At 39.0% G+C, this 72,089-nt stretch overlaps 1 pseudogene; it reads right to left on the bottom strand.

Annotated features, from left to right (window-relative positions):
* Positions 1–34,696: 34,696 nt before the first annotated feature.
* Positions 34,697–37,424, bottom strand: LOC149183627 (benzaldehyde dehydrogenase, mitochondrial-like; annotated as a pseudogene).
* Positions 37,425–72,089: the final 34,665 nt, after the last annotated feature.

The raw sequence follows: 72,089 nt of genomic DNA, 5'->3' as shown, positions 1-72,089 counted from the left end.
GGCGCCGTTGCCGGGGAGAGTGTAGCCATTTCTAAAGAGTAGTGTGAATCTGATGAGTGCCTGCTAGGGAAGAGTTGGATCTTAAAAACGGAAGGTAAGAACCTGCGTACGGAGCATGTAAAAGCCCTGCTCCCCCGTCCGCTTTCCAGCAGGACTGTTAAAGAACCTAGAGTAGAAATAGATGTTTGAATTTTTGTGTGAATTATTAGGAAAAATAGAAATTTAAAAAAAAAAATGAATCACATGATTTCACTTAAGTGGTGATGTAAGCACCACCCATTTCACTAACTAATTGACAGGAACAATTGAAGAAGGAGCCTCGAAGAAACACATGAAGAATATCTTCTATTATGGTAAGAAATGGCTCATGTTTCTACTTTTGAATTTCCTATCAAAGATCTAGGAGTGACACAAATGCACATAATTCCCCCATCTTTACCAAATTTTCATGGTTTAGCAAATGAAGATCCACATACATTTATGTTTGAGTTTGAAATACTTTGTAGAGGATATGATTATTGTACTAATGATCAAAGATTGAAAGTGTTTTCTCTTACTCTAAAAGGAGCAGCTCTCCGATGGTTCATGAGCCTAGGTGGGAATTGCATCCAATCATGGGAGGACATGAAGAACATATTCTTGAAGAAGTACCAAGACTATTGCAAAGCCAATGAAGATATTTTCTATATGATACAAGGGGAAGATGAAAGTTTGGAGGACTATGTAGATCGATTTCATTATAACCTTCAAAAATCAAAGCATAAGCATTTGGAAAAAGAGATCTTAAAAACACTCCTTCTTAAAGGAATCAAAGATGAATTTTTAGAACTTTTAAATCTGATAGGAAAAGGTGATGTTTTTCAGTTATCATATGATGATGTTTGTGAGTTGTGCATAAGGTATTCAAGAGGAATCTCCAAGGCTGGTAAGAATCTTAGAGATGTTTTTTCTTTGTTTTCCAAATCTGCTACAAGAACAGGAGACATAAGAGCTGAAATCAATGTGTTATTTGAACATTTTAAAGTTGATTTTATTAGCTCTCTAAATGAAAAATTGGATGTTTTGCAGGTTCATAAAAATGAAGAATTTGATGAAATGTTTTGTTCTCATGACCGAAAGGAGCATCTCATAGATATTCACTCTTCCTTATCTAGGATGGAAGTAGCATATCAAAGAGGTAAGAAAGCTGCAACAAGGCCTACAGGTATGGTTCAAAACACTTTTTCTCCATTGTCATACTTGCATAATCCATTATGGAATGCTAATGTGTTAGGGCAGCCATGTCAATTTCAATATAACCACCTATCTTGTTTACAAGTTGCGCATGGTTCATCTTATGATGGCATGACTACTGTCCCTCATCTTGTAGCACAAGCACATTCTCCATATTCTCCACCAGCTCTTTCACAACACCTTGCTTGCCCATCAAAACCATTCACCCAACCCAATCAGCCACATCATCAAAATGCTCCATTCCATACACATTTTCCTGCTCAACTAATTCCACACCCTCACCATAATAAACCAGTACAACATGCTTACAATGTTGAGCTGGCAAATTTACCCACCCTTCCCACCCATTCTATCTCACATGTGTTATTAGAGAAAACCTACAATGAGATTCAGAATGTTTCAAATGCAAAAATTGTAGAAGTTATGGAAGAAAATGAGGTTTCTTTTACTAGGCATCAACAAGCTATTTTAAAAGCTCAAGAACTTCATGATATGATGGATATGCGAAATCAAGAAAATAAAGGATACATTGAAGATTGGTTTCACTCCATCATTTGTTTGCAACATTACTCCATGCTTCAACAATTTTTGATACCATTCTTTCAAGGGAAGATGGCTTCTCATACCGTAATTTTCATTAACATGCATTTTTCAAATTTGGGTATGTGTATACATGAAGCCTTATTTCGAAAATGGCTTTACTGGAAGTACTCATATACGTATTCATATTCATTTTTCAAATCAAAATAGGTTAGGGTAGAAAATAAAATAAATAAGAGAATAAATAAATGCATTTTGTTTTTCCATGTAAAACTAGGGTTTTTGTTGCAACATGCCATGCAAATCAACATCGGTGATAATTTTTTTTTTAATAATTTGTGTATGTAGATGAATCATAATGGAAATAATAAGTTCTACAAACACTCATTTTCATTTTTATCACCAATTTGAAAAAATGCTTGAATTTCATTTTTTTGGCTTGCGGGCTTGGTGAACTTTCTGGAAAAACAGTCGGGACAGTCATGTTTTGAGGGACCAAAAGTGAATATTTTTAAAACCTGTTTCTATCCTAAGTAGCCCTTGATGTCTACTTTCCAATCCAATTTGAATCACTCAATTTGGATTTGAAACGAAAACGTTAGAGCCAAAACATTGACCGGATGTCTAGCGGGCAGCTCAGGAACATAGTTGGTACAGTCCGTTTTTGGAGGCCTAAATGAATGAATTTTCAAAACATGTTTCTATGGTAGATTCCCCTATGAATCTAGTTTAAAATTCAATTGGAATCACTCATTTTTGATATCGTATGGGGAAGTTATGATCAAAATACTGACTGTCTATCGTAAATCAGCACTCTTAAAACTTTGTCTTTCCAGCTGTTCTTTAAAGTATTTGACCTATCAATTCTTCTTGTATCCAAAACCCGTTTCTATTGGAGATAAAAAAAATGAATCTACTTTCATTTCCAATTTGAATAATTCGAATCCGACATCAAACGAAAAAGTTATGCTTGAAATATCAACTGTTGGTCTAAGCCGGGTAATCGAAAATGACTCTATTATGCAGGTTGTTCTAAACAAATTTGACATATCATATCATTGAGTTTTTAAAACCTGTTTCTATTGGAGATACAACTTTGAATTATCTCTCATTTGGCTTTGGAATCACTCAATTTGGACGAAAAAGAAAGAAGTTGTGATTAAAACACTGCTGGTTAGTATGGTCGACCACTGCTCTCCCGCAGGTAACAAATAAATTTTACTTTGTTATTTTCTCTATGGATTTGTTATACAGAATAACTACTTGTTGTTTTTTGCATAATTCTTGGATTAACGGAGCCCGTACACCTCTCTTTCTTCATGATTTAATGCTTTATTGCAGGTAGATACTCGTTTTTTGCAGGTCCTGGGAAAATAAAGAAGGTCAATTTATGGACGAGTGATTTTTCAAAGAAGTTTTTATAAAACAAAGGAATTTTATCCAAATCATTACCCAACGGATTCATAATAGAAGAAATGAAGAATTGATTTCCATTTCAAGATTCATGTCTTGTCACTGCTGCCAAAACATTTTTCAAAAAGATCATTTTTTTACATAATATCATAGCTGTTGTAACTCAATTTACATATTGTTTTTTAAATAAAATGTTGTTTCTTTTCTAATTTCTTTTATATTTTGTGTTTCAGGTGTTGCTTCATTCAACAGCATCAATGCAGTGAACAGCTAATTCATTCTTTGCGTGTTTGTATTTTATGGTTGTGTATTTTTGTGTGCATTTTTGTCATTCCTGCTGTTCTTTTTTCAAAGGGACATCATTTTCATTTTGCTATCTATTTTCGAAAGGAATAGCACTGTTTGGTTCAGCCATTCATTTTGTTGTTCCTTTTTCACAGTTCATTTTGCTGTTCCTTTTCAAAATGGAACAGCTGCTGTTCCTTTTCGAAATGGAACAGCTGTTGTTCCTTTTCGAAATGGAACAACACTTTTTCACTTTCACGTTGGGTGTGTTTTTGCTGTTCCTTTTTCAAAAGGAACAACATTTGGTGTGTTTTTGTTGTTCCTTTTTCAAAAGGAACAGCATTTGGTGTGTTTTTGCTGTTCCTTTTTCAAAAGGAACAGCAGTGCGTGTTTTTGTTGTTCCTTTTTCAAAAGGAACAACAGTTTGAGTTTTTGCTGTTCCTTTTTTTCAAAAGGAACAGCAGTGCGTGTTTTTGCTGTTCCTTTTTCAAAAAGAACAGCAGTTTGAGTTTTTGTTGTTCCTTTTTTTTCAAAAGGAACAGCAGTGCGTGTTTTTGTTGTTCCTTTTTCAAAAGGAACAGCAGTTTGAGTTTTTGTTGTTCCTTTTTTCAAAAGGAACAACAGTGCGTGTTTTTGCTGTTCCTTTTTCAAAAGGAACAGCAGTTTGAGTTTTTGTTGTTCCTTTTTTTCAAAAGGAACAACAGTGCGTGTTTTTGCTGTTCCTTTTTCAAAAGGAACAGCAGTTTGAGTTTTTTCTGTTCCTTTTTTTCAAAAGGAACAGCAGTGCGTGTTTTTGTTGTTCCTTTTTCAAAAGGAACAGCAGTTTGAGTTTTTGATGTTCCTTTTTTCAAAAGGAACAACAGTTTGAGCTTTTGTTGTTCCTTTTTCAAAAGGAACAACAGTTTCACGTCTTTGTGTGTATTTTTGCTTTTTTTTGGTATGCATTTTCTTTGTTGTTCCCTACACAGAACACCACTTTCTTTTTGAGTGTTTTTGCTGTTCCTTCAAAAAAAAAAAAAAGCAACACTTTGAGAGTATTTTTGAGAGCAACCCTTCCTTTCTCTTGTGGGATTATTCATAGTTCATCTCAACAACATTTTCCTGATTCTCTTTCATGGCATGAAGTACACTACTTTTATAAGGACAAGAATTATGGATTCTATTGAAGCAAGTTAATATCATTCACGTTATGATCTTTAACAGGACAGCTCCTTGATGATAGATTCTTTTGAGGAGGGACACAATTATTTATATATTACTTTACTGCATTGTTTTCTGTTGAACATGATACTAATTGATCATCTTAATACCATGCTGGTTCCATCATCCCTGGTTATAATCTTCTTTGTCTGTAATAAATGAGATTATGGGTATATTTATATATATATATATATATATATATGACATGTTCAACTTCTTCCGCCATCCCTGCTCTTAAGGAGTACTAAGCCTCCCTCTTTTTATCATAAAAATGTGTAATAACAACAAAATTTTGTTCCCAGATGGAGGATAGGGGGTCTCATTACGAGCCAGCCTACCATGTTCATAAGGCTGTAACAAAGTGACATTCCCATTATGGCCACCACACCAGGGTTATGATCCATTGGATAGCCAAATTATCCTTGGAACAGGAGGTCTCATCACGAGCCGGCCTGATCACTTTTGCTATCTCCTAGTGAATGGCAGTGTGGTTATCTGGTTACCACGCCAGCACACTGATCTCTTCTGTAGAACAACACTAAAACTCTCCATTTATAAATTGAGGATCTTGGCTCATATGGGTTAAAAAGCAACGCTGCCGAGGCTATGGACGCCTGCTGGTAGCAGCGGCTCTGCTTATGGTATTGAAGTTATATCTTTTCGTCAATTATTATTATAATACCCTTTTCTTATTTTCTTTTTACCAGAGAAGTTATTTCCTTAACTTTTTCCTTGTTTGAACCTTTATGCATGAGAAATTGTTTTATGATCAATCACATCATTTTCAGCTAGAATACCGTCAGCAAAGCATCTTTTTAGCATATTGTTGTCCTTTTTTCGTTTTGTATAAACTATCATCAATCCAAAGCGTCCTATCTCTTATTCATAACTATCTTTACACACTTTGCTCGCAGTATAACCATACTTTTCATCGTCCTATCATTGATAAGTATACTCTGCTTCACTGATATATTGTTCATTCCATTGCCTTGCCGTCAGCACCACCCCTTTCATATGCTTTATGGTTATGGAACCCATTTTCCAATTGGAGGGGGGAATGTATGCTTTATGGGATTGCATGCGATATGATTACCGCACTTTGCCATACCTTGTTGATTTGACAACATATTAGTATTGCATGTATACATAAGTTTTTCTAATTGCAATTTTGCATGCATTTTATCTGTTGCTATTCAAAGCCAACACTATGGATTCAAGAACATTGTATGCAAATAGTGCTTTGTTTACAGGAGAACAACAAGTATGGGCAGAATTCTATTCGTAGCATGACCACACTATTGCACTTCACAGTAGAGGCTCACGAACGTGAACAATTCTTCAGACATGATGTGCTTCCCTGGATTCCACCTTTTGCATCACTTTCAGCACCAACTCTGTCTACATCAGCTTCAACAACTGCCAGTCCATATATGTCATTCCACATTTTTTGGAGGTAAAACTTGAGATAAAATTGCATAGTTTTCTAATTTATTATGAATTTAGGAGAATTTAATGAAAATCTATTTTGAGCATTATTTGTCATCTTTCATTCCACATCTTTACCACTTCCCCTTTTTTAGCAGCATGTCATTTTCAAGTGTGGGGGAGTGTTCCTTTCATTCATTTCTTTCTTATGACCACGCCATTCATATTCTTTATCATCCATTGCTATTCTTATTCATTCTCAACACCTCCCTTATGCCATGTTGTTTTACACCAAGCATAGAATTCAACAGATAATAGCTCCCACCTCTATTTGTTTTCTAGCATCGCATGAGGACATGCTAATTTTTCAGAGAGGGGGAGGAATTGCTACGCACGATGGATGTTTTCTATTTTCTCTCCTTTAAGGCATACAATTTTAGTGTAGAAATTGATTTCCCTAATATTTTTTAAAAAAAACTATGAACTCAGTTCTTGTGATCTCTAGGAAACACAGACATACTATTAAAATACACATACCTAGATAAATTCAAGAAATATTGGTTCATAAAATTTCGGAAATCATGCACTCTCACTTATCGCCATTTTGTTTATATCCCATGATCCATGCATCAAAACGATCTGATTTTTGGATCATAAAGGCCTTCATATATTACAAATCTACTTGCAACATTTCAACAAAATCTGGTTTGTAGTTTTGACAAAATGGTTAATGAAGTTTGTTGTTATCTATATCACATTTTGTTGCAACTTCATATATACATATAATTGAATGTCAATGTAAGGATTGTTATGCCTTCATCAAGATTACTAAAAGTGAATATTCATTAATTAAGGAAGCATTCATTTATTCTCAAATTTTTATTGCTTGGTTAACACATGGTTTTTGTCTTTGGGTTGCATGAGGACATGCAACATATTCTGTTTTTGTTGCATGAGGACATGCAACATATTGAGTGTGGGGGTATGTTGGGTCGTTAATATGACATTGTTATTGTCACTTGTGAACATTTATTCCACCCATTTCTACCATTCTTTTTTTTTTAACCGCAACGGATATTTTATTAAAGGGTGGCCAAAGCCATATCAAGTTTTACAATTTCCTGTTTCTAAAAGAACAGATTTCTGCATTTACAAGATCAACTTGTCCTTTCAAGGAATGGCTGCCATGTACGGTTCTCCTGCATCTATGCTGATCATGTTCTTTTCTAGATTACATCCAATATTTGCCAGGCTGTCTGCTTCTGTGTTTAATTCTCTTAGGATGTGGTAGATTTGAACTGAAGAGAAGTCCTTCAAGAGTCTATTCACTCTTAAAATCTGTTTGTTCAATATTGGATCCTTGAGCCCTTTCTTATTTAATAGAGATTTTATCAGCAATTCTGAGTCTCCAAACACTAGAATTTCCTTTGGGTTTCCTTTTCTGACCTGTTGGCAAGCTTTTAAAAGACTGAGGACTTCTGCCTGATTGTTGGTTTTAATTCCGAGACCCCAGCTGTAATCCTCTTTTCTTCCATTCGGGAAGTAGATGACCCCCCCAGCTCCTGACCTGCCTGGATTACCTTTCGAAGCTCCATCAAAGAAAATAGTGCATTTTCCTTGAGATTTCCACCACTTCTGGAAGTTTTCCAAAGTGTCTCGAATCTGCCAGTTTTCCTTGTGTTTTGGGCGAGTGATTAAAGAAGGGCTCGATGAAGGAATGTAATCACCCAGCCATGCTCTTTCTTCATCTCTTAGGGAGCTGTCTCTGACATTGGTTTGTCTCAGAGTTTCTATAAGTAGTTTCTTGGCCTTTTCTGCGACATTTCCTGCAGACATTTCTTTTTGGTTAAAAACAATTTCATTCCGGGAGAGCCACAACTTCCAGCACACATATTTTGGAGCTGCAATCCACACCTTATGCCAAAGAGTCTTGTCTGCGATGCTGTAAGGATACCGAGCTTTCCAAGACAGAAACATGTCTGTTATTGAACAATGCACCGGTGGACTAACATTCAGTCCCGCCAAGAAGCTGGCCCAGGCCATCTGTGCATACTCACATTCAATGAACATGTGAGCTGAGGTCTCCAAGGCTTTTTTGCAGAACACGCATCGATGTGGACCTGCAATGTTCCTTTTACAAAGATTTTCTCCAGTCAGTATTTTGTTATGAAACAAGGTCCAGAAGAAGAAATTGATCTTCGGGATGCTGAAGTTTTCCCAGATCTGCCTCCACACTACTTCCGGATGCAAAGAGTCCTTTTTGCCTTGCATCTGTAAGTACCCTTGCTTGGCTGTGTAAACCCCTGTTTGTCCCCAACCCCATGAATCTTCCTCGTCTTTGTGCACTGGAGTGAAATCTGTGATTGCATCCATGAAGTAGTTCAGCTGATTTTTTAGGTGTGCTGGTATGTTGGGCAGAGTCCAACACTGCCAATTGCCTTTATTATCCCACTCTGCAATGTCCTCGATTTTCCTGATTCCTTTTGATCTTAACCATACTCTTAGATCTGCGATTTCGTTTATGACCGAAAGAGGAGGGTGGCCCATGATTCGGTCTCTCCACAGCAATGATTTTTTGCCGTTCCCTGGAATTTTATACAAATGTGTCCTGAAGAAGTCTAACCCTTTGCAACAAAGCCTCCAAGCCTGTGTTCCTCCAGGAGAAGGCGCTGGGTTATAGGAAATGATCGACCGATTTTTGAGATATTTTAAATTTAGGAGCTGGCTGATTGGATGCGTGGGTTCAGATATAAGCTGCCACAGAAGTTTGCAACCCAAGGCGAGATTTGCATGTTGGGGGTCTCTGATTTGGAGTCCACCTTCAGCAATGGGGCGCTTCACCATTTCCCAATTAACTAAGTGAAAACGATTGCTGTTCCCCTTCCCTCCATTCCACAAAAAATTCCTCATTAAACAAGAGATCTGGTCTGCGATTTGCCTTGGAGCCATTAACAAGGAGGCTTGGAAAGTGGGCAGTGCTGAGAGCACCGAACGGATGAGAGTGAGCTTGCCGCCTGTGGAAAGCCAGACTCCGCCCCACGCTGCTATCTTTTTTTTAAACTTGGATATTACCTCCTCCCATAAATAATTTCGGTTGGATCCCATCGTCAACGGGAGACCAAGGTACTTTATTTTATCCCACTCTGCATAGCCTTTGAATCCCAATTCACTGGCTATCCTTTCAATTGTTTGTTGATCGGTATTCCATCCATAGACTGCACTCTTCCTCTCACTGATAAGTGCTCCAGTGACACTACAGTACTTTTGGAGAATTGTCTTGAAGGATTTAGCAATTCTCATGGAAGCGCCCCCGAGCAAAAGGGAATCATCGGCAAAAAGCGCATGGTTTACTGGGGCTGCGCCTTGTACGATTCTTATCCCAGGAATGATGCCACTTTGTTGCTCCCGTGTCAACTTTCTGCTTAAAGTGTCCGCCATCAGAATATAGAGAAAGGGAGACAAGGGGCAACCTTGCCTCAGTCCCCTGGTGGCTAAAAAGAACTCTGTTGGTCTCCCATTTACCATTGGAGCTATCCAGATGTTTTCAATGCAGGCTTTAATAAGGTTTATGAATTCCTGTCTAAACCCGAAGGCTGCAAGCACCCTAAGCAGGAAAGAACGGTTAACACGATCAAAAGCATTACTCATATCTAGTTTAATAATCATACCTTGCTCTTTCCGAGAGTGGCTGGAATGGAGAGCCTCTTGGATTTGAATGACATTGTCCAAAATTTGCCTGCCTTTCACAAATCCTCCTTGGGCTGGAGAGATGAGTTTTTGGAGAAGAGGCTTAATTCTGTTTGCCAGCAGTTTAGCTACGATCTTGTATGATGTATTACAAAGAGAAATCGGCCTGTATCTGTCAAAGGATCCTGGGTTTGTTTCTTTTGGAATTAAGGCAAGGAATGTCGATTTTATTCCTCCACCCACTTTTGCCTTTCTCAAGGTTCCTCTTATCATTCTGAAGAGGTCGGTTTTGATAATCTCCCAACAAATTCTATAAAAATGTGCTGTGAAACCGTCGGGACCTGGGGCTTTGTCTGGCTCCATAGCCCAGACTGTATTAGTTATCTCTTCTTCCGTTACAGGTCTCATCAGAGAGTCATTATCTTCCTCACTGACTAGATTTGGAATGGTTGAGAGAAACTCTACTTCATCCTCCTCATTCCCATTACTTTCTGCACTCAGAAGATTCTGAAAGTGATTTACAGCTGCTTCTTTGATTTGAGAAAATCCTTTATGGACCTGACCACTGGTGCTGGTAATTTCTGTTATATGATTACGCGAAAGACGGGCCCTGCACTGTCTGTGAAAATATGAGGTATTTCTGTCCCCAGATTTGAGCCACAGGCTTCGAGACTTTAAACGCCAATATTCCTCTTCATTTCTGAAGGAACAGTATACATTCCTTTGTGCAGATTTTTCATTAGCTAAATCTGTAGAAGAGGGATCTTTCTCCTCCATTTCAAGTTGTATTCCTTCCAATTGAAGAACTGCCTCCTTCCTCTGTCTATTGGGAGATTGCATGGATTTCTTTATCCAGCTTTTGAGCTCTTTTTTTGTGTTTTTCATTTTTTGTTCCCACACATAGCTTGGGGAACCGAATACATCTATCCTCCATGCTGCTTGAACTGTATCTATAAACCCTTCTTTCCCTGCCCAAAGGGGGTTGAAGCGAAATGGAAGGGGACCTAAGTCTTCTTCTTCTTTTAGGCATAAGAGAATAGGCTTATGATCCGATGTGAGCTTTGGGAGAATCTTGGTGAATACTATTCTTTTGTCCATCATTAGAGAGCTGCTGATGAGAAACCTGTCCAATCTGGCAGAAATATGATTTTCTCCGGTTCTATTGTTTGTCCAGGTGTATTTTCCTTTCACTGGTTTGAAGTCTACCAAATCCCATTGCAGAATCAGATTGCCCACTGTATTGATGAAAGGATCTCTAGACTGAATCCCTCCTTTCTTTTCTTTGGGATCTAGAGTTATATTCAGATCACCACCTATGACTAAATTTGAGGGGCTGATTTGCGCTATATAATCCAAGAGTGTCCTCCAACACTCTCTCTTTTCTTCATACTGAACAGGGACATACAAGTTGAACAGAGCGAGGGAAAGATTGCTTACTGTGTGTCGCAGCTCTGTGAAGATCCAATGTTGGGTTGCTAAGAATCGTTCAAGGGAGAAGTCTTTTGTCCAAAAAGTACCTATTCCTCCAGCTGTGCCTCTTGCACTAACAGCCTTTCCTGAATCAAATTTCCATTTCATAGCACTGGTGTTTAGAAGAGTTTCCCCTTCTATTTTGGTCTCTTGGAGCATTAGGATGTCCGCGGTCTCCATCTTCAATAAGTCTTTGATAGCCTCTGTCTTGTTGGGATTACCCAGACCCCTACAGTTCCAAGAGATCAACTGCATCATTTACCGCTAATAGGGATAGGCCCTCCTCCTTTGGAGGCTCTAGGCCTGATATTCCTCCCTAGTGTCATTTCGATAGTAGCTTGACTGCCTAGGGTTTTTTGTCTTTCTGACTCCTCTTCTCTAGCTTCCTTGTTTGATCTTCTCCCAGCCCTTTTTGTTGACCTTTCAAATGTTTCATCATCTGATGATCCCATATTCTCTACGGTTTTCTTCTTTTTTTTGATTATATCTGCGTATGTAGGGGAAGAGATATTGCATGAGTTGGGGATTGGGTTATTACCTGGTTCTGTGGATTCAATATTCTCCTGCTGTGGAGGTTCTTCTTCCCCTGCTTCCGGTGGATCTGAAGGAGGCGCGAGGATTTCAAAGGGGTTTTTGTCCCCCTCATTGCCTTTTTTTTCACTGCTACCAGCGTTTTGGTTACTCGTGCTTCCGTTATCTGTTTTGTTCTCTGTCCCTTTAGCCTTGTTTTTGTTATTCTGCCTGCTGAATGTTGTCTTCTTTGCCTGTTTCCATTGTTCTTCTTTTTCCTTCTCTGATGTCTCCTCATTTCTTTTTTTGCAGTATCTTGCAAAGTGCCCGTACTCATGACAGAATCGACACTTGAATGGCAGCTGTTCATAATCAAGCTCTTGTATGTGTGTCCAGTTTGCCACCGATAGCTGAATCGCTTCGGGTAATCCTGTTTCCAAATCGACCTCCACGCAGATCCGTGCACAAGAGTACTGATCCTTCCGTGGGGCCTGGTCTATGTATTTTCCAAGTGCATTTCCAATGGATTGGAGGGAGCTTTGATTCCAGCAATGCAGAGGAAGATGCGGGAGGCGCACCCAAACAGGAACCGCCTTGGGCACGTCTTGCGCTGGATCAAAATCAGTAGACCATTTGTTCAAGTAGAGACCTTGAGGCCCCATGAAATATGGCCCGTTTCTGAAAATCAGGCCTCTGTCCTCTGTACTGTCAAACAAGAAGACAAAAAACCCTTTGCCTACAAAATAGATCTTGATTCCTTCGTTTACCAAGGGTAGCCAATTCCTTTTGACCCATTCTTCGACTGCTCTCGGGGATGGCCACAAACCGGTGAACTGACCGATCAGACCTTTTTCTGCAAGGTTTAGCGCGGATCTGCAGATTTCCTCCTCAGGTAAGGCTACCTTGGGTATGCTGTCCAGTTTTTTGACGAATTTTTGCTGTTGGCCAGAGGCCTGACGTTTTCCTGTTGCTGAAACGAGAGCCTTGAAGGCTTCGATCTCCGGAGGGAAGGGAGGAGGGGCCGCAGGGCCGCCTCCATGCTCCATGAGGGAGGGCGCAAGCGGGATCTCTCAGAAGACGCGCTAGGGTTGCAGACACGTCCGTCTATTGGAGGTGAAGCATTTTCATTTCTACCATTCTTCATCATGTCATTTATTATAATTTATTATATAAATCCATTTTATGATGATTTATGCTCTTACATTATTTATTCTCCTTTATTTCTAATAAATTGATCATTATGCATTATTTTACCAATGATAGTTCTAATAAGTTGGTTGTAACATTATTTACCATTTTTAGCCTCCAAGGTAACTTCCAGATTGAAGATTTGATTTTTAAATCTGCCAACTCAGAAATTCGCTGGTTTAAGGAGTGACAATTTTGCGGTCGAGATTCTGAGCAAATGAAGACGAATTTGGAAAATCCAGAACATGGGTTTTGTCCAGAACGGGCCCAATTAACTTTAACAAAGAACGGTTTGCCCAAATTCGGCTTGTACAGGGCGAAACGCAGGTTTCTTTGAGCACGATTTTCTCATATTTGCAGTTGCGGCCGTCCTCCAAATCTCAGCTGCAAACCCAAATTCGTCTTGCTTTTGTTGAAGAGATGAGAGGGAATATATTTTCTTGTTGATCATCTGGTTAGAATCAACCCAAATTTGTAAAACAAATCATGATTGTAATTATCTATGCTCTAATCCTTCTCTATTTAAATGAAACCAAAGATCAGAGGAGAGAGGATTGTTTTTGTAATTTTACAGTTTCAGAATAAACTTTGATCATTGAGTCTCATGGAGACCTGACTTTGTTATACTTTTGTTGATGCAAATAATATAAAATACTTGGTGTTCATTCCGTCTCTGCGTCTGGAGTAATCTAAGGCGGTGTACCATCGGCAGCTAAGGGCCCGGCTCCGAAGGACACTTGCCTTTGTATCATTATACGGTGATCTGCGTGTGGAGTGTTTATCTTTATTACGTAGTAATCTGATACATCTTTTATGTGATATGCTATGCTTCGTTATAACTGATATCTGAATGAGTTCTTTATCTCATGTCTCTGCATTGCATAAGTGGATCTATTCGAATTGCATCTTTCAGCTATTTCTGTGGCTGAATGTTGGTATGAATGTTATTGTTATCAGATCCATGTGAAATAGTATTTGTAAGACTTGAAAGCAATATTACTTCGTTCAGAAACATAGTCATATCATCCATTACTCTCAGATTGCTGTAGTAGTAGAGAATGTGTACATACGGTTGAGGATTGTTGTTCCATTAGTGCGTTGAATGTATATATGATTGACGTTCCTGTTTTATAATGAACTGCTGTTCCATAATTCATTTGTAAATATCTTCTTGTAAAGTAAAGATCATTGGAATTGCTTTTGTCGATTGTTATTTGATTGCGGAATGAGAGTTCAGTTCTAACTCGCGAGATTTAGTTCTTTTAATTGCTGTTTCATTTACTGCTGTCCATTTCGTTTCATGTTGCTTTTTGCCATTCCTTTTACTTGCATTTATTGCTTTGGTGTGAGAGAAGGTCCAAGGCTGTCGTGAGCCTCAGCAAATGCTACCACGATCCCTGATCCATGGTCCATGCTCTAATTCCTTTTGCATCAATTTCTAGAGGACTGAGTTATTGCTACTATATCCTCGATTGATGGTTGTTTGAATGAATGATTTAGTTTAGAACATTTCAGTTTCTTGCTGTTCCAATTAGATTCTTTTTCAAGCATTCATTTACTTTTGGGTTTTAAGCACTATACTGCAAAACATTACTCTTAAGTAAATAGCCACCTCAGACAGAGCACACTCTTGAAATAAAAAGTCGTCCCTGGGTTGATAATTAATGTGAAGGTAATTAGGAGTTCACAAGACACCTTTTTATCGCTCCACAATGACAATAAGGCAGTTAAAGGACTACAAGAGCTAATCTCTAGATGTGCAGGACCAGGTGAACTGCGCGTAGTTCGAAACATGGGGAAACATGCTTTGTGCACTGGGAGGGAAATGCGGTTGACAGCGCAAATTGGCGAATATGAGATGTACCAAGTAATCCTAGATATGGGATCGGATGTGAATGTGTTACCAAAGAAGACTTGAGAACGCATGGGCAGGCCCGCATTATAATGGTCTCCTATTCAATTATGCTTGGCCAATCAGCAAAATATTTTGCCCATGGGAAGATTGCAAGGGGTAACAGTGGATATCGAAGATGCAAGCACGCAAACAGACTTTGAGGTCATAGACATTTTGGATGATAGTAACCCTTACCCCACATTGTTAGGGATAGACTAGACCACAGAAATGAATGGATTCATCAACCTAATGAAGTAGAAAATGATTTTCGAGAAAAATTCCCTATGCATAGTAGTTCCGCTCGATCCAGCCGAAGGGGCATGCTACACTGAACCCGTGCGCGATGATGGAGGAGATGAGGTGTTGGATTGTATTTACAAAATAATCATGCAAAACCAGGATTGGCTAAATCTGACTGCAGATGGAAGGGTCTTGTGGGAACACGCAGATTCCTTCCTTTCAGATTCATACAAAGACAACGAACGATGGCACAATCGGTTGAGTGAAGTGACGATGCTAAATTGCAATATGATGACCAAATCACTATGTAGCGTAACCGCCCAGGCTCGAGATCTACCAACATATGATGGATTGACAATGGTGGATGAATTCTTGAACACGTTTGAGAGTACAGTACCAAAGCATCAAAGGTTTGATGCATTAAAGTGGGTACTATGCGCAACACCTACGCATTGGTGGGGAACACATGAAGGAAATTTTGAAAATTGGTGTGACTACAGAAGGATGATACAGATAAGGTTTGGGAAGCCAAAACTATGAATAACCAAGAAGTACGATGGACGTGATGACCCACGCATGCACCTCACAAAATGGACCAAAGCCTATGGCGAAGAGCCCCAACCTGAATGGGTACACTTATTTTATCATACCCTGGATGTCATCCCAAGAAACTGGTATACCGAGATAGAATTCCGACATGGTATGGGCAAATGGGATATCTTGCGCAAGGGATTTTTGTTAATGTTCTTATTTGAAGACCAGTGGGCGGATATTGTTGATGATGCACTGCAAGTTGTGAAAGCCGCCATTTCCAAAATACCGTAGGAACCACGAGAAATAGTTCAACCAGTATGGTCTCATCAGTTAAGCCAAGCCCTAGAATTTTACAACGTGCAAGTGGAGGATGAGGATGATGACCCCCGAAATATTTCTATTCCAGAGACTGAAGGGAGTCGCGAAATTCGAGGACCGCCAATCAAGGACCTCGACATCACTACGCGATTGAAAAAGAAGTAGGTAAACATTGGTACATATGAGGAGCCGAAGTAGGAAACGCTTAGGGACTATTGGGATGATGCCACGGTGGATAAGGTCATCGAATTACTTCGTGAATATCAAGATTTATTCCCAACCAAAATCACTGAGTTAAAAGGGATCCTCAGCGACCTAGGAATGATGAAGATAACTCTGAAACTAGACGTGAAGCTAGTTAAGCAACGTCCTTACCATTTGAATCCGAAATATAAGGAAAAGGTCCATGAAGAATTGGACAAAAAGCTGACAGCAGGAATTACTGAACCAGTGGAAAAGTCTGACTGGGGAGTCGTATGATAGTGTAGGAGAAAAAACAGAAGGGTGAAATTCGAATCTACGTGGACCTCCGAAAGTTGAATGATGCCTGTGTTCATGATCCATTCCTGACTCCATTTACAGATGAAGTCCTGAAGAATGTTGGCGGACAGGAAGCGTACTCATTCACGGATGGGTTCTCAGGGTACCATTAGATCATGATCACGCTGGAAGATAGAAGAAAGACAACCTTCACGACCGAATGGAGATGTTTTCAATACACTGTTATGCCCTTTGGGTTGAAGAACACACCAGCGATATTTTCACGCGTAGTGGTGGCCGCATTCAAGGAATTCATCCATAAGTTTTTGGAGTTCCATTTTGACGATTGGGTTGTATTTGGGCTAGTCAAGAAACATATAGCGAGATTACAGTTGATGTTGGATACTTGCCGACGACACCAAATTTCACTGAATCTTAAGAAGTGCACCTTCCTCGTCCCCTTTGGAAATTTGCTCGGCCATGTGGTCTGCAGACAAGGCCTGATGGTGGATCCTGCGAAGATTGTTGTCATACTCAATCTGGAAGCGCCGCGAAGTGTTAAACAACTGCACACCACGTTGGGACACACTGGTTACTATCGAAAGTTCATTAAGAGCTACGCACAAATTATAGCACCAATTGAACTATTGTTGAAAAAGGATGCTACATATTGTTGGAATGAGGAATGTAAGAAAAGTCTGGAGGTTCTCAAGGAAAAAACGGCATCCACTCCCATTCTGGTCTTTCCAAAATGGGACACTCTATTTCATGTACATGTTGATGCATCGTGTATCGCGCTGGTCGCTGTACTTACATAGGAAGGTGCGGAAGGTGTTGATCACCTGATCGCGTTTGCAAGCCGGCGGCTGTCCAAAGCTGAAAATAACTATTCTACTACTGAGCGCGAAGGATTGGTGATGGTATATGCACTTCATAAATAGCGCCACTATCTGCTGGGTGGGCACTTTATGATGTATACTAATCATTCTGTGTTGAAATCCTTAGTGAATAAGCCTGTGTTGGGGGGGCACATATGCCAATGGTTGCTCCTGTTTCAAGAGTATGACTTCAAGGTCATCGTAAAACCGTGATACTTAAATGCAGGACCAGATCACCTGTCACAAATTGAGACCAACGAGGAGCCAAAAAATTTAGAGGAAGGACTACCTGATGCATAGCTCTATGCAGTGCGGGTTACGGATGACCACTTTGAAGATATCATCCATTTCTTAACCACAGGGACCATGCCACAGGGATATTTAGTCCAGTAGAAGAAAGAATCGGTTATACGAGCAGTGGATTTTTCTTTCATCGCAGGGAACCTCCATAAAATGGGAAATGACGAGATATTATGAAGATATGTACCTAAATTTGAACGGAGATAGATCCTTGTAGAAGCACATGGGGGGGTTGCAGGAGGACACTATGTGGGACGAGCGACTGCACAGAAGATTCTTCATGCCAGCCTATGGTGGCCAACCCTACATCAATACTCAAAAGAATATTGTTGCGCCTGCGATGTATGTCAACAGACTGGGAAGCCATCGCAAAGGGATGAGATGCCACTCAATCCACAAATGACGCTACAACCATTTGAAAAATGGGCAATAGACTTTGTGACGCCGATCAAGCCTCAGGGGAAAATGGGTGCGTGCTACATCATCACCGCGACTGAGTACCTGACTCGATGGGTGGAAGCACAACTGGTTAAGGACTGCAAGACTGCCAAGACCGCAAAATTTTTGTTCGAAAACGTGCTGACATGGTTTGGATGTCTGAAAATTTTCATGAGTACCACGGAATGCACTTCCTAAATGAAACTATTAGCGCACTCACCAAAGAATTCTAGGTGTATCATCAGTAGAGCACACCATATCATTCACATGCCAATGGGACAGTAGAAGCCTTTAACAAAATTCTGGAGCATGCGCTAACTAAAGTGTGTAACGTGCAGCAAAACGACTGGGACTTTCGTATACCTACTGTATTATGGGCCTACCAAACCACGTGCAAGAAATTTACAGGTCAGACACTATTCCGATTAGTCTATGGCACGGAAGCAGTTATGCCAATGGAATACATTGTACCCAGTTTGTGGATCGCAGTGATGATAGGCATGGCAGATTGCGAAGCTCTGGAAGATAGGCTCGTGAAACTGGAAGAACTTGAAGAAGAATGGTTTCTGGCAGGATTCCATCAACAGGTACAGAAACAACATGAGAAAGCTTGGCATGATCGCCATATCAAGTTGCACAAGTTCAAAATAAATGATTTAGTATTGCTATATGACAGTAAGTTTGAAAAATTTCCTAGAAAATTTAGAATGCATTGGTTAGGACCCTATGTGGTAAAAGAGGTTACAGACGGAGGCGCAGTCCAACTTGTCAAACTAAATAGGGAGCCCTTTCCAGGTAAAGTAAATGGCAGTTGCCTGAAGCCCTACATGGGGGGGCCGACTACCTGACTAACCGACTGAAGCATAGTCTCACCACTCTAGACAGTTGGAAGAGAGCGTGGGATGGTAAAATAGCCTGTTAGGGAGCTGCGTGACAACAAGGGTGCGTGCAGGATTGGTCGGTCACAAGGGCCACGTTTGCGCAGAGGGGGCTGCACTTCTACGTGGATAAACACAGAAGTGACCATTGCTGTCAGTGTTCATGACAAGATGTTTGAGTTACGGCAAAAAGGAGCAGGCAGCGGGCAATTAAGATATGAAGTACGAGCCAGATTCGAAACGATCTACCGTAGATCCAGCATTAATGAGCCAGAAATGGAAGGAAAAATTGAATTTGAATTTCATTAGGCCTATAAATCACACCAAAGCATCCAATGAACAAACTGTGGTATCTGGAGAATTAAGCTATTGTGCCTTCCAATAGGTATGGAACCGTTGAACTTCAATGATAGGGGAGTAAGCCCGGGGTTTCCAATATTGCCAAAAGAGATACAGGACCTTCTGGATGGTGTAATGTCAACGGTCGTAGATGCCGCACTAAGCTCAACACTGATGGTAGGGGATGTATTGGAAATTATCAAACAAGTAGTAGGACTAGTCCGGATGCCGCTGCTTAAACCACGGCCTAGCAAGCGATCCATGAAAGATAAGTGAAAGATCGTGAATCTTGAGACAAACGACAGAATTCCATTAACAGTTCATCTCTGACGCACCTTGAAGATGGGACCTTGCGGACAACAATATCTCTCTTGCAAAAATGCAACACAAGCTTCAACAGACAGTGCATATACTGGACCAGAGATCGGAAACTTGCTGCTCTGGCACAAAGAATTCCCACCTTTGACATCTCTGCTAGAGCTAAAATCCTATGAGGGGTTACTTTGTGTTAACCGAGCAGAGAAGAATGAGCATCATCAGTTGAGAAAATTAGTAGAGGAAATGAAGCATGAGCTTGAAGAAGTTTTGCAGGAGGCAAGGATGGAGCAACAGAACGTAGTGCGTCACTCGCAGGGATGGTGGACCGCAACACCTTGGCAGCGCATCTCGCTGCACCAACGAGTGACTCAAGATGAATCACGATGATTGTGTTGGGGGCCTGTTGGGTAGTGGATCCCCCACGTAATGGTTTTGGGGCTTAAAGCCCACAATTTTGGGTATTGATATTGTAAAAGTTCTGCGAAGTGCACAGAGCGCGAATTGTAATGAGTCAGGTCAAAGGGTTGTCCACCCGAAAATAATGTAAAGTTAATATAGAATATGTTGGCCTACCCATGGTCCGTGGACCATGGGAATGTATAAATAGAGCGAGGCTCTAAGGGTAGAAGTAGCCGGGATGAAAATCAAAAGTGTATGGGTTTGGAAAGGCAAGATTGCTCTAAGTCTGTAAGTCTGTGTCATGGTCGGTAGTAGTTAGTGTAGGCTTTGCAGCTATGTGCAGAGAGGCCTGGTAGAGTCTGTAGCTGTGTGTGCAGGCCCCTGCAGCTAAGTGCACAAGTCGGAATTGGATTGTACTGAAACAAAAGATTAATAAAGATAAGCATTCCTGAATTATTGTGCATCTGGTCACAAATTTGTATGTTTATTCTTACGTTATGGTTTTATGCATATCTTTAAGATTTATAGTTGCACGCGCTCATTATAACTATTGAATGCTTGATTAAGACTCTAAGAATTAGATTAGATCTATAATAACCACAATAATAATAAGGAATCTAGGAAGTGCCTCGTCACAGAACTACGTGAGGGCCAGCCAGTTTTGCAATGGAGCGCAAGTGCGCAGATCTGTTCGCGACCCCTCCAGACCTCATCAAGAAATCCCTAGGGTGTAGAAACTTGGTTCCAACACCCTCCCATACTACCTCAGGTGAGACTTCAGTCTGCGCTTCGCGGATTGTTTCTGAAAGGGCTTGTAGTGCGGGATTTTTTTGGCTAAAACACTTCCGAACCTAGGTAAAGCCCCAATAAGCCAACAATAGACAATGGAGACCAATCCAATAGTGGCATAGATATGATCTAGGTAAACCATGAGTGGGACAGAGAATGGAACCATGATTTGCAGTGCCAAGGCAGAAATATGCTAGCACGCTTTTCGAGACATAATTTTTGCAGAGAATCTTGAGATGCTGAAAAGATTCCCTTGAAGGTAAAATTTCACATTGTCATAATGTTATGAATTTTAGAGTCATTTTTCTTAGATTTTTGTAGGGAGCACAATGGTGAATTCAAATTTTCTATCTGAGAAACAAAATTGCAGGTGCTCCGCAACAGAGAATCTCTCAAGAATCTTGAGGAATCTTTAGATTCCCTTGGAGGCTGGAATTCGCCAGAGTCAGAATGCAGCCAAATCTATAATAAAAAATCTTAGAATTCCTCAAGGATCACAATGGTGAGATCAAATTTTCCATTTTAAGAGAATATCTCTAGTTTGCACATGGAGTAGAATCTTTGGAGAATAATGGGGCATCTAAAAGATTCCCGAAGGCCCAGATTTTGACGGTGTCATAATTTCACGAATGGATGGTCAATTTTACATTACGCGACGCCAAAAATTCAGTGGTGCGGTCAGCTTCTGTAGTTGAGCCTTTCATTTTTCAGCCAATTTCAGAAGTGAAGGTATATGAAGGAGTCATGTTATGTTTCCTTTCATTATTTATGAGATGCTGTATTAGTTTTGAGATTGCTATTTGATACTATGTGGAGGGATCATTATTTCCACATTATGTGAGATTTCATTTAGCTTGTCATGCTATGTATTGTTGTTGAGATCCCTATGTAACTATGTCGAGGGGATACTCATTGCCACATTATGTGAGACCTTGTTAGCTTTTCTTGTTGAAGGAAGCCCATTTTGAGTGAGGGTTCTCACAGGGGGAACGTCTCGTGGAGTGATAAGCCACTCTTGTTTAGGGTATATGATGTTATGACAAAGAGTCTTCCATTTACATCATCATATTTTCTAGCATTATATGAAGCGGCCTACACTATCTTGACACCATCCCTGGAGACGTAGCCCACACTAGGTGAACTCTATTATCAAATGTATCGTGTCCTTGATTTGCTAATTGTTTTCATTTTTCCTCCTGTTTAAGCATGAACATGTGGTGTTTTTGTGGTCTTTTAAATGCAATTCTAATAACGTCACATAAGTCAAAGATCTTGGATAATTCTGGTAGTTGAAGAAGTCCCTGATGAAGTTTTGTATTGGGGTGGTATTATCAATAATGTGAATTGCGAGTGTGAACAATTGAACATGCAACAATTGAGGATGATAAAGAAATGTATGAGGCCTTGCTCTGGATGTCGCAAATGGTGGACATAATGCATGAAGCTTATAAGGAATGGGAGAAAGAGAGAGTAGAGAATGATGATCCATCCACACCTTCCAATGAACAATCATCGCCTTCATCATATTCTCATCATTCAAATGAGGAGATCAACAAGAGACTTCAAGAAGATAATTCTAAATTGAAGATGCTTCTATGAGAAGAGAAAGAGGAAAAGAAATGATTTTAGCTTCATTTGCGATCCATTGAAGAGGCCTTGGAAGGATTGAAGTGAAACAACTAGAGTCTTCAAGCATATCATACTGAATTAAGGAGACTTCTACAAGAAGAGAAAGAGGAGAAGCAGAGCCTGCAACTTCAGCTACAAGCCACTATAGAGGCCTTGGAGAAGTTGAAGAGAAATGAAGGCTCAGAGAATCACTCATCACCTATATCAAAATCGACAACTGAGGTAAACAATGTTAATTGTTCTTTAGTTTCATCTGCACATGATTTTATTTTTGTTGGAAATGTGGAGGTGCCGATTATAGGAACTAGCATGAGACTCCTTACCAAGATGATGTAAAAAGGAGGAGGAATTAGTATTAATGTCCAAGGCATGACTCAACCATTGGAGGTCGTGAAAAGACCTTGATTTTCTGGTTTGGGATACACCAAAGGAGAAAGCTCAAAGGTGTCAGAAGCTTCCAAGACATTGACGAAACCATCAAGGAAAGAGAATGATGGGAACACATCAATATCATCACATGGCAGTGCACATTGTAGAGAAAGAGCTGAGGCAAGCTGTCATAACCATAATTGCACCAGAGATAACCAGGAAAGGTATAACAAGTCTTAGTATTCTAAAGTTAATTTTCATTACAAGCTTGTTAATGATGAACATAAATCATGGAATAGAAAAAACTTCATCTTTTATGGTTTACATGACCATGTGTTTGTTGACTGCTGGAAGAGAATGGCAATAGGAAAGAGTATTAGGCATGAAAGGCCTTCTCCACAGTAGGGAAGGAAGCAAATCTAGAGGAAGAAGACTTTCTGTAGTCATTGCAACACAGGTTGTTACCAAAGAGCCACATGTTGGAGGCTTCATACAGAGAAACCTCAAAAGGACAAAATGCCCGTGCAGAAACCACACAGTGAAAATGTTCATCAAGAATATCTACCACATTCATTGTGGTTCACTTTGTTGAGTAAGAAATGGTTTTTCTAGATTGGGTATCTTATCATGGCCTCACCTTGTAAATCATGTGTTGCATTTTAAATTGTAAAAATGATGATGTGTTTTCCATCACTTGTTGAAGAAACAATGGTGTTTTGGCCTTGTATTTATATTTGGGCCATTGTTTCCATTTTGATGTAAACTTGACCACAAAGTATGTGTTATAAACACATGACAAGTATGGGATGCTTGGGTAATAATTGTTCATGTAGTTAAGCATGTAATTTGAAAAATATTGTACTACAAGTTTGCAGAGGATGCATGTGTCACCTCGTTTCTTATGGATCCAAAAGTCAAAGGTGAAGGAGAAAGAAGGGCGACTATCATGACACTTGCGATGTAGAAAATGTACACAAAAGTTGTCGATTATTTTCATGATTTTAGAGGACCAAAATATCGTCAGTGGGGAGTAATGATATAAGTGTCTCTAGACACACTCAGAGGTCAAAAAGGGCTTATAATAGCTCAAAATTAAAAGTGGTCAAATTTCTCTCAAACTAGGATCAGGGTGTAGCACTCATTGCCTTAATTCCAACAATGTGAATGAAACTAAAATCTGAGTTCATATGAAGAATATAAATATGGTCAAAGTTGTACAAGTGGCAAGTTTAATGATCCTACGAATTCACGGAGAATCTATGCATGAAATCTGGCCATTGTAATGGTAGAATTTTCTGAACCCTTAATTTGTCTAATAAACCTTATTGTCACCCGAAAACAAACAAAATGATATATTATATAAAAAACAAAAACAAAAACAAAAAACATTGTGGGGTGGCAAGCCACAAACATTACCATCCCAATGGTCCTCATACCATATATATGGTGGTGGGTGGTCAAACCCCGCCACCACCAAAACAAGATACAGTAAAATATAACCAACAACGACATATTGTATTTAACTGACCATTTTCCAAAAAGAACATTAAATGATCATGTATTAATATGAAACAAAAAGATATCAAACCTGAACTATATACTAAGGTTGGTGGTAGGTAGGATTTGAATCCCTGACCTCCCTGCATAAAACAAAATGCCTAACCAATCCACCAAGGGTAGGTGCTTTGTAAAGTTTGCCACCCAACCCCTTTATAAGCTTTGGTTTTTCCATTCGATGGGGGAGAGAGAGAACAGACGGAAGCCAAGACAACGGTGGAGGAATTCTGATCTGCCGGAACCATGAGTGGGACAGAGAATGGAACCATGATTTTTAGGGGTTAGGTGGAACTATGTTGGGATGCTTTTCGAGACATATTTTTTGTAGAGAACCTTGAGATGCTAAATATATTCCTTAGGAGGTAAACTTTCACATTGTTAGAATGTTATCAGGTTTACAGTCATTTTTCTCAAATTTTCACAAGGAGCGTGATGGTGAATTCATAATTTCTATCTAAGCAACACAATTGCAGGTTCCCCTTAGCAGGGAATCCTTGAAGAATCTTGAGGAATATTTAGATTCCCTTGGAGGCTGAAATTCACCAGAGTAACAATGTAGCCAACCTTATACTCAAAAGTCTTAGAATTCCACAAGGATTTCAATGTTGAGATCAGATTTTACATTTCAAGGGAATATCTCCAATGAGTGCATGGAGAAAAATATTTAGAGAATCATGGGGAATTTAAAAGATTCCCGAAGGCCCAGATTTCCCAGTGTCAAAATTTGATGAATGGATAGTCGATTTTACACTACTCGACGTCAGAAATTTAGTGGTGCAGTCAGTGTTTGTAACTGAGTTTTTCATTTGTTGGCCAACTTCAGAAGTGAAGGTACATGAAGGAGTCATGTTATGTTTCCTTTCATTATTGTTGAGATGATGTATTATTCTTGAGATCCTTGTTTGATACTATGTCAAGGGATCATTATTGCCACATTATGTGAGATGTCATTAGCTTGTCATGCTATGTATTGTTATTGATATCCCTCTGTAACTATGTTTAGGGGAAACTCATTTCCACATTATATGACATCTTTTTAGTTTGTCATGTTGAAGGAAGCCCATTTTGAGTGAGAGTTCCTATAGGGAGAACATCTCGTGGAGAGACAAGCCATTATTGTTGAAGGCATATGACATTGTTATGAAAAAGAATCTTCCATGTACATCATCACCTTTTCCAACATTATATGAAGATATCTCCACTATCTTGACACCGTGCCTAGAGACGTAGCCCACGCTAGGTGAACTTTGTTATCAAATGTATCATGTTCTTGATTTGGTTATAGTTGTCATGTTTCATCTTGTTTAAGCATGCACATGTAATTATTTTATTCTCTTTTTAATGCAATTATAACAACATCATAGAAATAAAAGATCTTTGATAATTCCGGTAGATGAAGAAATCTTGGATCACCATCTTTCTCCCCCTCCATCTCCATCTCTCTTTACCTACCTCTCTTCACTCTCTCACATCCTCTCTCTCTTCCTTCCTCTCTCTCCCTTTCTCTCCCTCTCTCTCTCTCTCTCTCCCTCCTTCCCTTTCCACCTTCCAACTCCGTTACTATATGCCTATCTCTCTCTCTTTGACCCCATTCTCTCCATCTGTCCTTCTTTTCCACTTTATCTCACCCCCAAACATGCACATTCTCTCTGCATATCTCCCTTTTCACTCCATCTCTCTCTCCACTTCTCACTCACTATGTATTTGTTCTACCATCCCTCTCTCCCCCTCCAACTCCATCTCTCTATCCCTCTCTCTTTCCTCCTCTCTCTCATCCTTCCTCTCGCTCTTTCTCTTCTACCACCCTCTATCTTCCCCCATCTCTCTCTCTCTCTCTCTCTCTCTCTCTCTCTCTCTCTCTCTCTACAATCCTCCCTCTTGCCCCATTACTCTCTCCCTCTCTCTCAAGTCCTCTATCTCATCTTTCCACTCTCTCCCTTTCTCTCTTGCCTCCATCAATATACCCCCTGCGCTCTCTCTCTCTCTCTCCAAATTTCTCTCTCCTTATTTCCCCCTTGTATCCATCTCTCCTTCTATTTCTCTTTATCTCAACCCTAAACATAAACACTCTCTCTCCATCTCTCCCTTGTCACTCTTTCTCTCTCCACTTATCGCTCTTTATGTCTTTATTCTACCCTCCCTCTCTCCCCCTCCAAATCCATCTCTCTATCCCTCCCTCTCTCCTCCTCTCTCTGAAGTTCTCTCTCTCATCCTTCGTCTCTCTTCCTTTCTCTACTAACTCCCTCTCTCTTCCCCCATATCCTTCCCTCCCTCCCTCCTTCTCGCTCCCTCCCTCCCTCTCTCCTTCTCCCTGCCTCCCTCCCTCCCTCCCTCTCTCCTTCTCCCACCATCCCTCCCTCTCTCCTTCTCCTTCTCCCTCCCTCTCTCCTTCTCCCTCCCTCCTTCTCTCTCTCCCTCCTCCATCTTTAAGTCTCCCTCTCCCTCTCTTACCCTTCTCTACCTCTCTCACTCCTCTCCCCCTCTCTTCATTCCTTTTCTCCCCTCTCCTTCAATTTATCTCCATCTCTCCCTTGTGAGTCCCCCTATTTCTCCGACTCTATCACAATATGTCTTTGTTCTTATCTCCCATATATATATATATATATATATATATATATATATATATATATATATATATATATATATATATATATATATATATATATATATATATATATATATATATATATTATAATATAAAAAATTTAATATTGTATTAATGCAAAGTTATTAAATTTAATAATAGTAATATTAGGGTTAATAATGTTCTTTTGCATGGTATTAATAATAATTTGGTCCATGGATTTGGCCCATTGGCTTGTTATATAGCAAGCAACGAGAGGAATCAAATCTCTTAAGGTGCAAAACTCTTTTTTAAGTGAAAAACTTGAGAAAGGGTTTTCACCTCGAGAGGTTTTATCCCTCTTGGCGCTTGATATATCCAGAGTTAACATGGATCTAGGCTGGATTCAGTTGTGTGAGGCCAAAGAAGATATAACAAACAAATGATTGATTTTATCAATAATATGTAAAATCATCTAATATTAATATAATATTTTAAATATGCTAAATATGTCTCAGATTAATCTGGTCATTTTAATTTTAACTTTTCTTAGTTACTTTAGTTTTTTGAGATGATAAATATTGTGAATAACTTTAATGATGAAATTAAAATTTTGAATGTAAACTAACAATGTAATAGTGTTGAATAATAGAAAATGTGAATAATAAGAATATAGTAAATTACAAATAGGTGATTAATCTCAAACTATTTTCTTCTACTATTTTTATTGTCACCCTTGTCACTTTTGTCGTCTTTTCATATCGATTATAGGAAAAGGACAGGTTAAATCATAAACCATTTAAATCTTTAGCTCAAGATATTATATTAAAAATCATACCTTGTCTCTTTTTCTCTCGAATATTAATAGGTTATATTACTATAACACAAAAATTAATGTACATTGTCAATAATATTTTATGCTTACGCTGAAATCAATGCATCTAATGCCAGAATAAATAAGATTAGAAAACAACATTTACACTGAAGTCAATTCATGTAATACAAGAAATCAAATATGATTAGAAATCAACATTTACACTCAAATCAATGCATCTTTTGCAAGTCAGAAAATAGGTTTATAAACCAACATCTTCATTGAAATAAATGCATCTAGTGCAAGTAACGAAATAGGATTATAAATCAACATCTAGATTGAAATAAATGCATATAGTGAAAGCAATGAAATAGGTTTAGAAATCACCATCTACGTTAAAGTCAATGAATTTAGTGGAAGTAATAAAAGAGGAATAGAAATCGTCTACATTGAAACCAATGTATCTAGTGCAAGCAATCAAATATCATTAGAAATCAACATCCACACTAAAATAAAAGTGCAATAAATATTCTTCCCTCTCTTCCCCCTCCATATATACATACATATATATATATATATATATATATATATATATATATATATATATATTCCTCCATCTCTCCTTCTTTGTCTCTCTATCTCAACCCCCCCAACACACGTGGTCTCTCACTCGATATCTATCAATCACTTTGTCCCTCCCTCTCTCTCTTCATCTCTCTCTGTGTCCCTCTCTTCACTTTCCATATATATCTCTATATCCCTTTGTCTCTCTATATCACCCCCAAAACAGACATTCTCTTTCTCCAATCTATCTATCTCTCCCTCCCTCCTCCTCTCCCTCCCTCTCTCTCTCTCTCTTCCCCTTCTCTCCCTCTCCCCCACTTCTACCTCTCTTCCCTCTTGTTGTCCTCTCTCCCTTTCTATGCATTTTTCTTATCACTCCCTCTCTCTCCTCTCTCTCCTCTCCTCCCTCTCTCCACTCTCTCACATCCTCTCTCTATCTCTTTCTCTCTCTTCACCCTTCAACTCTGTTACTATATCCTTCCCTCTCTCCCCTCTCCTTCTCTCCCCCATACGCTCCACCTCTTCTTCTTTGTCTCTTTCTCTCACCTCCAACCATACACACTATTTCTCCATCTCTCCCTTGTCACTCTCTCTCTCTCCACTTTTCACTCTCTATGTATTTATTCTTCCCTCCCTCTCTCCTCCTCTATCTCAAGTCTGCTCTCTCATACACCCTCTCTCTCCCTTTCTCTCTTACCTCCCTCTCTCTTCCCCCATCACTCTCTCATAATTAGTTTTCCTGGAAAATATAAGCACAAGTTCCATTTCCAATATATTAGCCCTTGTAAAGAATTATCTATAGACCTTTGTTTAACAGCTTCGATCTCAGAATAGCGGCTTCCTTCTCCTCCAAAGATTGACATAACTCAATTTTGAACCACTTTACCTAATGAATGAAAATCACATGATAAACAACATTGGGATCAGACATGTAATTCTTCCATTATTAATTACTATGTGCCATTTTATTAAAAGAAGATTGAGATTTTATGCATCTTTCCTTTCACACAATACATGTATAGGAAAATAAAATATTCCATAAAAAGGACTACAAATTCCAATAGTTACTTAGACTTATCATCAAAGTTACACAAACCATGGGTGTGACCAAAACCAACAGAAGATTCTGGTGCGGTTGCGGCACTCATCCCAAACTTACGAATCAGGGAATCAGAACCCTCACCCTAACCTTTTTTTTTACAAGTATGTCTTGCAAATATCTTTGAGATCTCCCAAGTTTTTCAGGGTTCCAAATTTGTCCAATATTTCCATAACTCTTGAGGTCTAAGTTTATTTTGCTGATATTTTCAATATTTTCGCCAGTATTTCTAATAAGTTTCTTTTCAGAACTTCAGCAATATATTCCCTAAAATTATGTTTTAAACAATTATATATCTATTGAAGAAGAAAAAGAAAAAAATAAAATATGAACTAAAATATATCAATTGTTTAGCTTTCATACACATATTGGTAAATGAGATAAACAATAAATTAGAAACACTAAACTAGTAAATATCAAATATCATACGTATCACTTTCTGATATGAAATCAAATTGAATTTTCAGATTTCTTACGTAAATCAAATTTAAAATTTCGTAATTTAAAATCAAATTTCAGATTTTCATCTCAAGGTATTCGTAAATTCTATATCTATCAACCAAGGCCCACATAATAATATCAAATTGAAATGAAAATATCATAATATCTCAACATGTTAATGATAAAGTTGAAAACTTCAAAGAACGAAAAAAGATATTATCTGGAAAGCTCCATGAGTCTAGGAAAAAATACTTGAGAACATAATCTAGACAGTGAGACTAATTGGACAAAAGTCATCGCCCTCCAGATCCTCCAATGGAACTGTTACCCCTCATTTCAGCAAGGGTACTATAGCTAATTTTTCCTTTTGGGAAGCATCATTGTAGTCCTAGAAAATCCAAATCGTAGGCTTGTAGGTCATGTGATGTTATATATTGTGGTGTCCTATGCCTATTACTATCTGCCATACCCAATCGACTTACACTCCACTTTTAGGTTCTTTCATCTGCATAGGATTGGAGGGATTAGGAAGGGCATACTTGGACACATGCTTTAGAGGAACCTTTGGTCTTGTAGCAATGATCATTATTTGTAGTATAGCCCATGTCTTGAGCGCACCTATGTCCTATCCACATGGTCATTTGTCATAGAGTCTGTATGCAATCTTTGGCTGTGATATATCATTCATGTTACAGTTCTCAACATGGCAGACTCACATTTTACAACATTTCACCTTTCCCAAGGCAGTTTACAGATCCCAACACATAGGATCCCAAGGATCAAGAGTCAACAAAGACTCAAATTTTCAACATAATTTTTACTTACCATGCCACATGGAAATTTTATTAAAATGTCAAGACACCAAGGAGATATGCCTAATCAAAGGTGGTTGTACTCCTTTTGTGACACAGGTGGGCTTGAAGAAGGCATATTAAGGTCAATCCTTGGTCAAATGAGGCAAGTGATATGTTAAAAATCATCGACTATTTTTTGTCCAAGCAAACCCATGTGCCCAAATTTGCAAAATCAACCTTAAAAGATAAGTCCTGGCACATCTCAAGAGATATGTTAAGCAAGGAAGGCAAGTCGTTGGGCCTCCTAAGGAATCTAAAAATTATTTCAAGTCACTTCAAGCTAATTCCAAATGGAATGTTGCATCTCTAAGGAAAACCATCCTCCTCCTATGTTTGGGTCACTTTATTTACTGGTTGTTTTATGACCCATTTTTTAGCGTGGACTATAAGTAGAAGATTATAGAGACATCGGAGAAAGCCATCGTTTTCTCTTAGTGGACAAGTATGCCATATTTGCTTCAGATTCCTATAAAAAAATCATGCATACAACATAAAAGGTTGGATGGAAGTTGGAACTATGTCTATAATAACACGGGATAAAGCTGTGAATGATTTCATGACAATCCCTAAGGTAACTGTTATGGAAATGTCGCTGAAAGTTGCGAGTCTTGGTCTCAACATGGTTGCTGCATGTTATGTTCTTCTACTTGATCTTTGATGGAATCCAACAACTAAAAACCAACCTATTGATAGATCACATCAAATTGTACAAATGTGTCCTGTGATGGTTTCCCTATTTACAGTTAAATATATTGTGGAATATCGTATCTTAGCACTCCATTAATGGAAGTGAGAAATGCTCGCATCACCATTTAGGGAGGATGGAGCTGGTGGCCGTCAAATATGCCTTATAGAGGAGGACTTGATACATCTATTTATGGTTTGAGAACATTGGTATTATTTCATGAAAGGAAAAGTGACTGAGGAATTACAGAAAAAGAAGAAAAGCTACAAGTTTTGAGATAATTTTGGGATTTCATGGGAGCAAGTTATACATGAAAGTGAATTTCCATTGGGTTGCTAAGACTATACTTTTCGAAGACCACTAGACATGTATGGATTTTTCCCACAATTTGTTTTGAGCCGTCAGGAAGGAGCCACCCTTCAAGTAGCTTCCTACATGTTCTAACAGTGTTGGATTCCATTTTCTAGATCCAGTTGTAGATTTTGAGTTAAGTTTGGCTCTATTTCAGCATTTTGTGAGCCTCAAGTTTTAGCTTCCCTTCCCTCCTTTTAGAAACATCTTGTGCTCATTCATGTTCACTCTTCCCTTGACACTTTATATTCCTAACCTCAATTAAACCTAAGCACAGGAGTATCCATCCTACCGAGGCAACCGAAGCATGCATAGTTTATGTCTTCACTTTCCTAGATCCAGGCCCCGCAAGAGAAGTAGTCCCCATCCCCCCTCGGGACATTGGGTTGCTCCTCTGGAAGGTTGCTCGGAGGTGCTTAACACAAGGCTTTTAGTAATGATAACAATTTGTTCCTCATCCAGCAGACAACCTCCCATATAAGAACTTGGAAATAACATCATGGACTATGAAAATATCATATAATGGCCTTTAACTATCAAAATTGATATTTTTATTTTTTTTATTTTTTATTTTTTATTTTTTTTGTAGGAAGTCGGTGGGCCTCGCAGTGTGTGAGAAGAGTGAGCAGATTAGTATTTGGTTTTTGTGAGTACAGATCCTAACTATGATGTTCTAGATTGAGATGTTTGTTTGTTTCTTTTCAAAATGTGCTCCATTTTTTAATGGTTGTTAATCTCTCTGGGATAGCCTTTTAAATATTGAATTGAGAAACAATTTTCTTTCTAGTTTGTAATCGCTCTGGGTGCTTTAGAACTTTTGGCTGTCTGTTATGTGCTATTAGCTGAGCTAAGAAGCCTTTGTGAATACAACTACTGGATAGGAAATGTTCCAAAAAATATCGTTAGTTTTTCCTAAGAGTCAGAGCAACCATGAGTATTGCTAGATTTATTAAGTGTGTGACTGTGGGGGATGGTGTTGTGGGAAAAACTTGCATGCTTATTTCCTACACAAGCAACACATTTCGAATGGACTATGTACCAATAATGTTTGATAACTTCAGTGCAAATGTAGTGGTGGATGGAAGTACAACGAATCTTGGCCTCTGGGACACGAAGGGACAAGAGGATTACAACAGGATCAGGTCCCTGAGTTATAGAGGTGCAGATGTCTTCCTCCTGGCTTTCTCCTTAATCAACAAGGCCAATTATAAAAACATTTCCAAAAAGTGGATTCCAGAAGTGGATTTCTTGTTGTGGTTATGGAGGACTATTTTGAAATGTAAATGAAAGTTGGGTGTACATGCATAGGATACTATGATGAGAGTGGTCAAATATGTTTTTTTACCATGTGAGTTCTCAATTGCAGTTGATGTCATACTACTAAGAATCATGTTCAAGGCATGGAGGTGCTCTCCACTTTGCCTTGTCAGAAAGCCATGTAATTTTTTATTACTGAGTTTGGCTATATTGTCTCAATGTGCAAGATTTAATTTAGTATATAAAAGATCATAGAGTATTTGGTTATTCGACTCCTTGCAAAATATCTAAAGAATTTTTTTTTATGTAATTTCTACTTATAATTCATAGGTTTTTTAAGTACAACCTACTTATTTTCATAACTTAATGGGTTTCACCAATCCAAAAATAGACAACGATTAAATGGAACAGGAGCTTACTAAGGGTGACATCACCATTGGGGCTCTGGAGCATGGGGCCGAGTGAGGTGCAAAGGATTCTCACGATGACCCTAACAGCTGCAATGTTGGCCTTCTGAGCATCTAAGTCTCTCATTCAGATTTTCTGCACTTACTCCTTCAATATGATAAATGGCCTCTCAAACTCATCAAATGCCAACACCATGCCTGCAAATAGTGACAAAATGAAGCACAGAGATTAAAGCCTAAACATACAAGTGTGGATGCAGAAAAACAGTGGATGTTGAACCTAAGACCTAAGATGTGTGTACTCCTCTCTGCATCGAAGACTGAAAATGGGGAAATGAAAATGAGGGAAATGCAGTGAAGTTAAATATGAAACATACCTTGGAACCATCAACGGACTAAAGATCGAATGGGGTTCGATACTGGGTTTGCTACTGGTAAAACCCTCATTTGTAAATCTCTTCATTCTAGTTTTCACTCCGGCCTGTGATCTCTTCAATCTAGTTTTCCCTCCCGCTTGTTGAAAAGTGAACAGACACTACTGTTAAGTGTGAAGCCAAACTAACTCACATTGTGCTAATGTCAGCACCGATTCCCCGACACTCTTCCATCCCAACCGTCACCGCCACAGTCGCGCCAAACCTACCACACTGCCATTTGTTTCTAGATCTTCATCTGAATCACATGCATGATTCTAGATCATCCATCAGCCTCTATAAATTTGTATTTTCTCGGCCTGAACATTAGCCTCTATAAATTTGTATTTTCTCAGCTTGAGCAAGGCAAGTCAAGGCCTAGGCCTATTGTGTAATATGAAGTGATTTCTATTCTCTAGTTATTTTTTCTTTTCTGCTGTCAATTTATCTCTTCTACTATCTATGATTGAGTACAGAATATGATCGAGTAATGCTGCTATTTCTCCACTTCCTGTGATGTTTGTCTGATGCCAGAAGAGTTTTATTTTTGTTGTGTTTCTCCAAACCAACATCAATTTTATTTTTTGATATGAACATGATAATTGAGTTCCAAATTCTGAATCTAGAGTCTTTCATAGACATGACTATGCACCTTCACAGAAAAACAAGAACCATAAAACACGACAGAAACTATGACACCCTTCATTTCGCATTTGATATGGCCATGATAATTGAGTTCCAAATTTTGAATCTTCAGAATCTTACAGAGACATGACTGTGCAGGTTCACAGGAAAACAAGAGCATCACACCTATCTGAAGGTCATATACATTATTATTGACAGAGAAATCTAAATTCAAATTAGACTGACTTGACAAGACCATCAGGAACTGAATATGTTCGCCCACACAATAGAACCATTTGTAGGAACTAACAACCTACAAACATGGTGGATTCTTTAAAGGAGAGACAACAGCTTTAATCTGTAAGTAGTTATTGAGATTGTAGATACCCTTCTCTCTTCCAGTGCCACTCATTTTATGCTACCAAAAGGTATACCAACATCAAAAATGTCAAAGAAATTAACCCAAACTGTTCTGACACATAATGCTCGAGTAAGAGTGTTCGCGGTCTCTATATTCTTTGTAAACACTCTTGCTACCAACCCATAACGAGTAGCATTCGACCACTTTATTACTTTGTATATAGTTCTGTTCAAGATAGCAGCAAATAGTATCCGCCAAAAATACAGTTCTTAAATCAAAATTCAAACAGACATTGTGAAATCAATATCTTCAGAATCAATTCAGCCATCATCTATACTTAATTGAATTTTATAATTGATTGTACTGGACCAAATATTTCGTCAGTAGCTATGGCCATGTCATCCTGTTTTTGTCACATAAACAGAGGTAAGATAAGTACTGAAACCCCATTCATGTTAAGGAGTAAAGGAAAATTTGTGCTTGAACTGACAATACCCTCACTCCTATTACTTGTGTCTAGTTCCACCAGTTAAAGGTAGTAGCAAACAAATCCATAATAATGTCATCTCGAATATGTGTGGATTTCATTCATCTTTGAGAGTTAAAATCCAGTTTAGAGTGGAAAAGAAGAACCAAACCAGTAAGAAGTAAGCATTTTCATAACTAATTAGGGAAAGATTTGCAGAATTGCAATTATCCCCAAAATGTTATTCCCATACCTTAACTTCTAATAAAATGGTAGGCATAATATAGAAGACCTTGGTACCAATTTGGTCGCCCCCCGTTACAAGTTTTGCACCACTCTCCCTCCCAGCCTTGATATAACTTATAACCTTGTTAAACTGATCCTGGTCAATCAGCGGCATTTCAAAAGAAATTCTCAACAATATCAAAATAAGGCCACCGAGAACATGATGACACTTCAGATTTAAAAAAGAATACTTTCTACAAGCAAAACATCCTTTGAATAGCTCAATACTTCCCAACATGCTAGTAGTAAAGTAGTCATGCTTTTGTCATTTATGGAAGGAGGACTTCACAAATCGAGCTTTGTCAATTACCAACTGAAGAACGTAGTAAAGAATGACAAAATTGTTCTGATGGGCATTAACATGGTGCAAGTGCAATGCAAATTCAAGGACAAAGGACCAGCTAAGGTCTCAATTTAAGAGTTTTTTTGTCGGTCCTACAACAGTCAACTTATAAATAGACCAAGAAACTTGTGTGATAGGGACCGCCAACAATTATACATCAAAGTGCTCAGCATTTTCTTCACAAGATAACTTTTCCTAGAACATTCTCAGACAACAAGTTCCCTTCTCAAGTGTAGTGACCTATATTTCTCTTTTTGCAGTGAACCATGATACCCCTCAAAGCACAAATAAGAAGCTGACTTTCTTATTCAAAAGGACCCATTTATGCATCAGGCTTTTGATTATCACACTTTCAGTTGCCTATTAGTTACATGCAGACAAGCAACTTTTCTCTGTTTTCTTTACTTTTGCATTAATATAGGTATTCAATGCTTAAGTAATGACCAAAAAACAACATACCTGAGGACCTTGCTCAACACCTTTTCTAAACGGATCACCGACAACCTGACTTAAACACCAAGCTTTTGCTTTTTCTACAAACTCATCATGGATACTCTCACAAAGGTCGATGACCTGGAACAACAGCATTGACCCTGTAGAAAGAGCAGCGGCTTGATTAACATTTTACAATAATGAGTGCCATGCAGATTAAATACTTGAGAGATTCAACTCCTTACCTGATTGAAAAATAATGCAAAGTGAGCGGGCTCCACCGCTTGATCGACATCAGCATCTTCGCATACAATAAAGGGGGACTTTCCTCCAAGTTCCAATGTCACTGGCTTAAGGTTGCTCTTGGAAGCTAACTCTAGCACTACTTGACCAGTAGCAGTTGAACCTATAAAATCAACCTTATCAATATCCATGTGCCTTGCAACTGCACCTCCCGCAGTTGGACCATATCCTGAAATGATATTCAGAACTCCTGGAGGCAGTCCAGCCTCGTGGAAAAGTTTTTCTGCATAAAGAGTTGTTAATGGAAAATTCCAAGCAAACATAAGTAGTGGAAAATTCCAAGGGATGATTTGACCTTCAACTCGAATAGGTTCATGTACTGTTTGACTAATAAGGTCCATCAACTAGAACTGTATTTTATCTGCCCACCCTGCATAGTAATGAAATAGCTGCACTGCCATTGGCACTTCAACCAAGGCTGCTTGCTCATAAGGCTTCCCATTGTCCCATGTTTCCAAGGCTGCAATCTCATCATTATGCTTTTCAAGCAAGTCAACGAACCGGAGCATAATACACGATCTCTCATAAGCAGTCATTTTCGGCCATGAGCCCTCGTCAAAGGCTTTTCGTGCAGCCCTTACAACCCTATCCACATCTTCTGCATCACCTTCAGCCACATTGACAATCAAATCCCCTGTTCTGGGATCCAATCTTGGAAATGTTTTTCCAGAAGCCAAATTAACAAATTTTCCATCGATAAGGTGTGTATACTTTACTTGGATAGGTGGTGCTATAGGTTCTTCCAAAGCACTTGCAGTTGTTCCTAAACTTGGAATCCGAGTATTATTTATTGATGCTTCTTCTGATGAAGCTGCCAATCCAACCGCGGGTGACCTTGTACTAACCAACATGACTACTTGAGCTAGAAGTGAAGATAGGGGGTCTGGAGTATGGAGCCGAGTGAGGTGCAGAGGATTCTTGCGATGGCCCTGACCACTGCAATGTTGGCCTTCTAAGCATCTAAGTCTCTCATTCGGATTTTCTGCACTTGCTCCTTAAATATGATAAATGGCCTCTCAAACTCATCAAATGCCAATGACATGCCCGCAAACAGTTAAAAAAATGCAGCACAGAGATTAAAGCCTAAACATACAAGTGTGGATGCCAAAAAATAGTGGATGTCAAACTAGAGACCTAAGATGTGTGTACTCCTCTCTGCGTCGAACACTGAAAATGGGGGAAATGAAAATGAGGGAAATGCAATAAAGTTAAATATGAAACATACCTTGGCACCATCAACGAACTGAAGATCGGATGGGGTTCAATACTGGGTTTGCTACTGGTAAAACCCTCATTCGTAAATCTCTTCAATTTAGTTTTCGCTCTAGCGTTTGATCTCTTCAATCTAGTTTTCACTTCTACTTGTTCAAAAGTGAATAGACACTCCCTACTCTAGAACATTAAAAGAAGATTGGGGTTGGGAGGGGTTTCGTAAAGCAAAATTAACTCTTAATTTTTTTTAAATATACCAAAATTTTCCTCCATAACTCAAACTCAGGTAAGAGCATAATGAAGGGGAGGTTTTTAGTTTCATTTGATAAACTAGCGCTAAGTTTTTAGTTTCATTTGATAAAGTAGCTCCCATTTTCACTTTTTCCCTAAGTTTTAAGCTTTTAGTTTCATTTGATAAAGTAGCGCCTATTTTCACTTTCGCGCTAAGTTTTTAGTTTCATTTGATAAACTAGAGTCCATTTTCACTTGATAAATTAGAGTCCATTTTCACTTTCATACTAAGTATTTTAGTTTCATTTGATAAACTATTTCCCTCATGAGTGTTTTTGGTTGGGTTTGAAAGATCATCCTAACAATAATTTAATTTTAAGATTATCGTTTTTATGTAACCATTTTGTTGTTAAAGTTTATGGAGACAGATGTATTGTATTTTTGGAAAATTTGAGTGTTATTTGTTTATTAAAATTTATGGAGGTACATATGTTATATTATTGGAATTTGAATGTTATTAGGAGGAAACAAGTTTTTTGTATTGAAAATATTTAAATATTGTTGCATATTAGGTGGGTGTAAACAAAAGAGAGTGTATAGTAAAGATTTAATAATTAAAAACGTGTATTAGTTTCTTAAAAGTTATATGACAAATTTGGAAGGAGTAGGGTATGTACCCTTCTTTAGGTTAAATATATTCAAATTGTTGTGTGAATGGGTTTGTAAGACCTGATGTTTTTATCTTGAGGAAATGGAGTCCTCTCCACATCACTCGCATAGTTTAGGTTGTCATAAGAAAAATATATTTTTGCCTTAAGATGTAAACATTTCATTTTAAGCAGTGTGATAATGTGGTTTCAACAAGGCAATAAAAGATGGAACGAGCATGCAGGTTTGGGGTGTTAGTGTTATGTTCTACTTGAGGCATGGGTGCACGTCCAAAAAGACTAACAAGGGTTGAAAAGGTGGAATAGTTAGAGGGGTTGGGGGTTGTGGTCTCACTTAGAGGTGTAGACAAGCACGTTATGCACCATGAGAAGTTGTGAAGTTAACTTAATACATTTGACAAGTTGTGGGAAGGCAACTTGGTAGTGGTACTAAGTGAACATTCCTTGATTGAAGTTGATACTCTCTCCTTGCACTATCACTTTACAAGGTGAAGAAGAAATGTGAAATATATGTGCAACCCACTAAAGAAGTTGGCAAGGTTGTTGCAACATATATAGGTGTTTTTTTTCGTGTTGCAAAAGGAAGTGTTGGAACTTGGAAGGTGACCATTCAAGTAGATTTATCATGGAGTTTTAAGGAGGTGCAAGGATTTGATAAGGAATGAATTAAACAAATTTAAAAAAATACGCCATATTGGGTTAGGATATTACTGTTTTTGGACAACCAAAGTTGAAGGTGCATTTTATGAAGGTGTAGTCTAAGCACTTGGGCTTTTGGTGTGTGTTAGTTGTGTTAGTGCATTATGTTTGATGAGCACTAGCTAGAATGTGTTCCATGAAGGCAAAAATCCCATAAGTTTGAGATGTCTTGAGCATTTTGCATTGTAAGGTTTCTTATGCCCTAGTCTTGAGGAGACAACTAGAACCATCTTAGAGTGTGATGGGTTGTACCAGGGACTTAGGTCCACTTGCATGGGTTGAGGTTTAAAGGTACCCCATGAGCTGAGGAAAAAGATTCCAATGCTTATATATATAGAGTGTTTATGATATAAGATTAATGATTTTTTTTGTTTGGGAATGGAAGAGGAAGATAAGAAACAATAGGCATTGAAGTTTGTTGTAAATTAATCAAAAGAAAGGAAAAATGTCTCCTTTTAGTAGGATTATTCAAGTTGCCTCTCCAATAGGACTAAATTCTAGTTGGAGCTTGGGAGTTGGCCTCTCAAAGGCATTGATTGGGTACTCTAGAATTCCAAGACCTAACATATCTAGAATAGTCAATTAGATAAGTTTGTCTTGGGCAAAGGTTGCAAAGGCTAAGGTGCAAATCTCCCCTTTTTAATGTGGGTTTTAAACCTTCCTTTTGAGAATGCTAAAAGCAAGGTCATGATCTTGAAAGGAGGTCCTTGGTTTTACCAAAACCAAATGCCAATTCTTAATCCGTGGTGTGATTCTTTCTATTTGAGTTTGGCCTTGAATGTTGAGAACTATCTTTGGTCCAGTTATCACTATGTTGTTTCACTTATGCATTGAGAAGGTGTTAAGGGTTATTGAGGATAAGACGGTTATTTTCCAATACCCTTCCCTTGAAACCCTATAAAGAGATGATGTGTCCCATTTTTTAATCATAATATTTCAACCACAAGCTCTTCCTATGAGGATGCCCTTAAAGGGAGGGTTTATAAAGGAACTAGTATCATGTTGAGTCAAGGGAGGGGTATATATTATAGGTGTCTCTAGAGATATTGACAAAGGTGAAGGGGAATGGAGTTTACCTCCTATTCCAATGCCTTTTATTCCACCATTTATGGTGCTAAAGGGCACTGACTTTAAGGTTCATAGGTGAAAGCTCACGAAGATCTTAAAAAAGAAAAGGTAGGTGGGTTTTAGCATAGGATTGATTCTTCAATGGTTGACTTTTTGGGTGAGATTTTCCAATAAATGGAAAAAATTGAAGCCCTACCACTTACAGATTAAGTAGATTATGAGAAAATGTTTCCTATGTAATCAAGAGGTAGGCGATCTCCTTAGGAGACCCACATCATTCCCAAGGCCTACCTCTGTTTGTTTGAATGTGTGCAACCAATAGTCACAGAAGAAGGCTAAACAAATGGCATGTGCCCAATAAATTTGTATTTTTTCTCGATTCTCTTAAATGACTAAATTTTAGGGCTTTGTTCCAATAATAATATAGAAAATTCTCACTTCAATCTTAAAAACTATAAAAATATAAAAGTTCGAGAAAATTCTCACATATCAATTTTTTATGTGTTCAATTTGACAAGATTAATGATGCAAGCTGAAAAAAATAGTCTCTATCATAGGTAGGGTGTTGGGTTGTGTTATATTCTTTCCACGTAGTTAACAAGGGGTTTGAAGGGCACCTATAACCCCACTTTATGGGGTCCAGGGCAGTGCCCCAAAAAATTTTGGGTTTGGACCCTATGTTAGGTTGGGTCTGACCCACCTATGGTTTTGTGCATGATTTTCGCACATATTTTTTGGAAGCGATGGTTTTCGGTCCATGGTATTGGATGCTTCGACATGTATAAATATGTATTGTAACATTGAAAGGAATATAATGAAAAATAAAGCTGGTAGTCCCGGTTTTGGGATCCAGGGGAAAATCTTTGTATATGTGTTTTATGTCTTATGATCTTGCATTGTTTATTTTCTATGTTTTAGAGTTCATATGCAGGTAATTTCTGTACGGGGTTAAAACCTACATTTGGTATCAGAGCTGTTTTGGCTTCAAGGGGATGCCTTTGTTGATGAGGGGTTTCACTCGGGCCTATGGTAGACCCTTTTCAGTGGGAGATCTGCGAGATCGATTCTGGTGGTGAAAGAAGATGGCGAGCAGTGGAAAGATAGAAATCGAGAAATTTAATGGTCAGAGTTTTGAGTTGTGGAAACTCAAGATGTAGGATTTGTTGGTGGATAAAGACCAGTGGATCGTGATAGATCCAGGTACTAAACCAACAGAAGTCTTCGATGAAGAATGGAAGAAGTTGGATTGGAAGGCAAAGAGCACAATATGATTGTGTGTCTTAGATTCAATATTGCTGAATGTATTAGGGGAAGCTACGACAAAGGCTTTGTGGGACAAGTTAGGGACTTTGTACCAATCTAAGTCTCTGGTGGATAAACTGTTCCTGCGGAAAAAGCTGTATAACCTAAGGATGAAAGATGGAGACTCGGTGACAGAGCATCTGAATGCATTTAATACTGTGGTAAGTCAGTTAGCATCTGTTGATATTAAAATTTTAGATGAAGATAAGTGCATCAATTTGTTGTGTTCTCTACCAGATTCGTGGGATAGTCTGGTTATTACAATAGGTAGCAATGCAACTGCCTTGCATTTTGATGAAATAGTCTCATCCTTGTTGACGAAGGAAATGAGACGGAAAAATATGGAGAGCCAAAATGGTGATGCCTTGTATGTATGAGGCAGGACCCGGAACATAAACAAAAATAAGTCATCGAGTGGAAGATCTAAATCTCCAGGAAAACCTGTAAACATGGTCTGTTGGAAATGTGGAAAGGAAGGGCACTACAAAAGGGACTGTAAATCTAAAGCTCCTGTCAAAGGAAAGGGATCTGATGAGGCTCCTTCTGAAGAGGCGAAAACCACCTCAGATGAAGGTGGGGATGTGTACTTACCTTATTCAAGTACACATGTAGATCATGAGGCATGGTTGATTGACTTAGGTGCATCCTTTCACTTCAATCCCCATAGAGAGTGGTTTTGCGAGTATGAGAAATATGATGGTGGTGATGTCTTCTTGGGAGATGACAGGAAGGCTAGAATTGTTTGTCGCAGAAAAGTAAAGTTGAAGTTGTAAGGTGGAAGGGTTAGAATGCTTCCAGGTGTTCTACATATTCTTGCATTAGCCAGAAATTTGATTTCTGTTAGCAAGCTAGATGATGCAGGTGTAAAAACAGTGTTCGAGAAGGATACCTGCAAGATGGTTCGGGGAGCCGTGGTATTGATGCGGGGAGTTCGGATTGGAACTCTATACAAGCTGCAAGGTAGCATTGTTATTGATGGCTGCAATAGTTCTGTGGTTCCTGAAAGTGGAGTAGAAAATCTAGTGGTCTCTGTAGAGAAGACCATGTTGTGGCATCAAAAGCTTGGACATATTGGAAAAAAGGGCCTTCGGATACTTCATGGTAAAGGTATGAGTAATAGCTCTCTGGATTTTGATTTCTGTGAAATTGTGTATATGAGAAGCAGAATCAGGTGAGTTTCCCCACTGGTAGTAAGAGGGCAAAACAGATATTAGAACTTGTGCACAGTGATGTGTTTGGACCTGTGAAGGTTCCATCACTGGGTAAGTTTGTGTACTATGTATCATTTATAGATGACTTCTCAAGGAATACATGGATATATTCCCTTAAGAAGAAATCTGAAGTCTTTGATAGGTTTAAAGAATTTAAGGCTCTGGTGGAAAACCAGACAGAGAAGAATATAAAGGTGCTGAGGACAGATAACAGTGGAGAGTTTTGCAGTAAGAAATTTGAAGAATTCTGTAAGAAGTGTGGTATAGCACGGCAGAAGACTACTCCATATACACCTCAGCAAAATGGAGTTGCAGAAAGAATGAATAAGACGTTGATGTAAAGGGCAAGAAGCATGCTCATTGGTGCCAGGTTAGGACAGGAATTCTGGGAAGTGGCGGTGGATACTGCATGTTACCTGGTCAACAGATCACCTTCATCAGCATTGGAGGATAAGACTCCACAAGAGGTATGGACTGGTAAGAAACCCTCTCTTTCACATCTGAGGGTATCTGGAAGTGATGCATATGTACATGTTCCAAAGGAGAAACAAACCAAGTTGGATAGTAAATCTGGAAAGTGCATCTTTATTGGGTATAAGGATGGTTTAAAGGGTTATAAGATTTGGAACCCAGTCACACGGAAGGTTGTATATAGCCGAGATGTGGTGTTCAGAGAGGTGAAAGATGTTATTAAACCTGAAGTCCAACGAAAGGAACCTGAGAAGATAGAGTTTGAGCTAAAGGAGGAAGAATCAGACTCTACAGCAGAGGAGGAATCAAAAGATGAAGAGCCATAAACTCCAGTTGTGAGAAGATCAGCTCGAGAAAGAAGGCAACCTAAAAGGTATAGTCCACCTGCTTTCTGTTCAAATTTTGCTTTATCTATTACTGACAATGATCCCAGAACTATGAAGGAAGCAGTAGATTTAGATGATGCAAAACTCTGGAAAGAGGCCATGGTTGATTAAATGGCATCTTTGCACAAAAAATGAGGCTTGGGATCTGGTGGAGTTGTCAGCTGGAAGGAAACCCATTGGCAGCAAATGGGTGTTCAAAAAGAAGACAAATGCAGAATGAAAAGTGGAGAAACACCGAAATTGGTTGGTAGCAAAAGGTTATTCCCAGGTGTCGGGAATTGATTTTGGTGATATTTTTTCTCCTGTTGCCAAGGTAACTTCTATTAGATTACTTTTGTATGTTGTTGTTGCTTTTGATTTTGAGGTAGAACAGATGGATGTGAAGACAACATTTCTTCACGGGGATCTGGAAGAGGAAATCTACATGAAGCACCCTGAAGGCTTTGCAGCGAAGGGTAAGAAAGAACTGGTATGCAAGTTAAAGAAGTCTCTGTATGGGTTAAAATAGTCACCAAGGATGTGGTATCAAAAATTTGATACATTTATACAGGGACCTGGCTTCACCACAAGCAAAGCAGATCACTGTGTACATATTTTAAATTAATTGGTGAACATGTTATTTATCTGGTCTTGTATGTGGATGATATGTTGCTGGTTGGAAATGACAAAGAAATTATCTAGGATTTAAAGACCCAATTGTCCTCCAAATTCGACATGAAAGATCTTGGTGCTGCAAACTATATTTTGGGCATGGAAATTAAAAGAGATCGGGAAAAGAGGAAGCTCTGGTTAAACCAGAGGAAGTATGTTGAGACAATACTGCAGAGGTTTAATATGCAGGATAGTAAATTGGTGAAGGTTCCTATTCCTGTAGGTGTGAGGTTATCTGCTGAACAATGTCCCAAGACACAAGAAGAGGAAGAGGACATGTCCCATGTTCCATATGCAAGTGCAGTCGATAGCCTGATGTATGCAATGGTCTGTACTAAAACAGACATTGCACATGCAGTGGGAGTATTGAGCAGGTTTATGTCAAAACTAGGAAAGGAGCATTGGATAGCAGTGAAGCAGGTTTTCAGGTATTTGCGTGGCACTAGTGATTATGGTCTGTGCTACCTAGGAAGACCAGGATTGGACAGAGTGTTGGATATTCATGGCTTTGTTGATGCAAACTGTGCTGGAGATATGGATCAGAGTAGATCTACAAGTGGGTATGTGTTTAACCTATTTGGAGGTGCAGTCAGTTGGATGAGTAAGAAACAATCTGTAGTGGCACTATCAACTACAGAGACAAAATACATGGCAGCCACTCATGCAAGAAAGGAAGCAATTTGGTTGTAGAAATCATGTTCAAGTATGGGGTTAGTACAGGAAGCTATAAGGATAGACTGTGACAGCCAAAGTGCAATTTTCTTGGCAAAGAACCCTGCATATCATTCAAAGGCAAAGCACATTGATGTTTAGTATCACTTTGTGAGGGATATGATAGAAGACAAAAAGGTGTTGCTGGTAAAGGTGGACACTTTGAAGAATACAGCAGATGCATTGACAAAATCTGTGAGCTTTGAGAAGTTCTCTTGGTGTAGAGAGAAAATGGGCATTTCAGGGCTAGCAAAATGACTAAGCTCTCCTATGGCTCCCTGTGGAAATAAAACAACAATTGGGAGAATGTTGGGTTGTGTTATAGTCTTTCCACATAGTTAATAAGGGGTTTGAAGGGCACCCGTAACCCCACTTTATGGGGTCCGGACCCACCTATGGTTTTGTGCGTGATTTTTGCACATGTTTTTTGGATGCGATGGTTTTCGGTCCATGGTATTGGACGCGATGGTTTTCAGTCCATGGTATTGGATGCTTCAGCATGTATAAATATGTATTGTAACATTGAAAGGAATATAACGAAAACTCAAGTTGGTAGTCTCGGTTTTGGGATCCAGGGGAAAATCTTTGTGTATATGTGTTTTATGTGTTATGATCTCGCATTGTTTATTTTCTATGTTTTAGAATTCGTATGCAGGTAATTTCTATACGGGGTTAAAACCTACATAGGGACTAAAAATAGATCTACTAAATGGGTCTAAAACATTTTGTAGATAAGAAACAAAGGAATCTCTCTTCATAATCAAATATCAATTTTGGAGTTCCCAAAACAAAATAACAAAATCGATTTATTTTATTTCTTAATATTCAACCATATTCCTTCACAATATGAATGGAAATAATCCACCTTCACGTCAATGTTGACATCGACATCATCGATATGTTCTTCACTTACACATTTTATTTCTTGAAAGTCTACAACCTATGACAAATCTGCATACTCGGGTTCATATGATGTATTGTTTCTCAATCCTTTTGGAGGACATGTTAACACTACATGCCAATCAATCTCAACTGGATCTTGTACATAGAATACTTGTTTAGCTTGTGATTCTAGAATGAATGGATCATCTTTCCAATGATTTTGACTTAAGCATTTCTTCATATTCACCATTATAAAACCCAAATCATTAGTTTTGATCCCTCTCTTATTGTATACATCAATCCAATTACATTTGAAAATTATGTACTCCATACAAAAATAGTCCAATGTAATTATTTCTTCTACCACTCCATAAACCATTGTGTTTTGAAGTAAAGGGTTTGCATCTTTGGAACTTGACCTCATCATTGTTTGAGCTTCCACACACACGCCACTATTTTGGGTGGTTCTCTCATTCTTTATGCTTTTTGTATGGAATCTATAACCATTGATTAGGAATCCCTTGTACTTATTCACAAATTTCCTCAGGCCACACGCTTGCCATTTAAGTGTATCAGACACCTTTCCATCTCCTTCCACCTGTATAGTTTTATATTTTTAAATGTAGTTAGAATTCATACATTTAACCTCTGAAAAAATATTTAATTTCCTACATGACAATATTCCCATATACTGATTTTTAAGTACACTTATAATATAAATAATATCGTTACTTGTTGTTTTAACCAACTAGTAAAATTATGGGTGTGGGGTTTCTGTAATAGAGCTTCATCTTTTTTTGTTTGGGTAATTGAGTTTTCAATCTCGATTCTATGCATCCTAATTCAACAATTATGGACAGTAGATATGGTGGTTAATGTGTTTTGATAAAATATAAATAAAATATTTTTAAAGGTAAAATATGTTAATCTATCCATGGAGATGAATTTTGGAAAACAAAAGGAGGTTTTAGTTAAACATGGAACCAATCAAAATAACCTCCTTTAGTTTTTGCACAGGTGTTATGGTTAAATAGATATAAGTTTGTCTTCCTTGCTGCTCTTTTCACTGTGCTTCTAGACGGTCAGTTTTGGAATCAAGTTTGAAGAGGTTAAAATGATGTTTTTGCATGCTTTAAAGGCTCCAAGGTGTAGTGGACATCTCCAAGTTTCTTCACGGGTCTTCAACAACACTCAAAACCTCATTCAAGTCATCGAAATTTCAAGTCAACTATTTGTTGCGCCTTTGCAAAGATTTGTCGCGTTTATGTGTGACCAACTTCAAGCTTGGATTCTGAACAAATGGGACAGTATTTTTGAAAATGGGAGGAGGTTTTTGTTCATAACATACCAAAAAACAAAAACCTCTCTCATTGTTTACACAACAGTTACTGTCTTAGAGTTACGGGTGGCACTTTGAGACCCATTTTTCACAATTTCGCTAGGCCAGAATCGCTGACAGGGTTCTAGAACTTTTTGAAATTCGACTTGGTCGACCTCCAACTTGGCATGGTTGACCTCAAGTTGGAGAAAGGGAGACTTTGGGTTGGGCACAATATTGTTTTTCTAATGGATTTTTTGAGTTCCCAAGTCGCAAAAAAAATAAGGTTATCTGTGAGGGTGCTAGTGTCAGTTAGTTCAGCCTGTCACCAGTGATCAAATATGCTCTTACAAGGTGTTGTTAGGGTATCTAGTCAATTTTTGTCATTTCAGTGAGTCTTCAAATAAAAATTTGGTCATTGGCTAGTGTGTTAAGGGCTATTTCCACTCCCTCAAGAATTTCATGTGCCAGTCACTTTCATCACTGAGTTGAGTCGACCATCATGAAAACATCATTAATATCACTTCAGTCACATAATCTTGGTCTCCATTCAGTTTTGTGTCACCATTAGGTCATTAGGATTAAGGTCACAAAATCAGTCATTTCATGTATAAATCTAAGAAATGAGGAGTAGCAATAGGTAAATTTGTTCAATAACACTTGATTTGAAATGTAATTTATGTTTTTGGATGTAATAATGTTCCTAAGGTTCTAAAGTTACAAGAACAGGTCCTAAGGCTACAAAACTCAAAAAGAAAGTGAATTGGTGAGGTGGGCCATCCTACCTCATTAATAACTTAAACAACAAAATCAAATTATAAAAGCACATCGAGGAGCTCATTCACACTCATTTTCACTCATATACCATCCTAGCATCAATCTCCCCCTCCTTTGATAAAAATTGTGATTCCATAGCGCTCACTGTCAAAAATTGGCTCTCGCTGCTCACAAAGAGCCTTCACTGTGCACCTGGACAGCACACTACGCACATGAATCCTTCACTGCGCATGGGGCAGAGTTGTCCAAAATTGTTTTTTGACCACCAAACTTCATTTTTCAAATCTCTGCGTCACTAATTTCATCCTCCAGGCTTTATAAAAAGTAATTTTAATCATTTTCATGCCCTCCTTTGCCTCATATGTCAAGAAAATGATCAAATACTTCTTCTTCTAGGGTTTACATGATTTTCATGGTTTTGATCCTCAAATGATGAGTTGGTGCCCTAAACCCTAAATTCCTTGTCCCTACACCTCTGTTTGCAACTAATACACCATTTCCATTGATCACAAACCCTTATTCCCTCATTTTCCATCATTTTCCTCTAAACCCTAATCTACCATATCTCTTTCTAGGATAGGCTTGTGTTTTGGCCTTTTCCACCCCCCCCCACTCATTTCCCAAAATTCCTTTTTCCCCTACTCACTAACATCACCCCTACCCTCCTAAATTTCCTTACAAATTTAGGCAACTCCTAAGTCCATCATACCATCCCATTCCCTCATAGCAACAAATTTCATTGTTGTTGTTTGCCTTTCACCTAGGATTTGAAGTATGGAACCTGACTCATCACCATCAAAGAAGAGGAAGTACAACAAGGGGGGAAAGATACTGAGGTTTGAGACTTCTAATGGAAATGAAGTCACCTCCTCCCCATTTGTCATGAAATTCTTTAAAGATGTCAATTGTTTAGGGTTTTGTCAAAGAGTGCAGGAAGTAGGTTACCATGAGCATCTCATAAGTATATTTTCCCTCACCTTTAAGGAAGACAAGATCACCATTGCAAGGAATGCTTTCATGTTTTCAGTGGATGTCATCTCTCAAGCTATAGGCATACCAAACTATGGTGAAAATTGGTTCAAAGGCATGAACCTAGACCTAGAAGAGTACAAACCCTACTTGAAATTACAATACAAAGGAGCTCACTCACATGTTTTCCCATTCAGATACTTGTTGGAGATATATGACCATTGATGAAGGTTTTCATGAAGTTCTTCACATGTGAGGGCATATTTTCTAGGCTATATCAATACCACATAAGACTGCTCATGCACTTTACAGTTTCCAAGTCTCTAAATTTGTCTAGCTACTTGTATAAGAACCTAAACAAAATGTCTGAAAGGGTGAAATTGAAAGGAAAAGTGCATTATCCCAGCCTCTTTCACCATAGCCTGATAAAGGTTATAGTACTCCATCAGTTGACAGAGAAGAACATGACATGGGACACCTTCATTGAGGCAGCCTTGAAAATGCATATAACCACTTCACCAAGCCAACACCAAACCATGTCAGTACATCCCATGAAGGTGGGGTCATCAAGCAAACATGATGAGGTTTCCAAGGCACCTAGGCCTGAGGTGACCAAGACATATCAGAGATGCAGAAGGCTTGTGTTTTCTCCTCAAATTGAGGAAGGGGCCAAACCTACTACATCAATAGAACAAGGATCACCATCACATCATGAGGCTTCTTTGCATGATGAGGAGCCCATTGAGCATGACTTTGACCTAGTTGTTTTGGGGGAACATAATGAGCATAAAAACCTGCAAAAAGTGATCAAAGAGAAGCATTCTTGGATCATGGAGCTCAAGGAAAATTTTGAAAGGGACAAATTCATCATTTCATTCCTTGAGCAAGAAAACAGTCAACTTAAGGCAAAACAACTAGTCATGGAGAAAGAGAAATTCAAAGCCAAGAAACAAGAGATGAAAGGCAAAGAAGTTGTGGACCATGAGGACACTGAGAAGCATGAAAGACATGTGGCATGGAATAAACCAAGGACAATGGGTCTTAGGAATTATCTTCAAAAGGAAAGAGAACAAAAGTCACCAATGGAAGAATTGACCTTTGAAGATAGGATTTCCATGGAAATAAATGAGGACAGGGATTCTGGCTTGAAAAATTCAATTGCCACCTTGAGAAGCTCCTTGAAAATTCCAACAGGGATAACAAGTTGCAAAAGAAAATGACCATCCATTATTACACAAGGAATCAGGTTGCCAAGGTAAAAATCAAGTAGTTGAAGGAAAAACTCAAGGAAACCCTAATCAGCCAAGAGGAGAACGGTAAGTTATATTTTCTTGTTGATGCATCCATGATTGCATAACATACCTAATTAGGCATATTTGGACAAATTTTTGGAGTATTTGGAGAAAATTTTGTGTTTTGGTGCAGACTTGCAATTTTTAGCAATTTTCTATCTAGGAGCATCGCAAGCTCACATTGTGCTTCTTCCTCGGGGCTCCAGATGATGGAAAATCAACATTTTTGGAAAGATTATGACCCCCTCTCAAAACCCATTTTCCCACTTTCCTGGTTTGGGGCTCAGGTTTTGAGAAATTTTCAAAAAAGAGGCCAAAAATCACCTTTTTGCCCCTCCTTTTCCATTTCGCTGTGCACCTGAAGACACCTTGGGAGAATGGCCATATATCAGCAAAAAATGGGTCATTTTGAGTGAAAAGATACTCTATATACATCTAAACTCTCCTAGATTTCCAAAACAAGCTTCAGATCTAGATTTGGACTTCAGAAAGGCACTCAAAAATGGTATCCAACAGCTGGCTGCGTAGTTGGAAATTTATGAGGTTTTTTTTTAATTTCCATTGTGTAATTTTTTGTAATTCCTAGTTTGACTTTGGTAAAAGTAAAAAGGGTGAAGTATATGAATGTGAGGGGTAAACATAAATGTAAATAATGGGTGGTTATTCTTTGTAATCCATTTTGATGTAAATTTGACCTCATTTATGAGAGAGGTTGGAGTCAAAGTTAATTGTAGAAGTTGTTTTTAACTTCTCTAGACATTAAGGTTTGGTTAGAACACCTCATGGAATAGTTCCTAGAGTCATGGATTCAACCCCTGAGAGTGGGGATATGTTGTTTTGGTATTTATATATCAGTTTCTCAGTGATAGAATGGGTTGGATTTCAGAGGAGAGAACTATTGTAGCTTGTACTTGGACATTTTCTGGAAATCAAAAGACACAATTTGCAGCTATTATCTAGGAATTCATGTGCAGTAAGTTTGTGATGTTTTGTTTTCTTTGTTATAAATTTATATGAAAGATATTCATCTTATCTTTCCATTCATCAATTCTTCAATGGTTTTCCTTATAGTTTATAAGAAGAATTCTTTTCATAAAGCTCTGTTTTGATGGAAAAATCATTATGTGTTACTTGCTTTCTTGCTTAATGAATTCATGTTTCATGCTCATTAAGACCTTTTTCTTCTTCTAAACACTACACTAAATCAAAAAACCGTAAGATGCATCACAAAAGTAATGCTACGTTGTTCCTTTATATATTTGCTGATGTAACCCTTTGATCCTCTGACCTAGCTACCTAGTTTTTCTCCCTTATCTAGCAACAAAACCCTAAATTTTCCAAAACCCACTCGATCCTAGCTATCTAGCCTAAAATCCTTTACATTCCAGTCATCTCTTGGCTATTATTTCATAGAGAGATCCCTCCCTGGTTTGGTATGGCTAGATACCAAACTAAAATCTTCGTATGTGGTTACCTCCGTCGATCTCCTCATCAACCGAGGACATTGTGGAGGATAACTAAGGGCATGAAAACTAGGGAGTGCCAAGGTGTTTTAGTAAATGTAAGGTTCCCAATTCATTGAAAAATGTAATGCTATTTTTGAGGTCATGAATACCAAGGTGTGTTAGGGAATTCTAGGGCATGCTAACAAGTTCCAGATAGTACGAAGACATGTCAAACAAGCTAAGATGTGCGAGGCGCTTAGGCATGCCAAGATGTACAAGGGTGTGACAATGCATGCCAGGGTCTGTCAAGGCAACAAAAGGGAGGAACAAGTTAAACTACAAGGAAATGAGCACATAATAGGGTTATTGAGTCATCAATATACCTTTTCCATGAGGGACATGCTAGGCACACCAACACTAGCTAGGTGCCAATAGGTGCCAAGTGCCAAGTATCAATGCATTCTAAGTACCAAATCGTCCTCTGTTTCTTCTCATTTAGTTTACAATAATTGATCTAATATAAATTTAATATTAAACCATGCCAAAGCATACCAATCCATCTCAACACATGCCAAACATGCTATAAAGACTTGCCAAGTGCGAACAAGTGCCAAGTACCAATGTGCATCAGGGAGTGTGATGCATGCTATGAAGTGGAAGAGAATATCAAAGAGTGCTAGAGAGTGTCAATGCATGCTGAGGAGTGTTAGGGAGTACTAGGAAAAAACAAGTGATAACTAGGTCAAAATGCATGGAAGTGAATGAATATGAGGGTGTGTCGGGGAGTGTCAATGAGTGTTAGCTGTCATGCCAAGCAGGGAGTGACAAGGTATGCTAAGCATGGGTAAGGCATGCTAGGGAGTATCAGGACATCTCAAGAAGTGCTAGAGTGTGCTAGGTAGTTCCGAGGTTCGCTAACATGTGCCAAATAATGCCAAGGCATGCCAGGTGCTAAGACATGCTAGGATGTGCAGGGTGCCAGAGTATGGCAATTTAAAAGCAATAAAATGAATAACCAAGCTAAAACATAAAGAAATGAACACATAAGAGGGTTAATAAGTCATGACTTTATCTTTTTCAAAAGGGGCATGCTAGGCACACTAATAATATGTTCCAGTGCATGCCAAGTTCGAATGTCTGCCAAGTGCTAATGTTTGTCAATGTAATATTATGCCAAGGTGTTCCAAGGCATGCTAGGGACTACAAGGCATGCCAAGACATGATAGGGGAGTGCTATGCTATGCTAGGGCATGCCAAGATGTGCTTCGGCATCCTAATTATATCAAGATGTTCTAGGTACAAAGATGTTCCAAGTACAAAGATGTTCGAAGACATGAGAGGTGCTAAGGAATGTTAGTGTACTATTCCAAAGTATGTTAAGCTATGCCATGAGTGTTGAGGAGTGCTAGGTCTCTCTCATTAATAGAATTGACAGAGCTTGATTATGTGTTAAATAATATAGTTCCTTCACACACTAGTGGAACTTTATTTAAAGGAAATTTGCTAGATAATAAACCTAATAGAGATGAATTATGTGTTGACTAATACGAAAACTATATTCTTATGAATTGAGGGAAATGATACACACTAATTACTTCTTAACAAATGGACTGATTATAACCACTATGACCTTGCACAAATAATGAAAAAGACTCCACAACAATAGTCTTAAACCATTATCTTTTGACAAAAAATATAGTAACACGTACATAGCGTCATCAAAAACTCATTGGAATGATCAATGATGATGAACATTTTTTATCGTCACCAAAAGTAACCAAAAAGAGCATTGGTGAGGGTCAATTAAATATTGTCACTAGAAGTGTCACTAAAGAGAGAACTAGTGATGGGCCTTTAACGATCCTCACCAAAAGTGTCACCAAAGAGAGAATTAGTGACGGGCCTTTCATGACCCTCACCAAAAGTGTCATTGAAAATAGCTTTGGTGACAAACCTTAAAGGACCATCACTATATACACTTACAACAACACTTTTTTAAAGACCGTCACCATATGTGACATTGGTGACGAACCTTAAAGGTCTATCACAAGCATGACCCTCACCAATGACCTTTTTTCTTGTAGTGTTTATTGCTCATGACATCTTGAGGGGTCCTCAAATTCCTCCACCAGTGTCTCAAGAAGTAGGGGGACCTTCTAGGAGTGATCAAGTGAAAATGGATGAGGAAGCCAAAGATACTAGAGCTACTAAGGTGCCTGGGACCTTCATGACATATCAAAGGGGAACAAGGAGATTATTTGCAGCTAATAGGCAAGTGTTTGCTCCATAAGATGTGGAAGGGACCTTGCCTTATTCATCAACCCATAGGCAAATGCTTGCTCCACATGATGTGGAAGGGGATTTGCTTTCTTCATCAACATAGTAGGTACAAGTGAAGCAGCTGCACAAAGGAAAAGAAAAGATGTCGGAGCAAAGCTTTAGTGATGAGGAGGAAGAAAGAGACTTTGATTTGACAGAGCATGATGAGACGGAACAACATTATACTAATCATGGCATGGAAACAATTGACTTAGAGGCTCATGATGAAGAAACAATAAAGGACATCATCATACAAGAAAAGGAGGCTGAAGTCCAAGAATTGATGGACAATTTCAATAGAGCCAAGTATGTCATCACACAATTGGAACAAGAAAAAAAGCAATTGAGTGACAAACAAGTCCTCATGGAGATAGAACTTCCCAAGGCAAAACGATAAAGTGACAAAGAGGCATAAGTCACTTTGACTCCTATTCAGAAGGAGATTGAAGATGATAGAGAGACTTGGCTTGAGAGAGTCAATTTTCAACTTGGGAAGATGTTGTAGAAGGCGAATAGAGATAATCATATGATCAGGTACATGGCCTACCATTACAGGACCCGAAACAAGATTTGCAACATGAGGGTCAAAAAGATGAAAGCTAGGCTGAGGCAGGCAATGAAAGATAAAAAGGTGGATGATAGGATTAGGTTTCTTGCTAAAGATTCCTTGGCTCATCAAGATGCTTGATGGTGGTGCTGCTCACCAATTTTGGGCAAGTTTGAAGGAATTTTTGTCATTTGCAAATTTTGAAATTTTACACATAGGAAAACTGTCGGTGGCGCTGCGCTCTTCCTAGGGGCACCCAATGGAGAAATGGTTTGCATTTTTGGATTCAGAGCGATGAGTACATGCACCCTATATATTTTCTAAGTTTTTTGGGTAGAACTGGTCCAACCAAAGGTCCAAAAACACTAAAAATGACCTTTCTGCCACTTTTTGGACACACAAGAGCAGTCTTGGGAAAATCACGTTTTGAGGGGTCAAATGAGCTTCAAATGTAGAAATACTAGGTGTTTTCGAAGTTAGACTTGAAGACGTTTCTAATGAGCTATCCTGGGCTCAATTGGGATGTGGGAAGGCCCCCAAAAGGGACCTGAAAGTGGCATTGCGAGTTGGGCCAGTGGCGTTGCGCGTAGGGCAAGTTTTGCACAGGATGGATATTTTTCCATTTTTTTGACTGTGTTCATGGGTTTTACCTCATGGAGGATGTTTTACCATTTTAGATTATGACTTGGCATGTAGATATGATAGATAAATAATTATAGAGGGTAGATTCATTACATTAGAAATCAAGTTGAGCTCAAATGAATCCGTTTTTCACTTTTAGAGGCAAGTTGTTGAGATGCCTATATTATTGTTTCTTGTTCAGTGTTGGTTAGATTAGCTGCTCATCTTAGGGACTCGACCCCTAAGGATGGGAGGAGGTTGAAACAATGCCTATATCTTCTTCTTTTTTCTCATTGTAGAAGGTTGGGCTCAGTTGGATGCTCAGACCTTTATTATACACCATTTTGTAGCAGTTTAGCAGGAGATTATTTATAATTGCAGCTATTTTTATGGGATCCATGTGGTATGGAGTTTTAGTACAATTTCTTCTTTTGTGATCATATGTTAATTTGTTTTGTATACTTTCATTAATCATTTCATTGCTTCTAAGTGAATTCTTTCAAGATGATAGGCAAAATTCATTACATCAGTGCTCTGCTTTGGGAAAGCATTCACCATATCATGTTTTCTATGGTCTAGGAAGGATCCATGGTTTTCACATGCTCTTCTTAGCTTCTCACTAGTCTTAAAAATCTCATCCCATCAATCCCTAGAATGCTAAACTTTATGCCTACCTTACCCCATTGAACACCCTACAATTTTGACCTAATTCCCTAGACCTAAACTGTTCAACTCCTTCTGATCCAACAAAACCTCTTTCAAAATCCAATCAAAACTTCATGCTACTATACCTAGCCTAAAATCCTTTTCCTAATCTACTCATCTTGGCTAAGATATTTATGGAGAGAGCCCTCTCCCGACCTAATAGGGCTAGCTACTTGGATAAGCATGGTTTGTGGTTACCCTGGCATTGCCTTCCTTTAGCCTGAGGTTCAATCCAAGTGATAACATAGTGGCGACCATACTAGGGAACGAAAGAATAATCACCGAGGTAATGTCTTTCACTTAAATTCTTAAGCTTATGGATGATGAGTTTTAGAATTTATTAGGTTAAATTGGAAAGTTGTAAAGCAATATATAAAACTTCAAAATTTAAGCACACTGGCTTCGAGAAAGTACACTAGGGCCAATCTAGATCCAAACCCTACCCCAATAGTGGATAATCCTAACCTGATTTTGAGAAGACTCAAAAGACAAGAAAGTCCAGTCAGTCCAACACCTTCAATAAAAGTAGATTCTTGCCCTTATGAGTGGTTGTTTTTAGAAGACCTCCCATTTGATCTATCATTTGATCTTTCCCTATTTAGAACCAGGTCTGAAAGTCCACTTGACGACATAGTTCTAGATCCAAATTTTACTGCAGATCTTGAAGTCCAAAAGGAGAACCATTCAATTGATGAGTATATTCTAAATTCCCCTCAATCATCCCTTACTACTGCTAAGATAACCAAGCTTTTTGAACTAGTGTCCACTACCTTAGTTCATCATTATTCCCTTCAACCTTTGAAGTTCATTCCCCACCTCCATTTATACCTTGTCAACCTATCATTCCCCATCAATCACCTATTACTCTAGTTCTCCATCAGCTACTACATCAACTCCCAGTAGCATGATCCTTGCTTTAAATCCACCTCGAGTTATGGCTGCTCAATATGCACCCCTTGTTTTACCTCAGAATCTTGGTGCCATGCCCGCTGATTATCAAAGAAAAATACCTTTCTTTGATGCCACTCAAACCATTACGGCTCAACAACATGTTGATAAAATGAATGATTTATTTGACCTCCATGAAGTATAGATTGAAGATGTGACGATGATATTATTTGTACAAATCTTTGGAGGTGAAGTTCGAAAATGGTTCAGAGCTTTACCAACAACTTCTATCACCAGTTTACCAACCCTCCATAGGAAATTCCTAGATCGATGGGAGGTGAAGAAGAATCCACTTCAGATTTTGTCTGAGTATGAGAACATTAAAAGGAATGTTGGCGAGAGTGTGTAAGACTATTGTGTGAGGTTTAATGCAGTATACAATGCTATTCCTGCAAACATTAAACACTGGAGGGATTGGCTTTGCTCAAGTTTCCAGACGGTTTCGATGTTGATATGGCATATCAGTTGTGGGAACGTGATCCTACCACACTAGAAGACATGCAAATGAATGCTGTGAGTGTAGAAGCAAACTTTCTGGCCAAAAGAGTAAGAATGAGATATGAGAAAATAGTGACCATAAAAGAAGAAGCATCCACTTCAGATGTAAAGATGGATACATTGATTCGAACGGTGGAGAGGATGGTTGACTAGTTAACCATCATAGATAGACCTGAACCACCAATCCAGAATCCAAATTTTAGAGGATAGCAGTAGCCCCAATTCTGAATCAAGAAGAGAGAACAAAAAGCACCAGAGAAACCAGCACAACAACGACAGATCAGAACTTCCTTGCAGCAGAATTATGTTCAGGGAATGGAAGAAGAAGATGAGGATGATCTAGTAATTGAAGAAAATCACTTTTTCACTGCTGATGGTATGCCCATATTTCCGATCAAAGATGAAGAATACATAGAAGTTCCAGACATTCAAAGGTATGAGGATTAAATCTTAGCAAATGATGTGGTTTTGGAGGCTGAATCTGATGATTATCAGCATGGTTATATGAATGCTTTGACTACAAAGAAGAGCTAGTATTCTTTAAGTAGTAGAGATGTACCAGACAATCCCATTCAGAAAAGAAAAGATGTGAAATCCAAGAATGATTCCTCAAACATTTATAAGAAAGGGAAAGAGCTCGCTGATCCGAATACCAACAAGGTACCATCAACAAGTATCATTGCAAATGAGAAGCACAATCAGGAAAAAGATAGTGCAGCGAAAGAGAAAGCAGATAAGAAGGACATTGGTATCAAAGAGATAGAAAAGGTTTCATCCTTTAATTTAGAAAGTGAAATTGCTAAACTAAAAGTGTCCATTCCTTTGAGTGAGCTTGTTAAGAATATCAATTATAAACACCATGTATCTAGAATATTGCAAATAGATACTTTATCAGACATGGTGAATGTCGAGGATGATCATCCTGAACTCATTTTTGGTCCAGCCATAGAAAGTCAACATGAAGATAGTGAAGTCCCTCCCTTTTATCTAAGTCTTAGACTACATGAGTATATTCTCCATAATGCTATGTTAGATACCGGAGCTTCCCACAATTTGATGCCTAAATCCGTTATGGAAAAGTTAGGCCTGGATATCACCCAGAAATATCATGATTTGTACTCCTTTGACTCCGGTAGAGTTCGTTGGATTGGTCTCATCAAAGATTTGGTGGTTTCTTTAGATCAAATTGTTGTGGGGAAAAATGCCTATGTAGGACGATCCTATCCACCTAAGGTGTGACATTGCCTTAGCAACAAACAGAGACAACTATTCTAGTATTCTTCCTTTATGAATTAAGAATTAAGAGAGATGGATGGACTAACCGGTGTCTTCCGTTTGTCCCTCGATCCAGTTTCCCTTCTCTTTGAGAGTTCCCAGCTACTTGCCTTCTCGCTCGCCCAGCTTCAACAGGTCTCTGCAAGATCACAAGAAGAGAACACTACACAAAGACATGGATTCATATTCATAACTAGTTTAGGATTAGAAATAAACTAAACATACTAATGCAATCATACATCAAAGATACATCAGTATATAGGAGAAACCAAGATAGCTTTATTGATGAACAACAAGGTTCAGGAAGAGATACAACCCAGAGGGCTCCAATCCAGCATCTCCTTCCCAGAAAATGGAATTCCTATCTTCACCCCCTTCAAAGCATTAAGCACCCAATGATTCCAATCTCAAACCAATAGAAATTCTTTGCAATAACAAAATTCCAGCCCCCAGATCTCATGGAGGAGAGATCCATATATAGATGTTTGGAGAGAGGATGAGTCAGCTTGAGATCTGACTAGTGTCCTCTCCCTCTGTCAGTTCTTGATTCCACTTGGAGGTTCTTGCTTCCACTTGGAGATTGGGAACCTCTTACTCATCACTAGTTGAATTCACTGAGGCAAGTGTCATTGAGGAAGATTCTGGAAGCTTCCTAGGTCTTGACACCTCTTGGAATGAACTTGCCATTTGTCAACTCTCGCTCAGCGCACCCTGGTAGTGCTTCTACCTACGTTGCAGTGCAGGTAGCCAGTCTTGACTTTGACATTCAGCGCAGACAGCTAGTGGAGCCACTGAATTGATCCTGAATTGACTTGTGTTTGAGCAGTTTCTGGTGGAGAACTTCTGTGAATTGATGTGGTTTGTTAGCCTTGTTCCTCTAGGGGTAGGAACAACATGTTTAGGGAATTTGGATCCCTTAGATTATGGACATTTCATGCTCAATGCTGTAAGGCACAAAAATTTCTATAACAGTTGCCCCCTAAAGTATGAGGCCGTTTATCGGGGGAAATGCTTTATCAGGAGGATACGAAGTTCATCCATTGCTGGGAGGAGACCTGTAATAAGATACAATACAATACATTATTTTTCATACTGCTTTCATGATCTAGCTGAGGCGGGCATTCCCATGCTCAGCTTTATAAATTCATTTTTCTTTACATAGAATAGACAATCGTCTGATGGTAGACTGATAATTTTGATGAAATTATCATCCTTTGGGTAGGATGATTATCTGCTGCAATGATGTACATGTCAATGTCTTTATCATTCTTGAATATATATCGCAGCCCGGATGGATGAAACTAGATCCGGGGTCTTCAAACTCGTTCGATCTTCACTCTAAGTACAAGTCGATCCATGTGAGAAATGTTCTGAAGTCGAACATGGAAAGACATCGCTTGATTACCGGTCAATGAGGTAAACCGTTAACAAGCGCGAGAGGAATCACCGATAATGATAATGACCCTCAAGGTACTGCAGTACAATTCACGTGGTGTGAATAAAGGACTTGGCGTCGAACACCACGCAAAATCTTTCGGTCGAAGGTCATTGATGTATACCTGTCGTCGGAAGTGAGAAACTTGCCATTGAGGCATGCAAGCTTCAAAGTACTGAAGGGGTTGTTCCTAGATCAAATTCTTGGATAATGAGCTGATGTCGACAAGAAGCGATCCATCAAAGGAGGGCCTTAATGAATCCCACATCAATGACACAGAACAGAGCTAATGATTTTGATGGAGGTGAAAACGATCTGTGACATATGATTTGGGGTGGCGGTCATGAAAGGATGAAGGATAATGTACGGCAGTGGATGGGACACGGTTGACTTTTCTGAACGACTTCTCTTGAACATATGGAGACACTGATGCGATGGATCGGTAGCATTACCCCAAATATGGATGGTATGGTAAGACCATGGTGATGTGACCGGTGAATGAAACAACCCAACCCGATTGTGGTACGAAGGAAAAGTGTCATGTTCAAGAGCGACTTGCTACCATCAAAGTTTTCTTGAGTTTCTCCCAATTTTTCCCCAGTCATTGCTGACCAGTACCTCTTTATTTTTGTCAAGCTTGAGGAGGATAACATATGCTTGTTCTATAACCTGCCCTTCGGGCAAGCCCATCGCTATGTTTTAACGAGCCTAGCGATAGTGAAACTCGTTCTCGTCTAAAGACAAGTTTGTCGCTATTTAATGATTTTAACGAGTCTAACGACAAAGATAACTCGGTCCTTTTCATTTTTAGAGAGTTTGAAAAGGTACATAAAGTTAACTCCAAAATTCCTTTTTCGTCATCTAATCCCTTAGGTCCGAAAAAGTATAAAACAATACAGAAGGGATGAGTTTTCGATAGTTTTAACGAGCCGAATAAAACAAGTGCTCGATCTTTTTGTGCAATAATCCCTCAGGTCCAAAAAGATTAAAATCTAGAGGAGGGATAGCACTTCCTGTCCCTTTAACGAGCTGGAAGGCTAAGGACTCGGCAATCTTTTCATATTTTACGAGTCAGATGAAAAGAGCTTAAAGAAGACTCGTCTTTTGAGGAACGAGTGATGAAACAGGTTAGCAGCTGATTCCAGGTACAGGTTGGAATTTTCCAATCATGGCAGTGTCACAAGGATGGCTAGTGAAATCACTCTTCGCAGCTGTTCCTCAAAATGGGTAAACAAACATATGGAGGTGAACGATCGGCCAATGGAAAAGTGGAGGTGATGGTGCAAACACGACCAAGGCTTTAATGGCTGATAATGTTACATTCATAGTGGTTATTTACCGGGATAGTTCATTTTTTAACGATCTTAAACGCGGGTGGAAACATTTGCTCGATCTTATGTTTATTTTTTAACGAGCATGAACTATGCGCTAAAACTGCTCGGATCTTGCGTTTATTTTTTAACGAGCATGAACTGTGTGCTAAAACTGCTCGAATAATCCAGTCATATGATAAGAATGTCTCATGTAAGATTCCATTTTTTATGGAGTTTTCACCTTACCAAAGCTATGCCCCGCATCCTTTCGTTATGCAAGTTCGGAAACGACTAATCCTACGAGTTTAAAGGGTTAGACCTACAGGTTTAAAGGGAGGACCTAAAAATTTAAAAAATAAATAGCCGCCCCTTGCTTGCACTCCAAAATGTTTTCATGCCCCCAGGCATAAAGTACGATTTCAAGGTTACCCCTTCTTAGTCCAATAAAACATTTGTTTTACTGGGAGAGGCCTACCTCTTTCAGGTTACCCAAAGATTGTCTCATTAATCTTTCAAACAAAACACTTCTTCGGCGATATCTACCGAAATAGACAAAGGTGAGAGACTCCGTCTGTCAACTCACATAACTTTAGAAAAAGAATCTTATTCTAGAATAACCCTCTTCCAGCATGGGCAGGGTACAGACTAGTCATATTCTCCCCCGGAAACCTACCCTATACCCAAAGTTTTCCTGCCAAAGCAGACCAGGATGCATGCCCCCTGGGTTCCAGTCATATCCTCCCGGATTACTCGTGCTCATCAGGGGGATGGACCGTGGGTTGAGACACTTCTTGCATGAATAGACCATTTAGGGATGGTACATGACTATTTGCGATGCGTGATCCGAGAAATGAAAGTTGGTCCACGAGCTTGACCACTCTTCCTTCGTGCGGAAAACACATTACTCTAAAGAGTGAGGAGACGATGGCTCCCATGCAATATATATAGTCTCGTCCAAGGAGTAGGTTATAATCCAAGGGTCCTTGAACGACCATCACGTTCATTTGAACGGTCTTCCCTTTCAATGTTATGGGCACATTGTGGAGGATCCCTAAAGGTTGACTGGTTCCTTTATCAAAGCCTGTCAGATTTCTCATTTCAGGAAAAAGCGCTGGCGAACCAAGCGCTTTCCAAGCAATAGAGGAAAGGATACTCACATATGCCCCCTCATCAATGATGGTGCCAGCCATTACCATTCTGTATATTTGAACGATAATCCTGAATGGTGTGCTTGCTGGCAAACGGGGTCTGCCTAGTTGGTTCCAGTCGAACGAGACAACTAGGTTGCTTGGTGGTGGGACCGAATAGACGGCCGGGTATGACTCTAACGAAGTTCCTTCCTGCGATAAAGGAATGGGAAAATTGCCCCCCTGTTCATCAGAGTCTGTCTTGATGAAGAGAATTCGGACGGTGTCATCTTTATTCTCCTCTGTGATGGTATCATTCGAAGATGGAGCCTCTGAAGGCAAAACTGGGTCAACTGCCGCCTCAACCTTTTGATTTTCGTCAGGTATGGATTCAGACGGTTCATCCTCAATGATAGGTGCTTCGGCTGACCACCTGAGCGGGCCAGCCGGGTTCTCAACTGGTGAAGGACTTGGCAGGAGTTTTTGATATCCAGGAGGAAGTTGCACTGGTGAAACCGGGCGATCTTCCAAAACTATTTTAGCCTCGTGTAAGAAGGGACAACGGTGGATGGCATGGTCGCCTTCACACAGTTTGCGGTGAAATCTAGCTTTCCCTCTTTGTCCTCTGACTTCACTTTCACTAGTTGACAGTGGGCTGTCAACATGGCTATCAGAGGTTGACGCCACCGAATTGTGCAAACGGGGAGACCAGTCCCTTAGTATCCGAGGGATGAAGGGACAATCTCTGTGGAAGTGGTCTCCCTTGCATATGACACATGGCGATTTAGGTCTCGTCAGTGCTGTGTGTGGATTTTTGTCAGACACCACTTGTTTGCCCCCAGTCGCTTTTGGCTCCTTCTTCTTCTTCTCTTTCTTCTTCTTTTCCTTCTTCTCCTTAGGAACTTGGTTTTTTGTTTTACCAGTTCCGTCAAGCGAAGAGGAAGGAGGAGAGGGAGAATTAGATGAAGTAGAAGGCTGGTGAGTAACTCTGGTCTGGTCTGACTGTTGATTTGACTGTTCAGGAATAGTGGTGTTTTGGACGACATTGGTCGAGAAGAGCCAGACCGATAGGCCAATTGTCAGTCCTGGAAGCGACAATGTGGCCATATGGGGCGCACCAACATCTCCCCATGAGGAGAAGGGACTAGGATTTACACCAAGGGGAATTCCTTGGTTGGTGTGCTCCATTTTCTCAACCTAAAGATCAACGCAGGAATAGGGGTGATTGTTCCGTTTAAAATAAATTTTAACGACGCTTTAGACACAGCTTGCTTTTTCACTTTTAAAGAGTCGAGAAAAAGATAAAGATGACTCTAGTCTCCTTCGATGTTTTAACGAGCCCAAAGTGACAAATGATTGGATGGAATTTTTCTGTTATAGAGTCTGAAAAAGGCCAAAAGGAACTTCTCTGGAGTTCTAGGCAGAGGGTGTGCCAAACTTTTCGCAAAACCGGAGAATACTTTTTAGGGTACGGGCGGTCGATCTTCCTGAATGTTGTGTTTAGTGCATTGCGATCAGTAGGGCGGCCGACACAGCTTCCTAAGGATAAAGGTTTTATGCCTATAGGGGTCTCCCAATATATACGCGACGGTACGTGGGAGCACAATCCGTACTGGCGCTATCGTCCCTCAGGAGGAATCACCCACCATCAGCGAGATCGACAGTCACCAGGCTTTACGACGCCGGAACACGTCTCTAGCCTAGACCTCTATGTTGTGCGTTATGTTGCAAAGCGTTGTTAAGTTCATTCAATTTATTTTAGGTTGATCTTTTTAGAAGTTTTCCTTTTGAGGTTCACCATGAGATGTATGATACAATTCCTAAATGCAGTCTAAAGATGATAAGCAAGCTTTATATCTTTTCAACTTATGAAAATCCTAGCTACTAAGGGAAAAGAAAGATACCATCTTTTCTCAAAGAGCATTCAGCACACTCTAATGCACTTTTCCTAAATCAAACATGCAAACTATCAAGATGCAAATGCACAATGCAGGTGTTTGTTTTCTGCTTTCTTAGTATTGATGCCTACAAAGAAAGCTTTTTGTACAACTTTGAATTTGCTTTTAAATGACAAATACAAACAAGTTTACTTTTTCGAAATCAGAGAGGGTAGAAGAGATTACAGCACTTAACGATTTCCGAAATGAATACTTGTTTCGACACTTAAAAGAGACAAACTCAAACCAAAAGCAAAAGTAAATGTATAATCAACTGTAAACAGCCAATGAACTCTCACTTAAGATCACAATCAACAGATCTGAATCAAGGGCTACAGGATGACTATTTCACTCTTGCAAAGGAAAACTGTAAACGACGCCACAAACACATAAAAACACTCACAGTCTTTTTGTACAAAAGGAGGCGGAATTTAAGCAGAGAAAAGGAGTTATCAGACTGGTACCTATGCTGGTTACAGGCTGCAAAAAATCAGAGATCAAAGCAAGGCAAAACAAAGCAGAGAACCCCAGCTGCACAAGGCCTAACTGGATCAACGCAACCTCAACCAGGGGGTTTGACATTCAGCACAGGTAGCCTTCACGGGACCTGCGTTGAAATGTAGAACCTCTTCACAGGGTCTGCGCTGAAGGAGAAACGAGAGTTTCTCACTGGGTTCTGGGTCACAGATTGCTGATTAATCTACAGTTTCAGGCCAAATCAAAGCAACAAGCAAGGTACAATGAAAGGGATTCTTTGAGGGGGTACTAAGATCTATCACAAAGGATCATCAAATCATTTGTGAGTCCATTGTTCAGATCATAGACAAATCTAGTGATTGGATCAAAGCAGCAGCTGTCTACTTTGCATCTGAGAATAGCAGATGCAGTTCGATTGTTGCTGTTGAGTCTATGAAACAAACAATGATGGAAACACAAATAAAATGACTAAACAGATCTCCCCAGCGGATTTGCCAATTTGTTGTGGGGAAAAATGCCTATGTAGGATGATCCTATCCACCTAAGGTGTGACAGTGCCTTAGCAACAAACATAGACAACTATTCTAGTATTCTTCCTTTATGAATTAAGAATGAAGAGAGATGGATGGACTAACCGGTGTTTTCCGTTTGTCCCTCGATCCAGTTTCCCTTCTCTTTGAGAGTTCCCAGCTACTTGCCTTCTCGCTCGCCCAGCTTCAACAAGTCTCTACAAGATCACAAGAAGAGAACACTACACAAAGACATGGATTCATATTCATAACTAGTTCAGGATTAGAAATAAACTAAAGATACTAATGCAATCATACATCAAAGATACATCAGTATATAGGAGAAACCAAAATAGCTTTATTGATGAATAACAAGGTTCAGGAAGCGATACAACCTAGAGGGCTCCAATCCAGCATCTCCTTCCCAGCAAATGGAATTCCTATCTTCACCCCCTTCAAAGCATTAATCACCCAATGATTCCAATCTCAAACCAACAGCAATTCTTTGCAATAACAAAATTCCAGCCCCCAGATCTCATGGAGGAGAGATCCATATATAGATGTTTGGAGAGAGGATGAGTCAACTTTAGATCTGACTAGTGTCCTCTCCCTCTGTCAGTTCTTGATTCCACTTGGAGGTTCTTGCTTCCACTTGGAGATTGGGAACCTCTTACTCATCACTAGTCGAATTCACTGAGGCAAGTGTCATTGAGGAAGATTCTAGAAGCTTCCTGGGTCTTGACACCTCTTGGAATGAACTTGCCATTTGTCAACTCTCACTCAGCGCACCCTGGTAGTGCTTCTACCTGCGTTGCAGTGCAGGTAGCCAGTGTTGACTTTGACATTCAGCGCAAACAGCTAGTGGAGCCACTGAATTGATCCTAAATTGACTTGTTTTTGAGCAGTTTCTGGTGGAGAACTTCTGTGAATTGCTGTGGTTTGTTAGCCTTGTTCCTCTAGGGTTAGGAACAACATGTTTAGGGACTTTGGATCCCTTAGATTATGGACATTTCATGCTCAATGCTATAAGGCACAAAAATGTCTATAACACAAATCACAGCCAAAAATGTCTTTATGGATGTGGTAGTTGCTGATATACCGCCTCGATTTGGTATGCCCTTATCTAGATCATGGGGTGCTAAAATCAAAGGAACTTTACAACTTGACTTCTCTTATGCTACCATTCTTGTTTTCAGTCAATTGAGGAAGTTGTACTGAGAAACGAAAATGAAATACATGATCACTAGTAAAGAGAAGCCTATGAATCATTCGATAAATGATGTACATACTGATTTAGAGTCCTTTGTTTTGTACTCTGATAGTGGATTGAATGATGTAGATATTCAGCTTGTAGAAGTAGATGATGTACCAGAAATTTCTGAGAATTTTAGAGCAGTTCTTAATAAAGAAAAAAGAAAAAATAGCAAGTTCTTCTGAGCCACTTACACATCGGCCTACACAGCAGCAAAGGGTTAGTGAAGAGTAGAAAAATGAAGTAATCAACAAAGGTAAGGTAGAGAAGGAAATAGAATTTAAGCATCTAGAAGATGAAGCCGACCTTTGGAGCATGGACTTCGATGGCACTGTGGGTAAGGACGGTGCTGGTATTGGAATTTGGATTCGAAGCCCTGCTTTCCAGCCTACCAAAGTCCCAAGTAATGTTAGAGTATGTTCCTACAAGTTAGCTTTTGATTGCTCTAATAATGAAGCAGAGTATGAGGCTTTGATTACAGGTCTTAAAATTTTGAAGAAACTGGATGCAAAAAAGATTTTTGTTTATGGTGATTCAGAGCTGGTGATTAAACAAGTAAAAGGAGAATATGAAGCAAAGCATCCGCGGATGAGAGCCTACAGAAATGCAGTTCTGGATATGTTGATAGAATATACCTTGACAACAGTACCCCAGAATCAAAACATCATTGCAGATTCACTCACCACTGCAGCTAGCAAGTTGAAGATTCCAATGAATTCTAGCAACAAATTTGAAATTCATGTCAAACATAGGCCTATTGTTCCTGATAATTTGAGGTATTGGCATGTTTTTTGGGATGATAATGAAATTAATGCCTTTTTGTAGAATGAAGGAAAGTTTAAGAATGCTTCCATTGATGATGTTTGTGATTTCGATGAACAAGAGATTGAGGTAAATCAGATGGAGGTTTTACAACTGAAGGATAATATTATTCCTGGAGGTCTTATACCTTTAGAGGAGATTTTTGATTAGGATGATGTGGCAAGAAAACCGAATTTAGTTCCTATGGAAAAAGGAGTCAAAGATGTAAATCTTGGAATAGCTAGCAAGACCAAGCTTGTAAAGTTATAAAAAACATTGTCTCTTGAAGTGAAGGCTATAAAGTTTGAATGATTAGTGTCAAGTTTGGCTGATTTGGTTTATAGTCAAGTTTAGAGTCGGTTATGAGTTAGTTTTCAGATTGTATTGAGTCATTTTTCACCTTTTTTTTTGTTTGACCATATTGCCTAATGGATGAGGCACTTGGTCTACGGTGTTCTTGACACCTCCAAGGAGCTTCCATCCCCAATAAGGCCAACGTTAGTGTCAGTATCTGCATAATTCCATCAGGGATCAAACTTGCTCTTTGCATTTTCATTTTAGGGGTCCCATACTGAAATTTTTACATCATTTCATTAGGTCATGTCAAACTGATCCACTGATGGTTGTCTTCTCTTCAGAAAATCTAATTTTTTCCTCATAGAGTTTACTTGCTAACCCTTCTTCAAGTTGTCTTCAGTTATGGTTTCATGGTCAATTTACAATCATGCTTTCATTAGGTCATAGGGCATGTTTTCATTAGGTTTTTCATTAGGTCTTAGGGTTTCATTTCCAAGGTCAAAACCATGATCTAAAAGTGTAAATAAAGGTCAAAAAGGGTACGAGGATGATAAATAAGTCAAGCATGATGGCTTGTGGTTCATAGTCACTATATCATTATCTTTTAACCTAATGTAATTTTCACCTCAAAAACATGTTTTTGTGGTGAAAATAGAGTATTTTGTGTTAATTTGTATTTCTTATGTAATTTTAAGTCACTTTATGTAATAAATGATCCCAACTGCACCAAAGAATCTCTCCTTGCTACAAGACAAAGAAACACTGCAAAAATCAGTTCAAATTGAGCATTATCCACCTGAAAGAAACCAAGAAGAAAAGGCATTAGAAACAAAGTTTTGAAGAGGTCAACAAAAATTAGAAAGTGGGTTTTTCAAGTGAAAAAACAAAATTTACTCCTATATAAGGCCTCACATTTCATTTTCAAGTTCATCATTCTCATTTTGCAAGCAAGAAGTCAAAAAGTGAGGAGAAGAGGAAAGGTTGAGTGAGTTTTTGGTGAAGGAGAGTTGGCGTTGCGCTTCTGGAGGGTGGCGCTGCGCGTATGAAGCAATGGTTGAATGGCGTTGTGCATAGGTAGACTGGTGCTATGCGTTTTAGGTAGGCAGGGTTGGCACTGCATGTTGAGAACTTGGCTCTGCGCGTTCAGGCCCGACACTGCGCGTCTGGAGTTTTCCGTAGTGTAAAAATACACTGCATTGTGCGTTGAAGGGTGGTGTTACATGTCTGGGCACCGGTGCTGCGCGTTGAGAAGAAGGGCCATAAAGCCCTCAAAACTTCAAGAAAATTCAAAATTGATCTCTCTTACCCTCCTTGCAAGTACGTTGACCTCCCTCACTGCAATTTTGGTTTGCATTTCAAACTTTTAAACATCATCCCCCATGGTGAATATGAAACCCTAAATTGGCCCCTAGTTATGCCTAAAACCCTAAACCCCCATTGTTCCTCCTATCACCTATCACTACAACTCTAAAATATTTCCCTATCCCTTTATCCATTTATCCCTCTTCCCCAAGGACATTATTACAAACAAACCAAGCCCTCCCTCTCATTTTTATCATTCCTACTCCCTCATTCATTTTCTACCCCATAATCTCATCTCCGATCCCCTCACTCCTAAAACCCTTTCACTCATTCCCTTCATACAACCTCAAGCCTTACAATCATGGATAAAGCAGACCGAGACTATGAGGAGGAGGAAAACACAGGTAGTGACACTTCAAAAGATAGAGCTAGGCATCAGAGAAAACCACACAAGGGAGGTAGAATTATTAGAGAGGAGCCATCAAACCTTAGAGAATTGCAGGCCTCTCAGTTGGTTGTCACTTGTTTAAGATATCTTGGCTGCTATTAGTTCTGTGAGCATGTAGAGAGAGTTCAACACCACCCTGAGGTCACCAAATGTTTTGTAGCTCATCTTTAGGATAACAAGGTGACTCTTGCTGGGGTAACATTCACCGTCTCCATGTGGTATGGAGTTTTTGTATAGTTTCTTCTGTTTTGATCATATGTTAATGTGTTTTGTATACTTTCATTAATCATTTCATTGCTTCTAAGTGAATGCTTTCAAGTTGATAGGCAGAATTCATTACATCAGAATTCATTATACAAAACTACTATAATTTAACATTTTCAAATATATTAGGTGTAAGAGAAAATCAAGTAAAACAAAAAAAATATATTATAACTTCTTCATGCTTCTGCAATATTGTGGGATGAGTCAAATAGTGCTTACCATTTCACCTTTGCACATAGTTTGCTTCCACATAGTCTTTAGCTCCAAACATGCCTTGTTTCTACATAGTTTTTAACTCTGCACATACTTTTGCCACACAATAGTTCCCCTTTCCCGCATCCATAATTCCATGTGTCTGCATCCATTCTCACCTCCACACACTTCATGCGTCAACCTTCATTCCACTGAGCACTGTTAAGGGATAAATTCCCCTAGGGTCTTGGGTTGATACCCTAGCAGATCGAAGGTTATCTACATAGAGAAACACACATTCCACACAACCATGATGCTAATATAAACAAACTCTACAATGAGAAGCGTACTTGGGGGTACTTCGTTTGGCAAGATCCAGCTAGGGTCCAAACCCTCTTGGAGTTCCTTTTGCTCCTTCAACCTGCAAAACAACCAATTCAAGAAAGTACAATAGTATATGGACCAAGCATCATAAAGAAATCATCTTCATAGCATATTGAAAGGTAGTTAGTTACACAATTGAAACAACCATTCATATGAGTATCATAACATTGATATCATAAACACGAAGAAGATTTATATCAGGAACAAAGACAAGTGTTTCTTTTATTATAGATAACTAAAGTACAGAAAGGAATGATTTCACCTGAGTCGTCCTTTCGCAGGCTCCAAGCGGAATCATCCTCCGGATTCGTCCAGTCTCAAGCCTTCAACAAACTCCTTCCATGACTTACTCCATGATATCTCAAGTAGTAGAAAGACATCATCACACAAGGAAACAAGGGTTTCCTGTAAATGGGGGAAGTGCTAGAAGCATTAGGATCTTCACACCTAGTCAGGGAAAATATCAGTAGAGTGATCTTTCTCTCTCTTCTCTCCTCCCTTAGGGCTTCCCATTGAAGCCTTTTTATACTTCTCCCAAAGTAGTTTTTTAGTTGGGAATTCGTTGGGAACAGTTGGGCCACGGGCACTAACAGGTAATCAATAGGTGAAACCCGTGATATCCGCCCGAAATTAAGGAGATTTTTTTTTTAAGTGTTTTAAGACATATACGTGGGTTGGGTATACACAGACCCACGTACACACGCGTTTCGCTCAGGGCAATGTCATGTATAGGGAGTAAAACATTGTTTTTTAAATTTTGGACCAGGTCTGGAAGGAGGGGTTTCCCTAGGCCATGAGTGCAGCATCACAAACATCAAGAGTGAGGTTTGGAGCTATAACAAGCACTTCTTCTACACATGTACTACTTCACACAATTTATTTCCCACATTTTTCCATTCTTGGATGCTTTCCTATTCGATGCTATTAACTACTTGTATTGCACATGTTGTGATTACAAATATCTCCTAGTATAGTATTTATCATTATTTGATGGATTTTTACACCTTATAAATCATGTTTAGTACACCATGCTTTTCATCCATATGTTATGTTTCCTTTTGCATGTATTTAGGTGTGTAATGTCTCTAAATTTTTTTCTAACTAGTTCATTTTGTACACCTCCATTCCCCACAACCCGTGTTCAACCCACGTGCTGCTCCAGGTAATTGCTTTCTTACACGCTTTCCTACTTAGCACTATTAAATTCTTGTATTCCACCTATTATGATTACTAATATTTCGCAGTATAATATATAACATCGATTGATGGATTTTTACACCTTATCAATTATTTTTAGTCCACAATAATTTTGATACATATGCTATGCTTCTTTTGCAAGGTTTTAGAGGCATACAGTCCATAAAAAAATTATAACTAGTTCATTTTGTATGTCATATTTGCATATATAATATAATTTTTTGCATCATTTTATTCTTATAAAAAAATTTTAGACCTTATAATTACATTAAAAAATAATGCAATATAGTTTTATTTCATCATATTGAAATAAAAAAAAAACCTAGTATAAAAACAATGACTAACTACATTGCAGCTCTTTCCCTTATTATTATT

Source organism: Pinus tabuliformis, chromosome 3_2 (assembly GCF_031772625.1).
Source record: "Pinus tabuliformis cultivar Carrire ecotype Pingquan chromosome 3_2, CPIR1, whole genome shotgun sequence".
NCBI lineage: Eukaryota > Viridiplantae > Streptophyta > Pinopsida > Pinales > Pinaceae > Pinus > Pinus tabuliformis.
The sequence above is the reverse complement of the archived record's forward strand: the minus strand, read 5'-3'. Positions and strand labels throughout refer to the sequence as shown.